The following is a 72,089-nucleotide window of genomic DNA, read 5'->3' as shown; positions in this document are numbered from 1 at the left end:
AGATTCCACATATAAGTGATATCATGTGATATTTGTTTTTCTCTGTCTGACGGAGTCTTTTTTTTTTCCCCTGTGCTATCTCCAGGCCTAGAGCAGTTCTTAGCATATAGCGAGTACTCAGTATACATTGATTGATTGATTGATTGAATGTGTATTACCTACAATAAAGCAACATACAATACATGCAAGCATATTCTTGATAATTCAAAGATAGGACATTCAGAAAGTACTTCGGAGAGTAAAGCATGTAAATGGCAAGGTGTTGCCCAGCACCTTTTATCACTGGCTGAAGACAGGCAAAGGGCAAATGTCATGACTTTATTTAGATCACACCAGGAATATTTAACATAAGGACTCTCACCATGTCACGTAAGCACTTGGTCTTCCAACCCTCTTCCTCCCAATATCCTGAGTAATTGCTTGTGAATTCTCCTGATTTGGGGTTTATGTTTCAGAGACATACACCCCAGGGGAAGGGACTGTCCTCATCCACCTCTATCCATGGTTCTTTTCCACAAAACACCTGTTCCTTCTAGTCCATTCTTGTTTCATTGCCCTCCTTGCTGCTCTAGCCAGCTCCTACTGCAAGGTCTCCTTCGTCTGACTTCCTCTGAGAAATCTCTCTGGATTCCTTAGCCCATTTTCTCCTGCCCATCTCTGAACACCTCCAGGACCTGATTTCATCTGGACTACTACTCTGGTTGTGTCATTTATAAGTTGACTGCCAAAGACAAAACGAAGTCCGAGACAAAACTAACCGTCTGTTGATTTATAACCATACAGCAAGGGAACCCATCTGGTCACTTTCCTGGACAGGCGTTCAAGGGCATTAGAAGGGAGAATACACTTTACAAAGTAAAAGGGGGAACTATTGAGACAGTTTCTGATTGGCAAAGGCTTATCAAGGTGGGGTTTTGGAAGCTGCGGAGATTTTCTAACAGGTCTTGAAGTATGATTGGCAATCCTTGGTTGGCTTCAGCTTGGGAGAGGAAGAATTGTTCAGGGCTGGGGTGGAGGATTTTCTGTGCTGGGCCATTTCCTGGAAGCAGTGGGGGCAGGGCTGCTGGCTGCCATGGCCGGCCGTCTCTCAAGTCTGAGTGCAGCTTATGGGCTGCCATGAGGCAGAAATCATGTCTCACACGTTCCTTATATGTGCTTCACTTCTTGGCATACAGCCAGCAGTCAGCCCTACTTCCAGATTTAACATGAAGACTTGTTGAATTGCCTTTGGGGGAGAAAAGGTACTGTATGACATACTCACCTAGTATATTCATGTGTCTCTGTGTGTAAATTCCCATATCGGAAAAATGTGAAGATTGATTTGAGGAAAGGGCATCAATGGCTATGTATTGTACCTCACTGCTTTCAATACCCCCATCAAAGAAATCCATTTTTGAATATGTGGGTCCTCAAAGTCTAGCTGGTTTTGAGGTGTCTGGCCAAGTATTGAGGCATTGGCAAAGCAGCAGTCAGGAGACAGGTGTGTCCTCTACAGAGGACCGTCCTGGCTCTACCCACCCCAAGGTACAAATGAGCTGAATTGGCTCTGTTTCTTTTGAGCCAGCCAATGTCCATCAGGGTGGAGGTGCTTTGATAGAAGAGGGGGTTGCCCTCCAGTTTTGGGTAACCAGATATAATGCAGAGAAGGAGCATATGCCATAGGGCTGGCTGTGTGAATGAAGATGGAAAGTTCACATTGACATTACGGAGCCTAGTGTGTTACTGCTCCATTGGAAACACAAGCGCAAAACACAATTTTGTGGCTAAAATCCAAAGAACATAAGATAACTTTTGGAAAAGTAAGTGCTCAATAAATATTTGTTAACTGAAGGATTGGACAAATGCATGTTCTTAAAAGTGAGTGCCAGATCACTGCCTCCCAGCAGCTCTGGACCCACCACACTGAGGCCATTATGCATTTTGACCACACATTGGGTATGGGACATGAGGATAGCAGAGGGGTGACCAGTGGGGAATGGCATTCGGTGGGGAGGGGTATTTCCTAGACTTAGGTCAAGTGGCACGGCTTGGTGACAATAAGGAGCTGGGGTGTTGGGAGACAAGGCAACATGTAACATAGCTAAACTCTTCCGTCCTTGAATGATCAGGTACTTGGAGAGAGGTGGGGGGCAGAGGAGAGCACCCTTAAGGAGGATGGCACTGAACTTGGCTGTCTCTGCAAAGAGAAACCGCATCTAGTACAAAATCGCTCCAATTGCTGGCTATGACTTTGCATCTCTTGTTGAATTTTCTTTTCTCCTCAAAATTAAATGACAGAGTCATTGTGCACTTGGAGCTTCCATGGTATAAATGCAGTGGTTGGTCTTTTGATAAATAGACTTTGAAATGCTCTACATATGCCTACAACGAGCTTTTATCCATTTGGCTAATTTTATTCTTTGTAAGGCACAAAAGACAGGGGGAAATGGCCCTGTGATTAGATCTGGCTTTGAGACTAGGAGAGGGAAGTGGAATTTGAGCTGCCCAACAAAGTATGAGCAAAGCATCCTTTGTACAAAAGGTAGAATCAGAGCATCAGGGGATCCTGGGGCTGGGAGGGACATTGGAGCCCCTCTGGTTCTGTGACTCTCAACATTAACCCTCCAGACTGGGGCTCGGAGTCGTCTGGGGGAGCTTGGCATCGTGCACATGCCTGTTGGGCCAGATTTATCAGAATCTCTGGACAAACAGCCTGGCCGTTTGTATGTTTAAAAGTGCTCCCTGGGCTGAAGGTGGGTGGAGGGCAATGTAATAAAGCAAGCTTGCTCTCACAATACCAGATTCAAACACAGGCTCCACCACTGCTTTGTGTCTCTGTTGCTTTTCTTACAAAAAGGTGGGAAAATAGTATCTATCTCACAGGGGTTTTGTCACCAGTATGTGTGACCAGCGCTGTGGAGTTTTCAGAGCAGAGTCTAGCAGTAAGTGTCCACGATGGTGAAGACCAGGACGAGGACCAAAGCTAAGTCGGCAAACCACTGACCCAACCCAGCTGCCCTCCCAGCCCAGAAGGGCCTTCCTCAGTGTCCCTAAGGGTGTCACCCTTTCCTTTCCTCCTCTGAACAGCCTGGCTGTTGGAGGGTGTGTCCTGATCTGATCTCACATAGCTCTGCCTCTGGACACTGTTGCCAGCAGACCCTGGTCCTCGTCCTTATGTTATCTGTGGTCCAGGTCCCAGTCAGTGCCGGATTGGGCTCACAAAACCCTGAGAGCAGGAGTTCAGGCCGAAGGTCCTCCGGGGCCACTGTGGAGGGCTGTTGTCACAGGGAAGTTCGGTCATACCTCAGTGCAGAACTTTTCCACAGTTCTCTGATGTTAACCTGTAAGGGTGTCTCCCTACCCCGGTGTCTTATTCAACTTTCCCCACCACCTCCTGGAACCCCCCTCAGCCAAGCCATGCCCGTTGGATGAAAGCGAATGAATACCTTCTCTGAGAGGGAGGCACACACCTTCCCGGCTGCAGCTCTTGACGAGCAGTGCACACATTTGCTGGGGAATCAGGTGATTTCATCAGATGAACCATTCCAGCATTTAACCAATGTTAAATTTCTCAGTCCAATTCAACCAGCAGTTAAAGTATCCTTCCTGAGTGCAAGACAAAGAGCTAGGTGCAAAGAGGGAGGCCATGGTGACATGGCCCAGAGATGGGGTAAAGCAGGTACGCCTGTGGTGACAGTGTTGGGGAAAGGGCTGAAGGTGAAGGACTGGGTATAAATTGATGAGATTTAATTCAGGCCAACTTCATAGCCGTGTCACCTGTGCAGTCTTACCTGGGCCCCGTGCCCACTAGCGCCCCACACTTGGTTCATTGCCCTGCTGTCACCATCTTAAGATTTTTAATAATCTTTGTACAAAGGGCTCTGCATTTTCATTTTGTACTGGGCTCTGCAAATTAGGTAGCTGGTCCTGGATTGAATTGTAAATGTACATGACCTACTGACACCAACACTGTCCTGACCCTCTTCCTCCTTCCTCAGTGGTCAAAACCACTGGCTTCCCTAGCTCTAGGGACAAGTGAACAAGGAAACCTGAGCACCTCCACCACCACGGGCCCTGCCCCTTGTTGTCAAAAGATATGACATTTTGCTGCATTTGCCCCAAAGTTGCACAAGAAGAGCCCCGCACTTTTATGTTGTGTGTGTGTGCACGTGTGTGCGCGCACACACACACACACACACACACACATCCAGAAGTTCCTAACTTGGCCAAGAGAAGAGACTGCCTTTTCTGTGTCCTCAGCTACCCTGAGAGGTTCAGGAAGATTTGTTCAGCTAAACAAGGAAGAGGATGAGTCAGCTGTTTGCCCCAAGCCCCGCCCCCCTGAAGTCTAGTGCAGCCTGGTTGCTGAGACACAGCATCAAGGAACATGTCATGATTTTGATGGCAGTTCATCTTGAATTTTCACACTGATCTTCTCTTTACCCTTAAGCTGCAGAGCAGGCCATTTTATGGAGGAGAACACTGAGGGTCTGAAAACAAGTGGTTGTTTGCTTTCCCCAATGCTCTGCTCAACAGAAGCTTGAGGGAAAGGAATGAAAATCTCACCTACAATCTGTCATGACTGTCACTTCCATGTCCTTCTCAGGTAGAGCCTGTGCTAGCAGCCACCTTTGGAAGGAATCTCCCCCTGACTTTAAGTAGAAGTCTGTACAGTGTGAGGTGGTAGGGAGGGCTGCTGGGAGAGACTGGAAGGGGTTAGCTCCCTGCCAAGAATCTCCACTGGACCATGAAGGAGAAAGGGATTCTGAAAATATCCTCAGGCCTGGATGGCTGCGCTCGGCACCCTTCCCTCCTGCGGCAGCTCCTTCCTGCCAGGCATACTCTCTGAGGTCCTTAGATTGTTAGCAGACAAAACCCGCCACCTCTGGGGACCAGAGGAGGTGCACAGAAAGTCACAGAATTCCATTGTTGTAGAGCTTTGAGGGGATGCTGGAGGAAACAGTCTGGGTCACCTCTCTCATTGCACAGGTGCGCAGGCTACAGCCTAGGGAGGAGGAGGGATGGGCTTCCACAGACCCCTTGGAAAGACCTCTTGGAAACTCTCCCACCCATGAACTCTCCATGCCCTGAGTGAGTGCTCTGCTGGGTGGTTGAGGCCTGGCTTTTAACCCAGGACCCAGTGGTTTGGGCCAGAGACACGTGCTTAACCCCAGTGGGCCTGCCTTCGTCTTTTTCCTGAGTTTGTATGTAACCTGGATCTGAGGTTCTGGTTGACTGGTGGTGTCTCCGGAGTGCTGAGAACATCTAGATAGTGGTCCAACCTTCCTCCACCACATGGATACGGTAGGGGACAAAGCCTGTTAGCAGAGGGAACAGATGGAAGCTGAAAGGCAACCCGTCAGCCCTAGAGAGGCAGAGAAGGCACTCGCCCTCCTGGTCCCTTCTGCTTCTAAGGGTCTCCTCCTGCAGAATGATATATGCCCACCTGGGATCATTCTCCAGGCTTCCTGCCTGTGTGCAGTGTGCATGGCACAGCCCCGGGTGCCCAAGGCTGATGACCACAGAGAGTCACTTCCTCTGGGCTTTTTCCACCTCGTCTGACAGCTCTTCTGTTTTGTATTGTTCTGACCCATGTGCCCAACGTATACCATTCCTGCAATTTCCACAACAAATTACTTAGACATTCTGTGTGCTGAATTTCCCGAAATTATTTTGGTGAGTTAATACGAATACATGGACAAACAGAGGACAGATTCTGTATTAACGCCTTTGTCCCTGAAAGAGATGTGGCCGCTTCACTGAATACAGCACCAGCACTAGCTTCATCTGCCAGCTGTCACTCTCCTCTCACTCCCAAGTGTCTGATCATTTAAGGGCACCGGCTGAGCTCTCTTCCATGCTGTCTCATCTCCCAACACCTCAACCCCTCAGAGTCTCACTTTCCCCACGGAGTTTCATGGAAGAACTTCAGATCCAATGTCAGTGGCCTTTTGGAGAGGAATCCATCAGGTGGGGGGGTACTCAGGCTATTTTTACCCCAGCATCCTGGATGTGACGCAGTCAGACCTGGAGTTCAGGCATCCTGTCCCTGAAGGCTACTTCGAGGTGACCCCTGTAAAAAGCCCAGCACCCCACCATGACAGATCCCGTGTCTGGCACCCAAGTAAGTACATATTTTTGTCACTCTCAAATGCATTTTTTTAAATGCTTGATTGAGATAGTCCATAAAATTTAACCACTTAAAATGTACAGTTTCATAAGTTTTTGTACAGTGTTAGTACAAAAACTAGTTTAGTTTAGTACATTGTGTTAGTAACGCAATGGCCATAGAATCAAGACTTTGAATATTTCCATCACCCCCAAATCCTCTTTGTAGTCAATATCACCTTCATCCAAGCCCTGCACAGCCATTGGTCTGCTTTCTATTGCTATAGAGTTTCAAATAAATAAAATCAGATAGAACGTGTCTTCTGTCTGACTTTCACGTAGCATAATGCTTTTGGGTTCATCCATGTGGTAGCAAATATCAGTACTTCTTTTTTTATTCATTGCTAAGTACTATTCCACTGTATGGATATACCATAATTTATTAATCCACTTGCAAGCTGGTGGTTATTTGGGTTATTTCTAGCTTTAGGCTATTATAAATAAAACTACTAAGAATGCTTGTGTACACGTCTTTGCCTGGGCCTAAGTTTTCATTTCTCTGGGGAAACAAATACCTAGGAGTGGAATCTCTGGGTCATAAGGTACATGCATGTTTAATTTTATGAGAAACTGCAGAGTTGTTTTCCAAGTGGCTGAACCACTACCACTTTGCTTTCTCACCTTCACTATGTGAGAGTTGTAGTTTTCCCAAGTATTTACAACACTTGATATTGTCAGTGTTTGTATGTTAGTTATTTTAATGGGTGTACATCTCTTTTTTAATTTACACTTCCTGAATGACCAATGATATTGAACATCTTCATACACTTATTTGACTTCCTTGAGTTCTCTTTGTTGAAGTGTTTGTTGAAATCTTTTGATCATCTGTGAGTCAGGTTTCATTTTTTTTGATTATTGAGTTATAAGAATTATTTATATATTCTTGCCTTTTAATTTTATTATTTTTTTCCAGTGATGAAGTTTTTAATTTTGATGAAATCCAGTTTGTCTTTTTTTTCTTTTATGGTTTATGCCTTTTGTGTCCTATCTAAGAAATCTTTGCCTAGCCCAAGGACACAATTTTTTTTCCAGAAGTTTTTGGTTTCGCGTCTTACATTAGGTGATCCATTTTTCTTCTTTTTCCTCTTTTTTTTAAATTTAATTTTTATTTTATATTGGAGAGTAGTTTATTTACAATGTTGTGTTAGTTTCAGGTGTACAGTAAAGTAATTCAGTTACACATATACATATATCTATTCTTTTTCAGACTCTTTCCCCGTATAGGTTAGTACACTGTAGTAACCTATAGTACAGAGTTCCCTGTACTATAATGTACTATACTATACTATCCTTGCTGGTCATCTATTTTACATATAGTAGTGTGTATATGTTAATACCAAACTCCTAATTTATCTCTCCTCCTCCCACATTTCCCCTTTGGTAACCATAAGTTTGTTTTTGAAGTCTATGAGTCTGTTTCTGTTTTGTAAATAAGTTCATTTGTATCATTTTTTTAAGATTCCACATATATGTGATATCATATGATATTTGTCTTTCTCTGTCTCACTTACTTCACTTAGCACGATAATCTCTAGGTCCATACATTTTGCTACAAATGGCATTATTTCATTCTTTTTTATAGCTGAGTAATATTCCACTGTGTATATGTACCATATCTTTATCCATTCCTCTGTCGATGACTGTTTAGCTTGCTTCCATGTCCTGGTTATTGTAAATAGTGCTGCAATGAACATTGGGGTGCATGTATCTTTTCGAGGTGATCCATTTTGAATTGCTTTTTGTGTATGGCGGAACGGGTCAAGGTTCATTTTTCCTTCCATAGCTACCCAGTTCTTCCAGCACTATTTACTGAAAAGATTATTGTTCCCTCCACTGAATTACCCTGACACCAGTGCCCTGGCAGGTGAACCTTGGTAGCTGTTGCAGTCATCACAAAGGACCCCCTTTCCCAGGTAAATGGGCACCTGGAGAGGAAAAATGAGACTTTCCTTCTGAGATGGAGGCAGAGTGTCTGTGATTTGGGCCTTGGGTTGCAGAAGGTCAGGGAATGCCTTTGCTAAGAACAATACTTTCATGGTTTGTACCATCTCATGATAGGGTATAAATGCCTGCCTCCCTCCCATCTTCCTTTCCTTCTCCTGTCTTCCTTTCCTTCTCCTATCTTCCTTCTGATTAGAAAGAACAATAATAACTTGCAGGAGACCAAGTAGGACCACTTAGAATCTTCAAATAGCAAAGCTAGAAGGAACCAAAAATATAATGAAGCACAAACCCCTCACTTGTAAAATCAGGGAAGAGAGGCCCAGAAAGGTTAAGCAGCTTGCCTGATGTCATGGCACTAGGAAATGGCAGCTGGGACCAGATTCCAGGTTTCCCAATTGCCTCTGGTGTCTGATGCTCATTTTTCACCCCACAGCCTCCCTTCGAAGGACTTCTCTGACCACCAGTGGCTCACCCTTTCTTGGAACTTTACAAAACCATCTAGAGGAGGAGTGTCCTCAAGCAAAGTTTGACACAGACCTAGGTGTGGAAGGCAAAGAGTCAGGAGGCTTGAGTTAATGGCATCAACCCCTCTCCACAGTGGTCATCTGAAACTGCTCAGTTGCCTGCTAATTGTTCTCACACTGTCATAGATTTCAGACCGTGGGGGATTCCCATCATCCAGACTTCTACCAGACTCTTGCTCCTTCATTTATGGCTGGTGCATGGTCACCATCAGTTGTAGACAGAGTGTGTAGCAGGTATGGATGTATTACAGTGGAAATCAACACTGTCCCCACCACATGGCTTCAGGGTCTTGGTTGGAAGAGCGAGTGCCAACCTCAGCTTCTGCAGCCACCCAGGCTGACAGCAGAACCCTAGGGGAGTGAGTAGTCCAAGGACATTAGCCCTGGCAGTGACATCACAGGTCATTGTGTCTAACTCCATCCTTTGCCGAAGGGGAAACTGAGTCCTGGAGGGGACGTGACGTGTTCCTAACATCACACAACAAAGTTGCACCATGAACAGTATAGAAATTCAACTCTATTCATCATTAATTCTTTCCTTTTGTTCGATGAGACTTAAAATAAAATTATATTTTTATTTCTACTTTTTATTGTATACTTTTCAACTGTGTTGGCACTGACACATAGAAATTACTGAATAATGTTATCTTCAGAAATCCACATATACTGTGCTTTATGGCTGATTTATAGTATATGTAGCCAAAATAACCCTTGAAATGAGATTTTCAACTTACCCAGTGCCTCAGAACCTAACGCTCTGTGAACGATGTGACTCTGTGTAGCTGTTTAATCTGGAAGGAGGGAGGGAGGTCCTGACTCCTAATTAAGCACTCTTTCCCCAGCACCAAGCTGCCTTTATCTTCTAGGGAAGTGTCCAATTTTTGTCTGTTTGCCCCTCCCCAAGGCAAAAAGGAAAAAGGGGGCGGGGGCGCAGGATGGGCGTTTTTCCAGGAAGTTTGTAGATGGAGGGAAATGTAAGCAGCAAACATCTGCGAAGTGAAGTTTTTAATGGATGCAACAGTAAGGGTTTAATCTGCAAAGCACCTCCCACCCCCAACTCCCAGCCCACCACAACTACAGCTCAGCTTCCAGGGCTGAGAGCAGCCCGTGCCATATCCTTTTAATGCTGGGTCTTCCTCTGGGTTCTCAGTCTCTCTGGGAAGTGACTGTGTACAGGGAGAGTGTAATTGGCAGGCTGTGACACTCCTGTCTGCAAGTGTCTCTCTAAGTGCAGCACATTTCAGCCTTTATCTGGTGATGGCTGCTACCTGAGAAAGGCCCTGGGCCATCTCAAAGGGCTTGTAGCAGCTAATTGTGCCTGTTAGGACCAGCAATTAGCTGGGGACTATGGACTTCGAAGCTCCAACACCCACCAGCTTTCAGCTCGTTTCTCTCCCTTTCACTTAACTAGCCGAGCCTAATAGAGGCAGTGAAGGACAGGTGGGGGAGATGCAGTCAGGACAAGGGGGCGGGGGCTAGCCGCATCTTCATCACCGATGCCCCCTCTGAGTCCCACACTCCGCCCCCGCCCAAGAGAACCAGCGAGGAGAAGCAGGCACCAGATGTTGATCTCATGCCATAAATACTCCCTGTTTATTGCAGGACCGAGGCTGGAGGCTTATTAATCGGTATTGGGAGTCATGCTGCCCCCGTTTGTACAGTGTAAGCATGAGTTGGAAGATGACAATAAAAAACTAATTAGGCGCAGGTCATAAAGGAGATCACACATGCATGTTGTCTGCTGGTTACTATGGGCACACAATGGTTTTGGTGGAAACGTGAGGCAGAACAACTGAAAATTAAGACAATAAATCAGTTTCACTGAATAAAAACCATGCATTTACCCATTAATTAAGGATAATGGTATCCTATAAGCTTTTGTGTACTGTAGGTAATTTGTTATACCTTACCATAATAATATACATTGAAGATTAAAAATTTGGTATACTTTACAGGTATTTGATTAACACACTCAGAAAGAACTAAAGAGATGAGCCCAATCGTGCATTCAGGCCGCCATGATCGTTTTGGTCCAGTGACTCAGGCCTAATTATTGGGTGTTCCTCCCTGCCGGCCAAGTGAATCTCCATCTCAGGAACAGGGATACAGTCTGGTGTAGTGAATTTGTGTGGCTTTTTTTTTTTTTTTTTAGCTGCCCACCATACTATCCCCTTCTTTACAAAACAGCATCCTGATTTTGGGGAAGGGGGATTGCCGTTCGCTGCCTTGTTGTTTGCTGTCTTGTTGGGGCTGTCAATCAAGGTGCCAAGGTGGGCATGCAATCAGGGATCAGCCAAGGACATTCACTGTCCCAGATTTTGGACTCAGTGAGCAGAGAAATGGAAGCACAAAGACAGGACTGTCAGTGGGATTCTGCCTTGGAGACCTCAGTCACCTTTGCTGGTGAGCAGAATAAAGGGCCTCCAAAGCCATTTACACCCTAATCTCCGGAATCTAAGAATATATTATTTTACATGGCAAAGGGACTTTGCAGTTGTGATTAAAGGTACAGATTTTGAGAAGGAAAATTAGCTTGGATTGTCCAGGGCCAGCTGGTGTCATCACATGAGTCCTTAAAAGAGCAGCATCTTTCCTAGCTGGGTCAGAAAAAGAGACGACAATAAAAGAGGTGTCAGGGCTTCCCTGGTGGCTCAGTGGTTGAGAGTCCGCCTGCCGATGCAGGGGACTCGGCTTCGTGCCCCGGTCTGGGAAGATCCCATGTACCGCGGAGCAGCTGGGCCCGTGAGCCATGGCCGCTGAGCCTGTGCGTCCGGAGCCTGTGCTCCGCAACGGGAGAGGCCACAACAGTGAGAGGCCCGCATACCGCCAAAAAAAAAAAATTTTTTTTTAATTTAAAAACAAATAAAAGAGGTGTCAGAGATGGGACATGAGAAGGACTCAGCCATCACTCCTGACTATCCCCGAAGCTGGAAGAAGGCACCCTGCACCAAGGAATGTGGGTGGCACTAGAAGCTGGAGAAAGCAATAAAGCATATTGTCTGTCCCCTAGAGCCTCCAAAAAGGAATGTAGTCCTCCAGACATTTTAGCCTGGTAAAATCTCTGTCAGATCTATAGAACTGTAAAATCATAAACTTGTTTTGTTTAAGCCACTGAATTTATTTGTTACAGCAGCAAGAGAAAACTAATACACCCCTTGAGCCAATGTTCGCAGTCTTTTTTTTTTTTTTTTTTAACATCTTTATTTGAGTATAGTCTTAATCAGCATGTTTCTGGTGCTTGTAACCAGCCCTACGGGAACTGGAAAGAGCAACTGTGCCTTCTAAGGCCTCAAGCAAATATAGAGGGGCCCAATGCATAAGCTACCGGCTAGGGACAGGCTTGCTACTTAACAAAGGAAATGGAGATGCAAATGAAAGACACTACTTACCCTAGCTTCCTGTGTTTCTAGCACAAAACCATCCACAGACACATTTACCATCTATGCTGGGAAGAGTTTCCTCCATTATCCCCCTTCCTCCTATTCTTAATCTTTAGTTCTCAAAACATGAATGCCTAGGTCTCCCAACCCAATTGACGCCTCAAAATTTCATTTGCTTCTTCTGGGAAAGGCACAGACATGTGATCTTTTTTTAAAGCTCACCTGAGGATTCTGATGCCTGTGGGGTTGTGATGCTGGAGAGAATCACTGGTCTAATTCAAATCCATCATTTCCTGATGAAGTAATTGAAACTTGAAGAATGCAAGCATCCTGCCCAATGGTCCCACAGCCTAGCAGTGATAGAGAACTCTGGGATTCCAGCTCCAGGTTCGGTGCTTGTCCTGTGACCAGGGCTGCTGTGCACCCCATGGCATTACAGAATTCAGTGTGTCCTCCGTGATCTATCATCATCCAGAAATTTTTAATTGGAGCATTTCATCCATTTACAATATAATGCAAGCATGTCAGATTGGATTTAAATCTACCATCTCACTAGGTGCTTTTGATTAGTCTGACTGACTCTATGCTCCTTTTCTTGTCTTTGGGTTGACTATTTTATTACTCCTTCCAGTGTTTCAACTATTACTTTGGGAGTTATATACTCATTTACCATTCTTTTTTAGTTACCCTAGTGGAGTGGTTTTCAACTATAGAGATTCCTCCCACCATAAGGGGAGTTTGGCAATGTCTGGAGACAAGTTTGGATGTCACAATTATGGCAGCAGTTTGGGGAGGGTGTCATGTATTAGCCAGGATTCTCTAGACAAACAGAACTAATAGGAGATATATAGATATAGATATATATAGAACACTATATCTATTTATCTATCTATAGAACCATAGATATAGATAGATATATCTCCAGGCATACCTTAGAGAGAGTGTAGGCTTGGTTTCAGACCACTGCAAAAAATGAGTCATACAAATTTTTTTGGTTTCTCAGTGCAAGCTATGTTTACACTATACTGTACTATATTAAGTGTGCAATTGCATTATGTCTAGAAAAGCAATTTACTTACCTAACTGAAAATTACTTTATTGCTAATAAGTGCTAATCAACATCTGACAACACAGGGTTGCCACAAACCTTCAATTTGTAAAACACGCAATATCTCTGAAGAGCAATAAAGTGAAACACAATAAAACGAGGTGTGCCATATATATGTATGGAAATTTATGATAAGACATTGGCTCATGCAATTATGGAGGCTAAGAAGTCCACCATCTGCCGTCTGCAAGCTAGAGACCTAGGAAAGCTGGTGTTATAGTTTGAAGGCCTGAGAACCAGGAGTGCCAAGGGCAGGGGGAGATGGATGCCCGGGCTCCATCAGAGAGTGAATCCTCCCTTCTCCCACATCTGTGTTCTATTCAGGTCCTCAACAGGTTGTTTGATGCCCATCCAGCCTGGGGACAGCAATTCACTTTGTTCCGTTTACCAATTCAAATGCAAATCTCTTCTGGAAACACCCCCACAGACACACCCAGAAATGATGTTCCACCAGATATCTGGGAATCCCAAAATCCAGCCAAGTTGACACATAAAATTAACTCTCACAGATTGCTAATGGTGGCTAGTTAGTAGGGTCCAGAATTGCTGCTAAACAATCTACAGTATGCAGAAAAGTCTCCCACAGCTAAGAACATATGGCCCCACATATCATAGGCCAAGGCTGAGAAACCCTGCCTTGGAGATGACAACCTTCATCCTCGCCTTATCAAAATCTAAGGTCAATTTGGTAATTTTACATGCTTTCTAGAAAATGCAATAGAATACTTTACTTCCTTTGCCCAGTTTCAACTCATGTGCTATTGGTGTTAGGCATTCTCTCTACATTTTAAATGCCACAAAATATCTTTGTAATTGTTTGATACAGCCAGTTCTTCATTTAGATTTGCCCAGAGCTCTTCATTCCTTCTGCATCTCTGACCTTCCATCTGGAATCCTTTTCCTTCTACCTAAACAACTCCCTTTTCTATTTCTTTCTTTTTTTTCTTTTTTTTTTTTTTTTCTGTGGTACGCGAGCCTCTCCCTGTTGTGGCCTCTCCCGTTGCGGGGCACAGGCTCCGGACGCGCAGGCCCAGCGGCCATAGTTCACGGGCCCAGCCGCTCCGCAGCACATGGAATCTTCCCGGACCGGGGTACGAACCCATGTTCCCCTGCATCGGCAGGCGGACTCCCAACCACTGCGCCACCAGGGAAGCCTTCTATTTCTTATAATGCAGATCTGCTAGTGAGTTCTCCAAGCTTTCGTTTGTCTGAAAATGTCTTTATTGCACTTTGTTTTCGTTTTTCTGATATTGGTATATTTATCAGTGTCTACATGGAGAAAACCCTGCCCCCCAAGAATAAAAGCAAGCATTCTTCTACCACAACCACAGTGCCATTATCACAAGTAAGAGGGTAGCAATGATTTAATGATATATAAAATCGAGTTAATATTCAAATTTCCATAGTTGTCCCCAAGATGGTTGGATCCTTTTATAAGGATTCACCTGGTTGTTATGTCTCTTTAGTGTTTTTCAGTCTAGAATTCTGTCCATTAAATTTTAAAATTATTGTTATTACTTTTGGTCTCTCATTACAGTGTCATTTTAGAAGAATCCGGCCAGATGTCTGATAGAACATGTCACATGCTGGATTTTTTTTGATTATTTCCTCATGATTTGATTTAGGTTCGATATTTTGGCAAGAATTTTACATGGGACACGCATGTACTTATTGTCACATATCAGGAGGCACATAGAGTCAGGCTGTCCTACTAGTGATGGTCACTTAATTAAGGTGGTGACTTGCAGGTCTCTTTAGTGTAAAGATTTTTCTTTGGTGCTAAGTAGGCTATAAAAAGCAAATATTTATTTCCCTTTGTAACCAGTAAGATATCTTCCTCATTGAGACTGTAACATAATCATCATCCTTAGCAACCTTCACCCAGGTATTTAGCATCCATTAATGACTCTCAGCGATTGCACTGGGGATTGCAAATGGATTTTATAATCCCTCTGTATTGGATCAACTACTTTTCAAAGGATCCCTGGTTTCCTGTAGTGGGAAAATGTACTTAGAAACCAAGATCTGAGCTGTAGGTGTGCTCCTCACTAACTGGTTGCTATTGCTTCTAACTCCTTTTAGGCGAAATAATTAGGAAATATATTTTTTCTCAGACCTCTGAGTTCATACTGATAAGCTCCAGTTCAATAGAAAATTGATTTCATATTTACATTTCCCTCCTCCCACAAACAGAACCCAAGTTTGCAGAAACATATTTGCACATTTTCCTTATTTTATAATGGACAAAATTCTTTGAGAGTGTACACTAATACCACCACCACCTACAGACCTCCTAAATAAAGGTTGATATTCCTTTGGAAAATGTTTTAAATATATATTTTTTAACTTCAGACTACATCTCTGTAGTAATGTGTGATTAGAGTACTGTGTCCAAAATTTGCTTCACATTTTTCTCTTTATGGTTATGTTATCAATATTATCAACTGAAAGTACAGTTTGAATAATTTGTTTCTGTATCAAATTTTCACATTTGATTTTATCCTTTTGATATTATTTTGCATACATAAAATATTTACAAAGTTCAAAACTATTGTTCAAAATTCAAAACTATGATTCAAAATTCAAATCTATGTAAAAAGATATTCTCAGGGAATTCTTACTCACATAAATATTATCCCATCCACTCCTACTCATCTTCAGATGAATAACTTTTCATTGGTTTGTGGTATATCATACTGTGTTTCTTTCTGCAAAAGTAAGTATATATGTATGCATATAAATGTATACATACACATACATTTTATATGTATTTATATATTATAACATATACATGTTATTTCACAATCTTTTTAAAATAAAAGGTAGCATATTCTCTATATATCTTGTTCTTTGCAATTGATAAAACATTCAGAAAAATATCACAACAGTAGCTTATAGAGACAGTCTTCATTCTTTCTTAGAGCTAAATATTATTCTACTGCGTGAATATACCAAGGTTTATTCAGATAGTCTTCTATGGATGGGCAGTCAAGTTGATATTACTTTCTATTACATTGGGTTAAATTCCTAATAGTGGGGCTGCATTGCTCTTTTTTTTTTTTTTTTAACATCTTTATTGGAGTATAATTGTTTTACAATAGTGTGTTAGTTTTTCCTTTACAACAAACTGAATCAGTTATACATATACATATGTTCCCATATCTCTTCCCTCTTGCATCACCCTCTCTCCCACCCTCCCTATCCCACCCCTCTAGGTGGTCACAAAGCACAGAGGTGATCTCCCTGTGCTATGCAGCTGCTTCCCACTAGCTATCTAATTTACATTTGATAGTGTATATATGTCCCTACCACTCTCTCACTTCGTCACAGCCCACCCTTCCCCCTCCCCATATCCTCAAGTCCATGCTCGAGTAAGTCTGTGTTTTATTCCCGTCCTACCACTAATCTCTTCATGACATTTTTTTCCCTTAGAGTCCATATATATGTGTTAGCATACGGTATTTGTTTTTCTCCTTCTGACTTACTTCACTCTGTATGACAGACTCCAGGTCCATCCACCTCATTATAAATAACTCAGTTTCATTTCTTTTAATGGCTGAGTAATATTCCATTGTATATATGTGCCACATCTTCTTTATCCATTCATCTGTTGATGGACACTTAGGTTGCTTCCATGTCCTGGCTATTGTAAATAGAGCTGCAATGAACATCTTGGTACATGAGTCTTTCTGAATTATGGTTTTCTCAGGGTATATTCCCAGTAGTGGGATTGCTGGGTCGTATGGTAGTTCTATTTGTAGTTTTTTAAGGAACCTCCATACTGTTCTCCATAGCGGCTGTATCAATTTACATTCCCACCAGCAGTGCAAGAGGGTTCCCTTTTCTCCACACCCTCTCCAGCATTTATTGTTTCTAGAGTTTTTGATGATGGCCAATCTGACCGGTGTGAGATGATATCTCATTGTAGTTTTGATTTGCATTTCTCTAATGATTAATGAGGTTGAGCATTCTTTCATGTGTTTGTTAGCAATCTGTATATCTTCTTTGGAGAAATGTCTATTTAGTTCTTCTGCCCATTTTTGGATTGGGTTGTTTGTTTTTTTGTTATTGAGCTGCATGAGTTGCTTATAAATTTTGGAAATTAATCCTTTGTCAGTTGCTTCATTTGCAAATATTTTCTCCCATTCTGAGGATTGTCTTTTGGTCTTGTTTATGGTATCCTTTGCTGTGCAAAAGCTTTTAAGTTTCATTAGGTCCCATTTGTTTATTTGTGTTTTTATTTCCATTTCTCTAGGAGATGGGTCAAAAAGGATCTTGCTGTGATTTATGTCGTATAGTGTTCTGCCTATGTTTTCCTCTAAGAGTTTGATAGTGTCTGGCCTTACATTTAGGTCTTTAACCCATTTTGAGTTTATTTTTGTGTGTGGTGTTAGGGATTGTTCTAATTTCATACTTTTACATGTAGCTGTCCAGTTTTCCCAGCACCACTTATTGAAGAGGCTGTCTTTTCTCCACTGTATATCCTTGCCTCCTTTATCAAAGATAAGGTGACCATATGTGTGTGGGTTTATCTCTGGGCTCTCTATCCTGTTCCATTGATCTATATTTCTGTTTTTGTGCCAGTACCATATTGTCTTGATTACTGTAGCCTTGTAGTAGAGTCTGAAGTCAGGGAGCCTAATTCCTCCACCTCCATTTCTCGTTCTCAAGATTGCTTTGGCTATTCGGGGTCTTTTGTGTTTCTATACAAATTGTGAAATTTTTTGTTCTAGTTCTGTAAAAAATGCCAGTGGTAATTTGATAGGGATTGCATTGAATCGGTAGATTGCTTTGGGTAGTATAGTCATTTTCACAATGTTGATTCTTCCAATCCAAGAACATGGTATATTTCTCCACCTATTTGTATCATCTTTAATTTCTTTCATCAGTGTCTTATAGTTTTCTGCATACAAGTCTTTTGTCTCCTTAAGTAGGTTTATTTCTAGATATTTTATTCTTTTTGTTGCAATGGTAAATGGGAGTGTTTTCTTAATTTCACTCTCAGATTTTTCATCATTAGTGTATAAGAATGCCGGAGATTTCTGTGCATTAATTTTGTATCCTGCAACTTTACCAAATTCATTGATTAGCTCTAGTAGTTTTCTGGTAGCATCCTTAGGATTCTCTATGTATAGTATCATGTCATCTGCAAACAGTGACAGCTTTACTTCTTCTTTTCCTATTTGGATTCCTTTTATTTCTTTTTCTTCTCTGATTGCTGTGGCTAGAACTTCCAAAACTATGTTGAATAAGAGTGGTGAGAGTGGGCAACCTTGTCTTGTTCCTGATCTTAGTGGAAATGGTTTCAGTTTTTCACCATTGAGAACGATGCTAGCTGTGGGTTTGTCATATATGGCCTTTATTATGTTGAGGAAAGTTCCCTGTATGCCTACTTTCTGCAGGGTTTCTATCATAAATGAGTGTTGAATTTTGTCAAAAGCTTTCTCTGCATCTATTGAGATGATCATATGGTTTTTCTCCTTCAGTTTGTTGATATGGTGTATCACGTTGATTGATTTGCGTATATTGAAGAATCCTTGCATTCCTGGGATAAACCCCACCTGATCATGGTGTGTGATCCTTTTAATGTGCTGTTGGATTCTGTTTGCTAATATTTTGTTGAGGATTTTTGCATCTATGTTCATCAGTGATATTGGCCTGTAGTTTTCTTTCTTTGTGACGTCTTTGTCTGGTTTTGGTATCAGGGTGATGTTGGCCTCATAGAATGAGTTTGGGAGTGTTCCTCCCTCTGCTATCTGTTGGAAGAGTTTGAGAAGGATAGGTGTTAGCTCTTCTCTAAATGTTTGATAGAATTCGCCTGTGAAGCCATCTGGTCCTGGGCTTTTGTTTGTAGGAAGATTTTTAATCACAGTTTCAATTTCAGTGCTTGTGATTGGTCTGTTCATATTTTCTATTTCTTCCTGGTTCAGACTCAGCAGGTTGTGCATTTCTAAGAATTTGTCCATTTCTTCCAGGTTGTCCATTTTATTGGCATACAGTTGCTTGTAGTAATCTCTAATAATCTTTTGTATTTCTGCAGTGTCAGTTGTTACATCTCCTTTTTCATTTCTAATTCTATTGATTTGAGTCTTCTCCCTTTTATTCTTGATGAGTCTGGCTAATGGTTTATCAATTTTATTTATCTTCTCAAAGAACCAGCTTTTACTTTTATTGATCTTTGCTATTGTTTCCTTCACTTCTTTTTCATTTATTTCTGATCTGATCTTTATGATTTCTTTCCTTCTGCTAAATTTGGGGTTTTTTTGTTCTTCTTTCTCTAATTGCTTTAAGTGCAAAGTTAGGTTGTTTATTCGAGATGTTTCCTGTTTCTTAAGGTATGATTGTATTGCTATAAACTTGCCTCTTAGAACTGCTTTTGCTGTATCCCATAGGTTTTGGGTCGTTGTGTCTCCATTGTCATTAGTTTCTAAGTATTTTTTGATTTCCTCCTTGATTTCTTCAGTGATCACTTCGTTATTAAGTAGTGTATTGTTTAGCCTCCATGTGTTTGTATTTTTTACAGATCTTTTCCTGTAATTGATATCTAGTCTCATAGCGTTGTGGTTGGAAAAGATACTTGATACGATTTCAATTTTCTTAAGTTTGCCAAGGCTAGATTTGTGACCCAATATATGATCAATCCTGGAGAATGTTCCATGAGCACTTGAGAAAAATGTGTATTCTGTTGTTTTTGGATGGAATGTCCTATAAATATCAATTAAGTCCATCTTGTGTAATGTATCATTTAAAGCTTGTGTTTCCTTATTTATTTTCATTTTGGATGATCTGTCCATTGGTGAAAGTGGGGTGTTAAAGTCCCCCATTATAATTGTGTTACTGTCGATTTCCCCTTTTAAGGCTGTTAGTATTTGCCTTATGTATTGAGGTGCTCCTATGTTGGGTGCATAAATATTTACAATTGTTATATCTTCTTCATGGATCGATCCCTTGATCATTATGTAGTGTCCTTCTTTGTCTCTTGTAATAGTCTTTATTTTAAAGTCTATTTTGTCTGATATGAGAATTGCTACTCCAGCTTTCTTCTGATTTCCATTTGCATGGAATATCTTTTTCCATCCCCTTACTTTCAGTCTGTATGTGTCCCTAGGTCTGAAGTGGGTCTCTTGTAGACAGCATATATATGGGTCTTGTTTTTGTATCCATTCAGCCAGTCTGTGTCTTTTGGTGGGAGCATTTAATCCATTTACATTTAAGGTAATTATCGATATGTATGTTCCTATTACCATTTACTTAATTGTTTTGGGTTGTTCTTGTAGGTCTTTTCCTTCTCTTGTGTTTCTTGCCTAGAGAAGTTCCTTTAGGATTTGTTGTAGAGCTGGTTTGGTGGTGCTGAACTCTCTCTGTGTTTGCTTGTCTGTAAAGGTTTTAATTTCTCCATCAAATCTGAATGAGATCCTTGCTGGGTAGAGTCATCTTGGTTGTAGGTTTTTTTCCTTCATCACTTTAAATATGTCCTGCCACTCCCTTCTGGCTTGTAGAGTTTCTGCTGAAAGATCAGATGTTAACCTTATGGGGATTCCCTTGTGTGTTATTTGTTGTTTTTCCCTTGCTGCTTTTAATATGTTTTCTTTGTATTTAATTTTTGACAGTTTGATTATTATGTGTCTTGGCGTGTTTCTCTTTGGGTTTATCCTGTATGGAACTCTCTGTACTTCCTGGACTTGATTGACTATTTCCTTTCCTATATTAGAGAAGTTTTCAACTATAATCTCTTCAAATATTTTCTCAGTCCATTTCTTTTTCTCTTCTTCTTCTGGGACCCCTATAATTCGAATGTTGGTGCGTTTAATGTTGTCCCAGAGGTCTCTGAGACTGTCCTCAGTTCTTTTCATTCTTTTTTCTTTCTTCTGCTCTGCAGTAGTTATTTCCACTATTTTATCTTCCAGGTCACTTATCCGTCCTTCTGCCTCAGTTATTCTGCTATTGATCCCATCTAGAGTATTCTTCATTTCATTTATTGTGTTGCTCATCGTTTCTTGCTTCCTCTTTATTTCTTCTAGGTCCCTGTTAACTGTTTCTTGCAAATTGTCTATTCTATTTCCAAGATTTTGCATCATCTTCACCATCATTATTCTAAATTCTCTTTCAGGTAGATTGGCTATTACCTCTTCATCTGTTAGGTCTGGTGTGTTTTTATCTTGCTCCTTCATCTGTTGTGTGTTTTTCTGTCTTCTCATTTCGCTTATCTTACTGTGTTTGGGGTCTCCTTTTTGCACGCTGCAGGTTCATAGTTCCTGTTGTTTTTGGTGGCTGTCCCCAGTGGCTAAGGTTGGTTCAGTGGGTTGAGTAGATTCCCTGGTTGGGGGGACTAGTGCCTCTGTTCTGGTGGATGAGGCTGGATCTTGTCTTTCTGGTGGGCAGGTCCTTGTCTGATGGTGTGTTTGGGGATGTTGGTAACCTTATTATGATTTTAGGCAGCCTCTCTGCTAATGGATGGGGCTGTAGACCTGTCTTGCTCTTTGTTGGGGATAGGGTGTCCAGCACTGTTATTTGCTGGTCCTTGAGTGAAGCTGGGTCTTGGTGTTGAGATGGAGATCTCTGGGAGATTTTAGCCGTCTGATATTACGTGGAGCTGGGAGGTCTCTTGTGGACTAGTGTCTTGAGGTTGGTTCTCCCACCTCAGGGACACCGCCCTGGTGCCTGGCTGGGGCGCCAAGAACCTTTAATCCACACGGCTCAAAATAAAAGGTAGAAAAAATAGAAAGGAAAGAAAAGGAAGGAAGGAGGGAGGGAGGGAAGGAAGGAAGAAAGGAAGGAAGAAATGAAGGAAGGAAGCAAGAAAGGAAGGAAGGAAGGTGCAGAGGAAGAAAGGGAGGAAGGAAGAGAGGAAGGGAGGAAAGAAGGGGGGAAGGAAGGAAGAAAGGAGGGAAGGAGGGAAGAAAGGAAGGAAGAAAGGAAGAAAGAAAGGGAGAAGACAGAGTAGTATAAAGTATAGTTATTAAAATAAAAAATAATTATTAAGAAGAAAAATTTCCTTTAAAAATAAAAAAAAAAAACAAAACAGAAAAATGGGTCCGTCTAACCCTAGGACAAATGGTGAAAGCAAAGCTATACAGACAAAATCTCACACAGCAGCACACACATACACACTCACAAAAAGAAAAAAAAAGGGGAAAATAATAGTATATCTTGCTCCCAAAGTCCACCTCCTCAACTTGGGATGATTCGTTGTCTATTCAGGTTTTCAACAGATGCAGGGCACTTAAAGTTGATTGTGGAGCTTTAATCCGCCGCTTCTGAGGCTGCTGGGAGGTACCTCCCCCTCTCCTCTCTGTTCGCACAGCTCCTGGGGTTCAGCTTTGGACTTGGTCCCGCCTCTGCGTGTAGGTTGTCCAAGGGCGACTGCCCTTCGCTCAGACAGGTCGATGTTAAAGGATCAGTTGATTCGGGGGCTCCAGCTCACTCAGGCTGGGGGGAGGGAGTGGCACGGGGGCGGGGCGAGTCCGCGGCGGCAGAGGCCGACGTGACGCTGCACAGGCCCAAGGCGTGCCGTGCGTTCTCCCGGGGAAGCTGTCCCTGGATCCCGGGACCCCAGCAGTGGCGGGCTGCACGGGCTCCCGGGAGGGCCGGTGTGGAGAGTGACCTGTGCTCACACACAGGCCTCTTGGTGGTGGCAGCAGCAACCCTAGCGTCCGACACCCGTCTCTACTGTCCGTGCCGACAGCCGCGGCTCGCGCCCGTTTCTGGAGTTCCTCTCCGCCGTGCTCTTAATCCCCTCACCTCACACCCGAGGAAGCAAAGAGGCAAGAAAAAGTCTCTTGTCTCTTCGGCAGCTCCGCGCCCGCTTCTGGGGCTCCTTTAAGTGGCGCACTTAATCCCCTCTCCTCGCGCCCAGGCAGCAAAGAGGGAGGAAAAGGTCTCTTGCCTCTTCGTTAGCTCCAGACTTCTCCCGAACTCCCTCCCGGCCAGCCGTGGCGCACTAACCCCTTCAGGCTGTTTTCACTCTGCCAACTCCAGACCTTTCCCTGGGATCCGACTGAAGCCCGAGCCTCAGCTCCCGGCCCCGCCCGCCCCGGCAGGTGAGCAGACAAGCCTCTCCGGCTGGTGAGTGCCCGTCAGCACCGATCCTCTGCGGGAATCTCTCCGCTTTGCCCTCCGCACCCCTGTGGCTGAGCTGTCCTCCGCGGCTCCGGAGCTTCCCCCTCCGGCGCCCGCAGTCTCCGCCCGCGAAGGGGCTTCTAGTGTGTGGGAGTCTTTCCTCCTTCACGGCTCCCTCCCACTGGCGTAGGTCCCGTCCCTATTCTTTTGTCCCTGTTTATTCTTTTTTCTTTTGCCCTACCCAGATATGTGGGGAGTTTCTTGCCTTTTTGGAGGTCTGAGGTCTTCTGCCAGCGTTCGGTGGGTGTTCTATAGGAGAAGTTCCACGTGTAGATGTATTTCTGATGTCTCTGTGAGGAGGAAGGAGATCTCCGCGTCTTACTCTTCCGCCATCTTTAAGCCCTTTTTCCCAGAGTGTTTCTAAGTTTTCTTCATGTAGGTTTTGCACATTTACTATTACATTTATTTATAAGAATTTATCTTTTGTTGTTATTTTAAGTGGGCTTTTATCTTTAATTACATCTTCTAACTGGTTATTTGTATATTTGTTGGCTTTTTTTTTTTTTTTTCCCCAGTACGCGGGTCTCTCACTGTTGTGGCCTCTCCCGTTGCGGAGCACAGGCTCTGGACGCGCAGGCTCAGCGGCCATGGCTCACGGGGCCAGCCGCCCCGCGGCATGTGGGATCTTCCCAGACCGGGGCATGAACCCGCGTCCCCTGAATCGGCAGGCGGACTCTCAACCACTGAGCCACCAGGGAAGCGTGGTTATTTGTATATTTAAAGGCTAATTTTATGCTAATTTTTGATCCTTCTACCTTACTGAATTCTGTGTATTTGTGTGGCTCTCTGTGTGTATATTGCTCTTGATATTGACCTACTGGGGTTTCCAGGTGCATTGTCATATCATATACACATAGAGGAGGTTTTACTTTTTTCCAGTCCTCATGCTTCTTATAGTTCTGAAAATATTAGCCAATCAAATTAGACAAAATTTTTTAAAGTACACAACAGTAGCAGTAGTGAAGATGATGGGATCACTGCTTTCTTCTGAATCTTAGTAGAAATATTTCTAATGTTTATCCATGAGATAAATGCTACCTTTTGGACTAAAGAATAAATATTTTACCATTAAGAAAGTTTTCATTAAGAGTGAATTTTGCCTTTTGTTGAAGACCTCTTCAGCATCTATAGAGATAATCATGTGTTCTACTAATGTTGTGAATTATGTTAATGGATTTTAAACCATCTTTGAATTTCTGAAATAAGCACCACTTGGTATAATGTATTATTTTTAACTTTTTTTGAATTGCCATTAATAATAATTTCAAACTTTCAGGATATATCAAACTTTTAAGAACAGTGCAATGGAGTTTCTTTACCCAGACTCAAAAATTGTTAACAGTTTGCCACATTTGCAAGGGTGTATTTCCTTGAAAAACGGTCATCACATAAGTGCCACAAAATTTTAAAAATCAGGATATTTAACATTGATATGATACCATTATTTAATTATAGCCTAAATTTTAATTCTACCTACTGCCCCCATAATGTTCTTCTTAAGTCCAGTATCTAATCCAGGACCAGCCACTAGAATTTAGTTGGTCTTTAGTCTCCTTTAATCTAGAACATTTGCTATTCCTTCATTGTCTTTCATGACATTGGCATTTTTTAACAGAAACAGGAAAATTGTTTTGTAAAATGTCCTTCAATCTGATGGATGTTTTCTAATGATTAGGTTTAGGTTATGTGTTTTGGGTTGGACTTCTATGGCAGTAATTTTGTTATTTTCGGTATATCTCTTCAGTAGGCACCTGGTGTCAATTTGTTATATTATTTTGTTGGATTTCTAGCTATACCTCTTTGATTGCTTTGTTATTTGCTCCAGGGATTAAGATATACATCCTTAATTTTTATATTAACTTTGTTTACCAGGTTTCTCCACTGTAGTGTTACTATGTCTTCTTTTGTAATTACTAAATACTTTTCTGTAGTGAATTTTGGTTGAATTACTTTAAACATTTGTTTTAGTCAATTTAAGCTACTATAACAAAAATACCATAAACTGGGTGGTTTATAAACAACAAACGTTTATTTCTCACAGCTGCAAAATCCCAGATCATGATATTGGAAGATTTGGTGAATGGCGAGGGCCTGTTTCCTCTTTGATAGCTGTGTTCTCACAATAACCTCACATGGTAGAAGGGGCAAGTTAGCTCTCTGGGATCTTTGAAGGAGGCTAATTCCAATTGTGAGGGTTCCACTCTCAGGGCCTAAGCACCTCCCAAAGTCCTCACATCCTAATACCATCACCTTGGGATTTAGTATCTCAAACATATGAATTTTGGGGAGACACAAACATTCAGTCTACAGCACTGTCTAAAACGTTCCTGCTCCCATAAAAACTTTCAACCATGGTTTTAATTTTCAATGATTTCATCAATTATCCTTACCTAATATAATGATTACACTGAGTTTTTTTAATCGTGCTTTTCTAATTTGATCATTTGTTCAGGGTTTTATAGCTAACATTCTTCTCTACAGAAGAATATTACTATGAATTATTTATTTTTAATTTCTGGTATTATAATCCATCTCCATCATTATTTTTGATGCTAAATTTGCCCTTCTTGTGGACCATGAGAACCCCTGTAAACTTATTTTTGTTTGGTTTTGACATATCCTTATCTGTTTTTGAGTACTTTCATTCTTTTTAATTGTTTGTATGCTGTACATTTTCCCATCTTTTTACTTTCAATTTATTTGTGTCCTTAACATATATCTGTTATAGACAACATACCATTTGATGTTGCTTTTTAAAAATTCTTCCTGATAATCTTTTTCTTTTAATTGGAGTGTTTAGTTCTTTACACCTAATGTAATTACTTAACAGATGAATTGTGAGATTTGTATCTTCTGTTTTCCTACTTGTTTTTGGTTTTTCCCTTCTGACTTTTTTTTTTTGGTTTTCCTTTCCTGTCTTCTTTTGGTCTACGTAAACATATTTTATGATTTATAAAATAATTTGTTAGATTATTAATTATACCAATATGATTGTTTTTTTACCATTTGATCTAGGAATTGAAATATTCATCTTTAATTTTCACAGTAAACTTATAGTTAGATTTGTTTGTCTTCCTCTGTTCCCCACTGTGTCCTGTATACTATACTTGCCATATATATATATATATATATATATATGTCTTCAAATAGTTTTATGGGGGTTTTTAATTAAAAGAAGAAAGTATTTTACATTTCCTACATGTTTACCATTTATGGGACTCTTCATTCCTCTTTGAAAATCTGAATTTCAACCTGGTATTATTTATTTGCAGAATTTCTTCTAGAGTTCCTTTTGTCTACTAGAAATGCATTTTATTAGTTTTAATTTATCTGAAAATGTCTTTATTTTACCTTCAGTTTGAAGGGTGTTTTCACTGGATAAAGAATTCTGTATTGATAGCTTTTTATTTCTTTCAGCATTTTAGAGATGACATTCCACTGTTCTGACTTCCAGTGCTTCTAATGGTGTCAGCAGTCATTAATATTGTTGCTCCCTTTAATGTAATGTACTATTTTCCTGTAGCTAATTTCAAGATTTCTTCTTTATTTTAGATTTTCAGTATGGTGTGCCTAGGTGGGATTTTCTCTGTATTGCTTTTACTTGAGGTTTGCTGAGCTTTCAAATCAGCAAATCTGCCTCTCACCAAATTCAGAAAAATTGGGGACATTATTTCCTCAAATATACTTTTGCCACATATTCTGACTCTTCTCATTCTGGGATTCCAAGTATATATGTGTTAGGCCTTTTTGCATTGTCCCACAGATCACTGAGCTTCTGTTCTTATTTTTAATTCTTTTTTTCCTTGTCCTTTAGATTAGATAATTTCTATTGATCTATCTTCAAGTTCAGTGACTCTTTCATCTGTCATCACTAACGTACTGTTTATCACACTCCATGATTTTTTTTTATATTCTCCATTTATTGATGAGGAAATTGGTGCAATGGGAGCTACTCCAACATTACCAGAAGCCAAATTCTCCTGAAGAAAAATGTGTTATTTCTTATACATTTCACTTTTATTCTTGAAGGATATTTTGAGGGGCACAGAATTCTTGTTTAATACACATTTTCTTTCAACATAAAAAATAAATATTATTTCATTTTTTTTCTGGCTTCTATTTTTTTCTGTTTAGGAGTCAGTTTTCAGTCTCATTACTGCTCTTCTGACAGCAATCTCTTGTTTTACCTGGCTTTTAAAGGATTTTGTTTCTTTGGTTTATTTTTCAATTTTATTATTATAACCAGAAGTATGTGTTTATTTCTCTCTTTTTTAAATTCTCTTTGACACTTCCTCAGTTTCTTGAATCTGTATTTGATATCTTTCATCAGTTTTAGAAAATTCTCAAACATTATTTCTTCAAATTCCTCTACCTAATTCTCTCTCTCCCTCTCCTTTCCTTCTGTAACTCCAATTAAATGTATGAAAAACCATGGGTTTTGAAGACATTTGTATTTCTTTGGTGAACTATTCTGTAGGATCTATAACTTTTAATGAAGTCTGAGTTAGAAATCTGGGGAGGAACATTTGTAGAAGATGGCTGACCTTCCAAATAGCAAATAAAGGCAAAGCTGAAAATGGTTTAAAAAATGTATATTAGACTTCTCAATGTATCATCCATGGCTCTTATTTCCCTTCCATTTTTTTCTTTCCTATCTTTTTAGGATGGGATACCACAGGTCATATTTTTGTATGTTTCTTTTGATACGTCCTCCATTTTACTTATTTTCTCCTAGCTGATTGAAATTTGCTGAAAAACTTATACACTGAGTTCTTAATTTCAGTTGTATTTGTTGTTTAGAATGTCTCTTTTTATTCTGCTATGTCACTTTTTCAGAATTCTACCCTCTGTAAAAATTTAAAATCTTATCTTTTTTTTCTTTGGACATAGAGAGTATAATTATTTAGCAAAATTATTTTAAAGGCTATGTCTTATGTCTTCTTTATTTGGAATCACTGGGATCTGTTTCTACTGTCCTATTTCTGCTAGTTTCCTTACATCTTGTTTTGCCAAGCAATAAAACACAATCTCCTCTCTTTCCCATGCTAGGCACCATACCGAACAATATTCATGACCACATTTGATATTTATATCAGTTGTACTGTCGTCTCTATTTTGCAACTGAGAAAACTGATGCTCAAAGACATTAAGTAACTTCCCAAAGCCACACAAATATAAGTAGACCTCCTGGAATTCAGACCCATGTCTGTCTGCTTTTAAAGCTGAATGCTGGGTTTTTATCCTGTAGCTACTTAGGAGAGATTGAGTTGGTGAGACCCTATTGTCCCAACTGAAAGAGCCAAAATCAAACCAAACAATTGACAAGGATGAATATAGTGGTCAACTCTAATGGAATCTTTCTTCTCAAATTCCCTTTGCACACTGAATCTGTAGCATTACACTGGCAGTGAGCAGTTTTTGATCTATGACCTGGAACTGGACAGCTGACTCCCTTAGTGATGAGTGTGAAATAGGAGAAGTAGCAGTTTTATGATAATTTTAGGGAGGCTTCTCTGAGATTTAGAGCTGAGCAGTGGTGAGGTGCCTATCACCTTCTGCCAAGGCAGAAGGCATCCAGGAACAGTTAGAATAACAGACCCCAGGGCTTTCGTTATTGCTACACATTCCAAATCCTCTCTATATAGGTGCTTAAACACACACACACACACACACACACACACACACACACACACACACAACAATAGATAATATTTATTGAACACTGTATGATCCACATGATTCTAGATCTTCACATTTATTAATGCATTTAGTCTCATAACAACACTATGAGGAAAATTGTATTATTGTTGACATTTTACAGATGAAAAAGACGTGGCACAGAGAGATTATGTATCTTTCCTAAAATGGCTCAGCTATTCAGAGTTAGGCACAAGACCCATTCAGACAGTCTCATCCCAGAGCCCACACTTTTAATAAGTATTTAACTGTACTGCTAGTTAGTTCCCTTTAGCGTTGCTGGCCTTTTGGTGAGTAGAAAAGTATATAATGAACTAGAAATAAAACAGAATGTGAATGTGAGGTTTGGCAGAGGCCAAGTCCTGGCTCAATTGAGACCCAAGTGCCAGGAGCTGAGGAAGGGTCAGTGGTCAGTGGAAGGCCCTGGGGGTTGACTGTGGAGGTGAATGTACAGCCATAACAGATTACACAAAGAGGAACATTGCAATGGCCAGCACTAAAGTCTATGGCTGAGACAGTGTGGAGTGGCAACTGGCTCCACCCAGGAAGGTTGAGCCCACATTTCTGCTTAGCTACTGCCAATAACATGTGTGTCTCTTCAAAGCTTCCTTTTACTACAGATTTTAAATACACAGTTGAATAAAAATTAATACTTTCACTCAGAATCTCTTATGCAACAATTCTTCCACATGCAGATAAATGTGTCAAAAGAGATTCAAATGTTTTATTTGTAAAGTATCTCAGGGCCTGGGCAGTTTTTACCCTTATAAAAGATGTTATTTTATTATTTTTTCATTATCGTCCCCTTAATTTCCCATTAGCTTTCTCTCTTTGTATATTTTTGTAGTGGGCTTGCCCAATATCTTGGGTTCCTTTCAGATGATAACTGTCACTCAGTTTTTAATTGCATTAGGTGGTGGTTCTGAGGTCCAGGGGCCAAGCTCAGCAGTTTAGTAATGACAAAAATGTCCTGTGGGTTAGCTGTGGAAGTTCCTGTCCTAAGCTGAGTACTCCTGCCTGAGAGCACAGACTGGGTCCAGCTGTGGACAACAGCCTAATGGGTATGGGGACCCGAAAGTGGTCCCTTTGTCCAGAGCCAGCTTATGGAATCAATGGCCAGACCTTTCAGAGAGTGTCACTTCACCTGAGGCTATCTGGCCTCCTTGGCTTTGTCATGGAGAAGATTTGCAGGGCGTTGGCCTAGTTGATGGCTGGATCTTAGGCTCTGGTGTCCCTGCCTCTGCTAGCTCTAGAAGATAGGAATTAACATAAAAGCTAGATCAATTCTTATCCAAACTCTCAGGCTTCTCACCCTGCCAGACACACGGACACCAGGTGGGGCTGTGCTGGGAAATCTAGGCTGAGTGCTCTACATATTTTGAAGCCTGGCTTGTTCAAGACTTCTTGCTTGGATCTGAGTTAAGCAGAACTTTTTGTGGGAGAAGTGGGGGTATGGACTGTGTCATGGGTGGAGAGGGAAGCCGTGTGGTCCTGGAGGTGGAGCACTAGCCTGGGGGTGAGGAGATTCAAGTTTTGGCTAACTTGAATCTAAACTAACTCCAGAACTCCTCAAATACTGAACTATTGGAGCCCAAGGGACATTCCTATCTTGCCACATGGAGAAGCAGCAAAGTGTAGCAAAGGGCACATCCATTAGAGTCTAACAGATTTGGAGCTCCCCAGACTGTGCCTATTACTTAGCTTATGTCTTTGGCCAAATCACTTTAGTGTGCTCCTACTTAAAACAAAACTGATAATGTCTGCCCTGCACCCAGGGATGCCCAACCAGGACGCCCTAAGACAGCACTTTTCTGAGCTTCCGTCATGATCCAGACATAGGTGTGGACTGACACGCATTGTCCTGATGTTGTGCCCTAAAGAATTAAAGCACAGCAAGGGAGCAAGGATGTCAACTGAGTGCCAGCTGCACATGCCATTCTCCTATTACAACTCTGAGGGGAGATGTGATCCTCAATTTCCAGATGAGAACCCTGAGAGTACATTGGGCTATGAGCTCAATCAGGACAGGGAGGGTTACTTCCAAATCCCGTCTCTAGCACAGTAGGGTCTCAATGGGTGTCTGTTGGGTGAACGAAGGAACATGTTGACCCCACTCAGCCTATATTTTACTGAGTCAACTGCTTCCCTTCTCCCTCCTTCCTTGGATGGTGAAGGCTGTGCTACCTCAAGGCCGTTGTTCTTCAGTCACTTGTCATGGGGGGGATGACCCCTATGTGACCTCCTGAGATTTCACAGTCACTGGTATGAAAACCAATCCTTTGCTGCCTCACTCTCTGGCATGTAGGGACTGATGCCTTTTACCATTTATGAAAAAAAAAAATGTAAATGGGTACAAAAGCTATTTTTATAATGTTTTTATCTATTCTGTGACTGACATCAATAACACATAACAGTTTCATTGACATTGTATTGCATCCAATGGACCCAGTGACCTGATTCAATGTCAGTAGAAAAGCCTCGTATATCATCTCTGTGGCTGAATTGCAACAGATCCATTACTGATGCTTCAACCCCAGAAGAGCCCCAGAACTGATGCCAAGTCCATTTCAAGGGTTTGTCTCCTTCCTGAGCTTTCTTTTTCACAACTGTCTTAGTTCTCTGACTATGGACATCCCTTTGTAGCTCACCCTCTTAAACTGGTCCACCCTGAACTTGCTTTTAGACTTGATGATTCTTGAGGGGTAGGGAAGGTCTGTGCATGAGGCATTTCACAGGGCACACAGCAGGAGCTCAACTTGTGAATGAATGAGAAAAGGAAAGGGGAAGAAGGAAAGTTGGAAAGGACACCTGCCTCTCAAATACAGAATACAGTAAGAGCTTACTGCACAGGTTCCCATGCTCCTCACAGCCCAGACTGAGCTGACACATCAGGGGCCACTTCGCTAGGGTCCCTGGAGGAGTAAAGTTTTTTTAGTAGGACAGAAAATAGCAAAAGCTTTAGAATGGTTTTGCAAAATGCAAACCTAGAGTAAGGGAATTTTCTGCCCCAGACTTCAGCCCCAGGACCTGGAAGCCAGCCAGCATGTGGGGAAGAGAGGCCCCCAGCCAGCAAGCCCACCCTCGGTTCGCCTCATTTTCTCAGCCATGCAAAACGGGGAAGAACACTGACTCCACAGACTTACGCGGGTTTAAGCCAGCCCTCACTAATACCACCATATATTTGTCATGTATTCACTGGTAAGCCTGTTTAGTAGTCCAAACTGTAGAAAATTGAATATACACTCATTGTATAAAAATGATATGCTTGGTTAGTTATAGCTTAGAAGAAATAAGTACATCTATCATAGAAGAGCAGGCTGTCAGGTCTTTATATGTAAGAAAAATATTGAACACAAATGTGATCAATGTTGGACACCACTTACAAAAGTTTTCCAACAACGTTGGTTTGTAATAAGTTTTTCCAAGCAAAGGGGAACATGAAAGGAAAAGAAAGAGAGAGTGGGAAGAAGAAAGCAAGAGGAACTGAAAACGAGTGGAGAGATAGAAAGAGGGCATGAAGAGCTCGGAGATGGTCAAAGACACAGGGACAGGACATGGATCTGGCTGTGGCCCAGAGGGGAGAGGTAGGAGGATTGAGGTCAGCAATGTGAACTGATGACAAACTATAGGACATGGGGGTAGATCCATAAATAAGACACTTCCAGGTGGGGAGGCACTACAAGAACAATGCTGAGTGCTCCAGCTGGGGACTTGGGGCAGTAAGGGGGCCCGAGTGTGTGAAGAGGGGCACAGGCAGGGTCCTCGGGAGTGAGCAGGCTGGGTCAGTGCTGCTCTCTGGGCTAAGCCCTGGGACCAACGCAGAGTCCCTGTCTGGTGAGGGAGGCTGGGCTCGGACATGGGAAGAGTGACGAGGCGGACGAGGCTGTGGGTATCAGGTTCAAGGAGCCAAGGGGACAGTGAGTGAGCTGGCAGATGATGGAGGAAGCAGAAGGTGCATTCCTGGAGGAAATGGAGAGTGACCAGGGCTTGAGGTCAGAGTGGGCAGGGAGTGCTTCCACTGGGGAAGAGCCCACAGTGGAGGTGGAGGGCTCTGTGTCCATTTGGCTGGGGCAGAGAGAAGAGAGAGGATGCAATGGAGGGCAGGGACCACAGAGATAAGGCAGGAGGGAGGCTGTTAGGAGCATAACTTGGCCTGTGGGTGGGACTTGAAATCAGGTTCAAACTGGCTGCCCTGGGAGCCAGGAAACATTGGGAGCCACTGAGGGGGTTTTGCAGCTGGGCAGAGTGAGGGAGGAAGCCAGTGAAGGGCAGGGAGGGGAGGTGTCCTTCCTCCCAAGAGAGTAGCCAGACTCCAGCATACCCTCCTCTGCCCTGTGGCCCTGGCCCTCCCATGGTGCCTCTGCCCTGTCTGGGATCTGTACCGTGGAGAAATTCAGAAGGGCTCAGAGGAGAATGGTGATAGCATGGTGGGTGCAGGTCAGGACAAGGGAGCGAGGGTGAGGATCTCCTCCTCTGCCCAGACTCCTCTCATGCTCAGGAGAAATGGCGATGGATAAAGGAGTGCTGTGACTTGTGTTACCTCTTCCTTAATCGCCTGGTAATTTATTTTCTCCTTTTCTTTAGCCAACATTTAGATAGTGCTCACTACCTCCCAGAAATTGTTTGAAACACTTTATAGACATTATTTCACTGTCATAATAACCCTAAATGTGGCAGGTACTATACTTAGCCCTATTTTACAGACAAGGAAACTGAGGCAGAATGGAGAATAAGCAACATGTCCAAGTCACCCTGCTACTAAGTGGCAGAGTTGACATTGGAATGGCACAAGTCAAATCTTTGCTGCACTGGGTAACCCTCCTCCCCTAAGCCACCCGTGAAGGAAATGTCACTCTTTCCCTGGAGAGGACCCAGGTATTCAGAGAGAGCATTTTGACTGTCCTGTCTGTTCCTTTCAGGAACTCGCCTTCTTTGAAGATAGGAAAATGGTCTGAGAAAGGGAGGGATGGGGCTGAGTAAAGAAGGGTTCCCCTATGGCAGGCAGGGAGGTCAGGTCTTCACCCAGCTTCCACAGCCCTAAACTTTATCACTCTGGATTTACATTCACTGCTCTCAGTTCCATGTTCCTCCTCATTTTCAGAGAAGCTTTTTTCATGGGGCAGCAAAGATGGGCCACCTTGGCTAATCTCCACTGTCATCATAACTCCTGCCCGGAGTTTTCATTTCATGAAAGTCCAGCTTTTACTAAGCAAGTTTGTCCTCAGGACTTCTTTTGAGCCCCTGGAACCAGCTGTGCCTGAAACCTGATGATACCCTTGGACTTCCTGGTTCTGTGATCCAACAGGTTTTTTTTTTTTTCTCCTTAAAATACAAGCAAGTCATATCATATGATGCATTGTGTAGGAAATCCTCTTTGACTAGTCTCTTTAGGGGGAGGTCACTGTGGCGTTAATAACCAGTGGATCTTACAGGAAAATAGCTGATCACTTCCCTGGCAGATGAGATGGAGATGTAATCCACTTTCAGAGTTTGACCATTTACACCCCAATTCTGTGGGGTATCAAAACTGATTCTTCCGAAGGTGGCATTTGAGGTTTAATACTCAGTGAACTAAGGAACATGTGAGTTGAGACCATGTCACCACAGACATGCAGCTCAAGGTCAAGAGACTCCATGCTTGGAGCTGCAGGAGGCAAGATGAAATGAGAGCATATCTCTTCAGAATTTTCAATGCTTTAACTTACTGGGGGAACTAATGGTGGAATGTCAGGCACATTATCAAGTAAGATGAGTAAATTTGGAGCCAGGGAAAGTTTTCAGGTTTGGGCCCAGCACAGAGGAAGGATGGACAGCTTTCTTGACAGCTGTGGATACAAACCCATTCTGAGTACACAGTGGTGTAGCCAGGGCAGCAGCACAGAGTTGTAAGCACATCCCAGGGCTGGAGAGCTTGCAGGATTCTCAGGGGAGGACTGAGGTGAGGACAAGCCTTGAGGGACATAGGAACCAATGGTTTACCCCCTAGCCCTACCCCACCCAGACCTCAGCAGCCTGTTTCTGTGGGCGGAAATCCTGGCAGATGAGGTTCAGATGCCAGATGAGAAATTCTACCTAGGCCCAGCTCAGACCCAGCCAAGGCTGGCTGAGGAAGAGACCCAGTGAACATTTGCTAACTGGGTAAATCAAATCCACTGGGAAAATTGGAGAGGCCATTTCCTGAGGATGCAGCCATGAGGGTCTTTAAGATGCAGGTCTGTTTTGTTTGACACAATGGCCATGATGCCTCAAAGCCATCACAATTCAAATTTGGGAGCATTGATCTAGATACAAGAGACCCTCCAAGATAAATCACTCAGTTCAAAAATGGAGTTTCCATCGTTATGCTTGTAAGGGTAGATTTTTCTGGGGTGTGTTTTTAAAAGAAGAATTGATACTCTTATCTATAAGTCATGATGAGTCCCAGGACGGTGAGTGGAGCCCTGGGCTGGCCCTGGAGAAGAAAGGAAGGGAATTGGAGAAGGAGAGGAAAGGGAGGGAAAGGGAAGAGAAAGGCAAGGAGAAGGCAGCTGTCTGCAAGCCAGGAAGAGAGCCCTCACCAGACTCTGACCATGCTGACACCCTGATTTCAGACTTCCAGGCTCCCGAACAGTGAGAAAATGAATGTCTGTTGTGTAAGCCCCCCACCAGTCTGTAGTATTTTATGTAGCCCAAGCTAATACAGATGGGGATTACATATATATATATATATATATATATATATATGCACAAGTCTTCATATGTGCACAAGTCTGTTTCTGGATTCACTTTTTGTTCTATTGCTCTATTTGTCCATTCTAGTGCTAATACCACTCACTTTTCATCAAAGTGAGATTAAAACATTTTCAGACAAACCCTCCTCCTCCTCTTTTATTTTTAAACATTTACTATTTATTGGCTCTTCTTGCACATGGACTCTCCTATATAAATATTAGGATCAGCTTGTCAATTTCCATGAAGTCTCTTGTTGGTCTTGATAAATTCTAGGCTGAATTCATGAAGTTATTTTGGTAAAATTGTAGATTTTCAATGCCGAATCCCGTCTTTCCAGCATACCGTTCACATTTCTTGGATTCGAGTCTTCAGCTCACTTCCTTAGGGCTTTCCTGGAGCAGGTCCACCTTCAAGAGATTTCTCTATTTCTGAATCTCTGACTCACTGCACTGTTTTATATACATATCTGTACTCTCTTATCTCCAGCTATTGTTATTCACAACTGAGGAGGATATATGCACCCAGGGAAATGTAATGGTATATTTATAAGTACAAAACAAATGACAAAGTCAAGACCAGAACTCAGGTCCCCTGACATTTCACCCACCTCATAGCCAGGCCATAGTAACTGAGCTATCACATGCCTGAGGCTACTTCTCCACCCAATGGTTGGTCTCCATCATTCACATGAATCTCCTGCCTACCCAGTCCAACAGATATAACATGGCTACTTTATATTCAGATGAGTTCAATACATCCCTTCATAGGTTTACTGAGTACTTCCTGAATGCCAAGTCCAATGTTATATGTTGGATACACCAAAATGAATGAAACACGATCCCTGGCCTGAGAACACTTCATAGGGAAGTCAGACACGTGCACCCAATTTACAGATGTCATGGGGGTGACAGGGTGTGTCTGTGCATTGATTTGCAATGCAGGTTTTCATTGGGAATGGGGCTGTGGGTAAGGGAGCTGGGAAGGAAACAGTCCCTTCCCGTGAACTCACATCTTCCAGGTCCTCCCTCTTTCAGAGAAACTCCCTGGACACAACACAGCAAACAATCACAGGAAAACTGTGAAAGGTGGAAAGCAGAAGGCAGACTGCCTAGGAACCTCAGGCCTTGAGGTCCAGAGTCATGAACAAACATATTCAAAAAGCTGAGTGAACCCTAAACAGAATAAATCCAAACAAATCCATGCCAAGATCATAATCAAATTCCTGAAAACTAAAGACAAACAATTTTGAACGGGACTAGGAAGTAGGCACTTCACTCAACAATAGGAGAATACACATTCTTTTTCATGTTCCCATAAACATATACCAAGATATTTGAGGCCATAAAATAAACCTCAACAAATTTAAAAGAATTAAAATCATACAGAGTATATTCCTTGGCCAAAAGAGACTCAAAATAGAAATCAACATGGGAAATGAAACATAAAAATCTCCAAGCACTTGAACCTTAAACAATACACTTTTAAATAATCAATGGGTTAAAGGGGCATATCTAGAGAAATTTTAAAAGTACACTGAAATGAATGAAAATAAAAATACAATATATCAAATTTCGTGAATTCATCTAAAGCAGTGCTAAGAGGGAAATTTAGAGCACAAAGTACTAATACTAGAGAAGGGTAAATGTCTTAAATCAATAATAAAAGTTTCTACCTCTATAAACTAGGAAAAGAAGAGTAAAATAAACCTAAAGCAAGAAGAAGGAAAACAAACAAACAAAAAAAGATAATACCAGAAATCAATTAAATTGAAAAATGGAAAATCAATTAAACAAAAAGACGGTTTTTCCCAGAAAATCAATAAAACCCCCTAGTAAGACTGACAAAGTTAAAGAGAAAGAAGACACATATCACTGATAGAAATGAAACAGAGCCTGTCACTACAGCCTGTAAGAGGATAAGAAGGATAAATTATGAACAACTTTACACCCTTAAATTTGAGAATTGTAAAACAAAACAAAACAAACACACACACACACACACACACACACACAATCTAACAAAGCTCAACCAATAGACATTCTGAATAGCCCCATAACCATTACTGCAGTTAAATTTGTAATTATAAAGCTACCAAAAAAGGAATCTCCATGTCCAGATGCTTTCACTGGAGATTTCTATGAAACTTTAAAGAAAAATTAGTGCCAATTATACACAATTATTCACAGAAAATAAAAGTAGAGGGAATATTTTACAACTTATTTTATGAGGCCAGTATTACTCTGATACCAAAATCAAATGAAAGTATAAAAGAAGGAGAAGAAGAAAAGGAAGGAGAAAAGGAAAAAGAAGAAAACTACAGATCAGTAATTCTTATAAACTTATAAACAGAAGTTCTCAACAAAATATTAGCAAATCAAATACAGCAATGTGTAAAAATAATTATACATCTGGATTGTATTCTTTTTCTAGGGCTGCCATAACAAAATATCACAGACTGGTGGCTTAGATGTCAAAAATTTATTTTATCACAATTCTGGAGGCTGTAAGTCTAAGATCATGATGTCAGCATAGTTGGTTTCTTCTGAGTCCTCTCTCTTTGTCTTGCTGTGTCCTCAAATGACATCCCTTTGTGTTGCCTGTGTCCTAGTCTCTACTTCTTATAAGGACACTAATCATATTGGATTAGGGCCCATTCTAATGACCCCATTTTATTTAATTACTTTTTAAAAGACGATATCTCCAAATACAGTCACATTCTGAAGTATTGGGTGTTAGGGCTCCAACATATTGAATTTTCAGGAGACACGGTTCAGTGCATAGCAGGACCAAGTAGGATTTATTTGGGGTATGCACATTTGGTTTGATGTATGAAAGTCAGTTAAGTCCAGGAAGTTGGAGAGCAATGACCTTGATGTTCAGCAGGATGGTAGTTGTCGATGCTCATGAGCTGTGACAGAGGAGTGATATGGATGTAAGCCCAGCTGGAGCAGCTGAGGAAAAAATGAAGAGAGCACAGATTGTGGAGAACATTTTAAGGTTCTCTAGAAATTGGCCTCCTGAAAGCCTGAGTGGGGACAACTTAGCTGAGTGAGTAATATTTGAGATTTGGGGACCTGAGTATATCCTTGGGTAGGAACTCCCTAAAGAACAATTTGGGCATCCTAGATTTTTCTGATCTGTTACCTAGCATTGGAGCTGAAGTGAGGCGATGTGAACCCAAGGCTGAATTCTAGTTCTGCCCCTAGCTTGTTGTGTGATCTTGAGCAGGTGCCCTCTCTTGTGTGGGCCTGAGGAGGAAAATGTGTCATTGTTTTTTTCTTTCTTGTTATCCCCCATTCCCTCACAACTAATAGTTCAGTTCTTCCCCTACACATGAACAAAAGAGTCCCAACCTTGTACCTCATTGGTACTTCTACAGCCTTTCCCCTCCCCACAAGATAAGGACATGTGGCTGAAGCCCATGCTTCCTTCTCCTGACCACACCAGCTATGTGGGTCCCCTGCCCGAATTGTTCTGAATCTGAGACCAAACCTGAGTTTACCTCTTCCTTGGGTCCCACCTCTCAAGTGCGGACCGTAAACCCTGGGTTGGGGTTATGGCCAAGGGTCTGCTGTTTGTGAGAAGAATAGGCAGAGCATGACATGCAGGCTGGGTATTCACCTGTGTGAATTGGAAGCCCTTCAGGATGCAGGAGAGAACAGAGGTGGGAAGGAAGCTGTCTGTAGGCTGAGAAGGGGCTTGTGTGGTGGTGGGGGGTTAGAACTGGTTGCATTCTCTTTGAGTAGACAGAATTCCAAGGTGTTTGGGAATTCTAAACTCAAACATGACCTCACAGGCTGTTATAAAGCTATATTTATTCAGGTAGAAGGATATAACATGTTGTATTTAACAGTTTGCAACTTATTTGTAACATTTAAAAATATTTGTACTCATATGGGGATCCATGAAAGTGTTAGGTAGGATTGGGCCTATTACAGGACCCTTGGGAGAAATGTCCTCTCTCTGATTATATGTTGTTTTAGGAAGGACGGAGAATCCAGATCCATTCCTCTCCTTACATAGAAGTAGCAGAAGACCCTTCAGTCCCTTCCACTGGAATCTTCCTTTCCTTGTCCTTTAAGCACCAAAGGTCAAGCATATGACCTAAGCTCAACCAATCATATTCTTTCTTCCTAGACTTGGACCTAGGACTAAGTAAATAGACGTAGGTGATGTTCATTCTAGCAGGAGTGAATCCTGGGGTTAAGTGTCCCCTGTTATGGCTCCAGCCTTGCTGCTCAGCCTCAGACTCCAGGCTGCTTACCCCATACATTCTGGAAGCTGCTTGATATCTTCTCTATTGTGTTTAATTTGGTCAGTTGATTTCTGTTGCTTATCTTCAGAGAACCCTTGGGTATTTCAGACCTCAACTTTCTGCTTTGTCAATGATCTCAAAGGGTCCTTCCAGCTCTGATGCTCAGTAGCCCATGTTCCAGAAGCTGCAGAACCTACACAGCTTCCTCCAAATGATTAAGTACATATTTGTAGATGGGACGTCTCTCAGCTAATGCTGTCCACACAGCACGAGTTGTGTAGATCTGGCGGACAAGATAATGAGTAGGATTGGCACTGGTCCTGGAGGTGGGGGGATAAAGATGTGTCTGGGAATGTGAAGTGGACCACTGTTGTGGAATTTCTAGATTTGACCTTTGTATTAAAGGAAACTCTGTGTCCAACATTGCTTTAATGGATTCTGGATGACCTTTAGCCACTCTGCCCACAGGCCAGGAGTATCTAACTCCAGCTGCATCCTTTCATTTGGTGACTCAGTTCAGCCCAATCTAGCAAGTTCAGATTGGTACTATTTGAATGCTCTGAAGGTCACTGGATCCTTCAAGGTGAGTGTGTATTAGCATCTGCCCTCAAGGAGCTTATAGGCCATCTACTGCTTTGCCAGGCTTCTCCAAAGCACCTTTCCCTTTTTCTTGCTCTTAGTCCTCCTAGCAAGAGAGCATTTGCACCAAACCCCAGAGTCTGAGGTTTACAACACACACACATTTTAAGAATTCCAAAAATGATATCTGATTCTGCAGAATTTATATAACCCAAACCTGTACTTTTATATACGTCTTCAGCCCCCTTCCTAACTCACCCCAACCACAGATATGGAGAGAGGGTGATTCAGTAGAACTCCATTTGGCCAAGGTTGGAGTTATGTCTCAAATACTTCCCTGAATTGATGGCAGACAAAACCTCCTCACTATCCAGATCTGAGACTGTTACTGGATTGCAAAGTGGTGGTGTTTGTGTTGTTCCCTCAGTTTTTAACATTGGGAGGTTCTGGCACTCGGTGGGCTGGGGTGACTGGAAGCATTTGGGGGAGGGGTGTTTGGGGACTTGATGTGTTTGTTCTTTCATACACAGCTCACTCTGTTCCTAGGCCCCTTTACAGATGACAAGAGGTGCTAGACAGTGGAAAGTAAGATGTGTGGTGCTGCAGGCAGAAACTTGATATGGTGTAATTACTGTACATTAAAATAGATGGAATTTGGATATAAAAGCAGAGCAGACCATATCTTACGTGATGCTGAGAAGGGAGGCATCACCCCACTCTGCATGTGCATGTGACTGAAAGAGCGTTCTAGTCTCTGAAAATGGCACATGGGCCAAAAAGTCCAAATAAACACCTCATTGCTGGGAGTGGGAGGGGAGGGGACTCTCACCAAGGCAGATGAGAGTAGATGTGAATCAGAAACCACACTCATATGAGCCATCTTTTGGTTTGAACTTTTACTCAAATATGAGGAACTGAATTTCTCTTTTCAGAACCAAACTAAAGCCATGCCAATTCCGTTTTTTTGGCCAGAGAAAAGCAATTCAGTTTCCCAAGATATTCCTGAATAATTGTGCCAGACTAGGTGAAGGGAAAATAGGTTACCACATGCCCCAAGTAGCTTACTAGTTTATTTGACAGTCTAAAGACCAATGAGAATAACTTTTGAAAATACAATTTGTAATTGAGTATTATTATGCTTAGTTCAACTAAAGATGTCAAAAAACAGAGGGATCAATTATTGGTCCAAAAAATTCATTGGGAAGGTACAACTTGAACTAACCTTGAAGAGTAGATTCAACTAGACAAAGGGGTGGAACATGTACCATGTAGTTAGGGGTGGCAAACAGCATGAGAAATAGCTCAGAGGTAAGTATTGAGATGGTATATGTGTGAATAGACGGGGGAAGAAAAGAGAAAGGATACTTTGGGTGATATAAAACCAAGGGAGTTCAAATGTTAGATATGGACTTGACTAGTGATTCCCTTACTGACCCATATCAACCCTAAGAATCTCTGATCATAAGGCACCCAGATAAAATAAAGGGCTAAGCTTCAGAGAGTGGGAGGGTGCTATGGAAGTGGTGTATGATGGGATTTATTGGAGAGGGTGCTGTAAGAGTAATAGTGATCCTTAGCTTTTGACTGGGTTTTACATTTCTTTTTTGTTACTCTTTTGATCACTGCACCTCAGCCAAGGGAAAGACAGAATAAAGCAGCCTTAATTTCTCTGTGACACATTATTGAATTTTTAGAAAAGAAGATGTCACACTGGGTGTCCTGCCCACCAGACGGCTGGCTTCCTGTGGGTCTGACACTGAATTTCGTGATCTCTTTCCCAAGTGACAGAGTACACACAGCTGTCACCACTGAGATGCACCTCTTTGGGTGGTTTTCTAAAATTGCTCTTAACATACATTTAAATATATGAAAGTCATTCCTGGAGGTGAGGCCATTTTGAATGCAAGGTGATCGTCACATCTCTTGCAATCATAGAAGAAACTGGAAATAAAGTCCAGCCTGCTGACATCATAACCAGCACTCAGGAGCTGAGATAACAATATCATGTGTTTATACGTGGGCTTCATCTCCCAGGTGAGCCCTCACTTTTCCTCACTCCACTTTATTGAGGTCTCTACCATGTTTGACTGATGTCAAAATGAAGGATGGGGAGTAAGCACGCCTAAGGAAGACCACTTCCTGTTCAAAAGGGCATCTGGCTAGGACACCTTGATTTAGTTGTACCTCCATGCTCACACACACACACACACACACACACACACACACACACACACAATTCTGCCCAAGTACTGATGAAGACAGATGGAGAAAATGGAAACTCACCCCATCACCCCAAACAGAAGCTAACAGACATTAATGCCAGCAGGTGGAAGGAATTCTACCCAAGTGACAATATCTTCAGAAATACAAAGAAAATTGGGAAAAACACAATTATAATGACATCCTTTAATTTGATTTTGTCTTTGAGAGATCAAATAGGAAAAAAGTGTGTAAATCTGAATATAATATAATATAATATAATACAATATAATATAATTATAATATATATATTATTATATATAAACTATATAATTATATAATATATTATATAATATATAATATATAATATATATTATATATTATATATATTAATAATATATATTAATTATATATATATTATAATTATATATATTATATAATATAATACTTTACCTTATGGAGAATATGCCTTATTTCCGAGCACCCATATAATTTTTATTAAAACATAAACTTCTGATTTTTTAAAGATATACTTTTAAAAATCAGAAGTTTATGTTTCACACCTAACCAAGTATAACTAAAGTAATAATTAATGACAAATATTTTGTAAAAATAACAATCATTAGGAAATTAAGTAATACTACTTGTCAAATAAAAATTCAAAATTTAATTATATATTTATATTATACTTATATAAAAATTTAATTATATATTTATTTACATTATATATATCTATATAATCTTAAAAATGGTCAGTTTGTCTGAGAGAAAAATTTAAAACAGTACATATTTTCATTTTTAACAAAAATTTTAATGAGCTGAATATTAACTCAAAGACTTAGAAATATAACAATAAAAAATCCAACAGAAAACGTAGAACCATTTAAGACCAGAATTTAAATGAATTAGAAAAAGAAAAGGAGTAGAATATATTGTGTATATGCACATATTGTGTGAGTGTGTGTATATATATAATATTTTAAGATCATTTTTCTGAAAGTTCTAGACATTGCAAAAAAATACATGACCTATATAAATACTGGGGAAAATAAAACAAAATTATTATGATTTACTGTTAATTAGATTATTTCCCCCTAAATGCTAAGACAAATGAGCAGTGATTAAAACTAATATGAAATGTGATTGGAATAAATTAGATGATTTGTTTTTGAAATTTGACAACCTGACTTTAAGGTCTATGGAAGAAACAATAAGTTAAAAAGTCCAGAAAATATTTACATGCAGTAATTCAGGAAGTTTTGCCCTTTACACGTTATACATCTGCAATAATAAAATCAGTGTGGTTTGGTTTTCTATGACATACCAATGGACCTGAAGAAAAATTTCAGAAGCATGCCTAGGTTTATGTAATATGGAATTTAAACTCTGTGGATAAAGGATAAATGGCTCATTTGATGTGTTGGAACAATGGCCAACTTTTTTCAAAAAGAAATATAATCAGTATTTCATACCAGTAATCAAAGCAAGTTTCATGTAGATAAAATATTTAAATGTAAGTAATGAAATCATAGAAGTACTAGAAGCAAACGTGGGTATATATATCATTGGCAGATGGGTGGGATGTTTATTCTAAACTATATAATTTTAGAATAAATATGTTTCTATTTTAATTACAGTAAAATTTGATACTTATATAAATGAAATAATATTTGTTACATCAAATCCATATATTAACTCTTTATGCTGTCTACTTTTGGTGTCTTGCTTGGAAAACCGTGTGTGTGCTTGCTTGTATGTGCACGTGTTTGTGTGTGTGTGTACATTCTAAAAACAAGGACCCCATGAAAATCAGACTAGCATAACATTTAAGAGTACAGATTCTGCCATCTGGCACACTTAAAATCCAACTTCTTGTGACCTTAGGCAATTTAACCTTTTTATGCCCCAATTTTCTTAACTGTAAAATGGAAATAATATTACCTAATACATTGGAGTGTCTGGAGGATTAAGTTAGTTAGCACATGTAAAGTACTTAGAATAGTAGTTGGCAAATTTAAACATTATTTAATGCTACTATTAAAATAATACTAATGTACATTAGAAGATTATTTAGAACTGAAAAAAATATACATGGCCCAAAATTATACTAAAATAACTAAAATTATTTTACATTTATTTGGTCAAAGAAATGCAGTTAAAATATTAATTCGTTTCTATTTTTCACCTATAAAAGTGGGAGAGACAAAAATGATCAGTCCTCAAATTTAGGAAGTTGGCAGAAAAATAAACACTTTATAAATTGGTATCAAACTTCATAGGGTAATTTGGCAATAACTACCAAAATATTATCAATGTATGTACTTTTAATACAGTCATTCCTCTCCAGAAATGTATCTTATGGAAATTATTATATGTAGACAAATATTCAGCTACAAAGATAATGTTTCTAGTGTTGTTTAGAGAGGTGATATAATTTCTGTCTTAAATGCTTGATAGAATTTACCTCTGAACTAGTGCTCTTTTTCGAGAGGTCATTAATTATTGATTCAATTTCTTTAATGGATAAAGACCTATTCATATTGGTTATTTCTCTGTGTCTGAGTTTTAACAGATTTTGTCTTTCAAGGAATTGGTCCGTTTCATATAGGGCATCAAATTTATGGGTGTAGGGTTTTTCATAATATTCCTTTATTATCATTGTAATAACCATGGGATCAGTAGTGAAGACCCCTTTTTATTTTTGATGGTATTAATCCATGTGTTCTATCTTTCTTTCTTGATTGGCCTGGCTAAAGGTTTACAATTTTATTGATTTTTTTCAAAGACAAGCTGTTGATTTTCCTCTATTGATTTCTCATTTTAAGTTTCATTTACTTCTGCTCTAATTTTTATTATTTCATTTATTATAGTTACTTTGGATTTAATTTTCTCTTCTTTTCCTAGTTTCCTAAGGTGGAAGCTCAGATTATTGACCTTAAATCATTTTTCTTTATTAATATATACATTCAATGCTATAAATTTCCCTCTAAATACTGCTTTTACTGCATCTCACAAATGTTGATAAGTTGTATTTTCATTTTCACTTAGCTCAAACTATTTTTTATTTATCTTAATATTTCTTTGACCCATGTGTCATCACATGAAATCACATGAAATATCACTCCAGATATTTGGGGATTATCCATCTATCTTTATGTCATTGATTTCTAGTTTAATTTCATTGTGGTTTGTGAGCAGACATTGTATAATTTCTATTCTTTTAAATTTGTTAAAGGTATTATATGTTCCAGAATGTGCTGTATCTTGGCAAATGTCCCATAGGAACTTAAGAAGACTATGTATTCTGCTGTTGTTGGTTGAAGTTAGTTCCAGTTGACTTATGGTTCTGTTCAGTTTGACGATATCCTTCCTGATTTTCTGCCTGCTGAATCCATCAGTTACTGATACAGGGCTGTTGAAGTCTATAACTGTAACAATGGATGTATTTATCAGTTTTTGCCTCATGTATTTTGACTCTCACATTAAGTATTCCTGAAGAATTTAGCCTTTGATCTTCATGTAATGCCCCTCTTTATGTTTGATAATTTTCCTTGCTCTGAAGTCTGTTTGGTCTGGAATTAATATGGTGTTTTAATTTTGATTAGTGCTAGCATGCTATATCCCTCTACTCCATCCCTTTACTTTTGTCTAATTGTCTTTTTTTTTTTTTTTTTTGCGGTATGCGGGCCTCTCACTGTTGTGGCCTCTCCCGTTGCGGAGCACAGGCTCCGGATGCACAGGCCCAGCGGCCATGGCTCACGGGCTCAGTTGCTCCGCGGCATGTGGGATCTTCCCGGACCAGGGCACGAACCCGTGTCTCCTGCATCGGCAGGCGGACTCTCAACCACTGCGCCACCAGGGAAGCCCTGTCTAATTGTCTTTTTATTGAAAGTGGGTTTTTGGTAGACAGCATATGGTTGAGTTTTGTTTTTTATCCATTCTAACATTTTCTATCTTTTAATTGGTATATTTAAACCATTCATATTTAAAGTGATTATTGATACAGTTGGAGTAATAACTACTATATTTGTAATTTTAAAAATTCTTACCCTTGTTATTTGTTTCTTTTTTTTCTCCTTCCACTTTTTCTGCTTTCTCTGGTTTTAATTGAGCATTTTATATGATTTCACTTTCTCTCCTCTCTTAGCATATTAATTATACTTAAATTTTTTTTAACAGTTGCACTAGAGTTTGCAATATACATTTACAACTAATCTAAGTACTTTCAAATAAATCTATATATCTTCATGGGACGTATAGTTACCATATAACAGAGTATCCCCAGTGCCTCCCTTCTGTCCCTTACAACATCTCTGTCATTCATTTTCCTTATCTATAAGTCATAATCACCCAATATATCACTGCTACTATTATTTTGACAAACTAGTTATTTATTAGATCAATTAAAATTAAGAAAAATACATTTAAAATTTTTACCTTCTTTTATTCCTCTCTAACGTTCTTCCTTTCTTCATGTAGATCCAGGTTCCTGACCTATTTTATTTTCCTTTTCTCTAGCTTTGTCTTGTTCATAATAGTAAACATATGGAGACAACAGATGTTCAACAATTGGATAAAACTGTGGTAAATCCATGTAATGGAAAACTATGAAGCCATTGAAAATGATTGTGAACTTCCATCCTTCCCCTGCTCTCCACCTCCTGGTGGTCCAATAATTAATCATAGCTGAAGAAAATTCATTGGGGATAATTTTCAGGCAGCAGAGATAACTATTTCTGCTTCCTTGTACTTCTGAGAATCTTTCCCACTGTTGGTGGAGGAGGGGGGCTGCCAGGAAGGAGAAGAGTGCCAACCAGATACAGCAGACACATAATGCAGATTCCTGGGCGTGGGTGAGAGGTTCCCCCATAAGGCTTGGGAAGTTAAGCTCTCACAATATGGTATCAGGTAGCTAGAGAGAGGGGCTTTTCCTTGACCTAGTGATTCTGTGGTTGTTACTAGAGGGATTGGAATATGGCTGATTCTCCCCACCAAGCATCACCTTTGCCTGCCCCTCATTCAGAGAACTAGGTGTTTTGTTCTCCTGGCTTCAGAAAAGGAAAAGACCCTAAAAACAGAGGAGGAAAAGGCATCTCTTTCTTCAGAATTTCAGTAGAATTTCAACAACCCTTGGAAAAACTGCAGGACTCTAGGTACAGACAACATTTTAAAAGAAAACATCATGACTAAGAGTCTCTTCCCAAGTCTAGGAAGGAATTTCAGTCTGGAATGAGGGAGAGAAACAGAGAAATTCATGTTTCCTGCAGGGGTCACTGTGACTTGTACCTTGGGCGGAGCCCCAGAGAATGGGAAAACAAGACAAGTTTGTAGGAACTCTAAAGCAATTGTGACCTGCACTGTTTCCTGGGAAGAGACCAGGAAGGCAAGAAGCTCAGTGGAGACAGACAAGGCTTTGGGCAATCTGGTGGGATTTCCAGATAGCAGGTAAGTGTAGAAGAAGGAAGCATCCCAATCCCTTTGTGCTGGAGGGCAGCATGGAAGTTGTTGGGTGAATTGACTTTGGACTGGGGATGTGGGACATCTCATAATGAGTGGAATGGCCCAATGACTCAGACTCGATATGAGGATGGGCATCCTGGTGAATTTCAGTGCAGACAAATGACATTGATGCATTAAGAAACTGAACCTTAAAACCTAGAAGCAACTAGTGGGGAAGGATTTTACCTTTACTTAAGTTAGATTTCTCCTACAACACTGGTAAAATGATTGCTCAGAATAAATGATAATTGAATTATAAAAGATAAAATTATACTTATTAAACACTTGTGTTTGCGGACCTAGATTCTTATTTGATCATTTTTATGGTAATTTTAACCCCAGACTTCCCTAGGGTGATGGCATGAGGAGAGGCAAGAGTAAAGACAACTATTAGCAGTTGTTGGGTCTGAAAATACCCTCCCACTAAGGGTTAAGGCAGGCCATTCCTTACCCACACTGAGGAAACAGCATCCCTGATTGTAAACAAGGAATTAATGTGTGCATCAAAGACAATGTCGAGATTGCATAAAAAATGAGCAGTTCACACCTTTTTTTTTCAAAGTTAACTTTTTTTCAGCTTAAAAACCTGATAAATTATTTCAATTAAGTTACAGAAAAAGAAAATTATATTGCAAATTCATGCAAAATCTTCCTAAAAAATCACTTGCCTAATTACACAAATGAATTCTTCAGACTGAGAATTTAACCTCAAAATAGAAAGTATGGATGTTTCAGCAGCAGTTGCACAAGTAAGGTGGGAACCTCAGGGTGGTCTGCTCTGGCCCCATTTTTATCAGGATAAAAAGAGTTAAAGATCACAGAAAACTAGTTTTTCAGGACCCATTGTTGCTCCATAGAAAACTCAGCACAGTGCCTAAAGAGATGCTCCATATCTAGTTCTTTCTCCTCTTTAGGCAAAATGAATAATGAACTCCTTTACCCAAGAGAGAGTTGTAGAATATGTTAGTTCTGGAGCAACTGAGAATTACCAAGCAGTATCAAATTCATATGTGGATGCTCTCAATTACACCATAATTCAAATAAATCATTATTATCATTGTTGTTGTCATCATCGTAATCATCATCATCATCTAAGAACTTTACAGCTGTTTGGATGGACCCTGATGTAGTAGGAAAGGAATTTGGGTTGGAGGGCCAGGATGCAGTATTGACTCAGACTTTAGCTGCTTGTTTAATTTTGGCAGGTTGCTTCCATGCTCTGGGACTCACTTTATGCTTGTATATCTGAGTGGGTAGTCTAGGTGGACCAAGGATTCTTTTTTTCAGGCATTCTTTATTGTTTCACACCTGCCGCTACCTTCATAGTTTATGAGATTTTGAGGGCAAAGATCTTGTTTTGTTGACTATGGTATTCCTCAGGAGGTCTCTCTTGTCTGTCTTAGGGTATGTGCCTAACATTATTGGCTAAGGTGAGTTAGAGTTTTGTTTTGTTTTGTTTTGTTTTGCTTTGGGAGGAGTCTGGAAGGAAAAGATAGAAGAGATAGTGGTATATGCTGTCCACTTAGAGGCATTGGTTTCCCTCACCTTGCTCCCATCCTCAGGGGGCTAGAGTCCTAGAACTTTGTCCTCAATTTCTGGCAAACACATGGGAGTCATGCAGCATATCTGCTTGCATTCAGTAGCTCTACAGTCCCATATATCCCCAAAGAACTGGGATTTGTGTTTATGTTTTATTCCTGGTACTTGGCTGTGCCGTGGAGGTGGAGTGACCTCCATTTGTTTGATTCTTAATGATAGTGCCACCCCACCAAGCCTGTATCGTTAATGCCATTAATGATTAAATGATGAACCTAGGACAGGGACTCTACTCCTCCTTGATAGAGATAACATTCTTGGCTCTAATTAAACAAACACAGATACAATAAAACACACTCACTCTAATACACAACAAAAAAGCATCCAGAAGTACAGGACATGGGAAAAGGAGCAGAATTTCCTAGAATACTCCTGATTGAAGAAAATTAAGGCATTTGAGTACAAACCTTGGTGCTGAGCTTCTGGGGATGCCAGGAAAATGGAGGGAACAGAGACATGTGGGGTCTCAGAGCAATGTCATAGTGGTGCATGAAGTGAAATGTATTTCCAGTCTTGGGTTTTGAGATGTACTGAGTAAAATAATGAGCAAGAGTTTTCTGGATCAGCTCTTACTGCATAATGAATCATTTATTTTAAGCGTATTAATGGCTGAAAATAACAACCTAAAGCTTTTTATTTCTTTTGAATCTGTAGGTCAGCTGCACAGTTCTGCTGATCTAGACCAAGACCAGCTAATCTCAGGCAGGGAAACTCATGCTTCTGTGGTCAGCTGGTGGATCAGCTATGTTAGCTGCTCTTAGCCCCAGCTGGCAGAACTTTTCTCTGCTCCATGTTGTCTCTCATCTTCCAGCATGCTAGCTGGGGCTTGTCCAATGGCTACAGAGTTCTAAAAGAGACTGGAGAAGTGCAAGAGGTTTGCAGGGTCTAAACTGGGTGAGCCAAAAGTGAGTCATAAGGACAGCACAGAGGGGAAGGGAAATAGTCTATTTCTTCATGGGAAGAACTGTGAAGTCACATCACACAGGTCATGGACACAGGAAGGTAAAGAATTTGAGCCACTTTTGCACTCCACCTACCACAGTCAAACCTCGGTCCACAATTATTCACATTCTTCATACAAAGTTCATTACACCCCTCCTGCGACCCTTACCTCCCAACTCTTATCCAATCATGGCATCATACTCCAAGTCTAAGATCTGTGATCTGCATCAGCTCCAGACCCAAATACTGTTGATCCTGAAACCCATGAATTAAAAGCCAAGTTATCAGTCCTCGTACATGCTACATTCAATGTTGAAATGAACAATAAAACCCCAATGAGAACACTCATTCAAAAGTGGAAATAATGGGAGGCATGTGGCAGTCACTGGTCTACAGGAATTCTGAAGTCACACTGGGTAAATGGTGGGGTATGTTACTTGATGAGGCAATGATTCTATTCCCTGGGAGTAGCTGCCCCATCCATTGGTTTCCATAGGTCTCAGCTTCACTGTTGAGACCTCTTTCCTTTTCTATCATCCTCTGGTTACTTCTAAATAAGTGGCCTGCTTTAGCAGCAAGTTGCTTTCTTAGTCTGCTTCTTGACTTTCAGAAGTTGGAGGCACAGGAATCTCTTCAAAATTTAAAAACTCTCAGTCCTTTTATTACACACTAGTAGCATTTGCTAATTCCATTTGCTTTAAAACGTGGGGGGTTTCCTATGTAGCTAATTGTTATTTACCCCATGTGTTGAAAGCCACAGATAAAATATCCTCTGAGACAGACTCCTCTCTTTAAAGTTACTTCTAGTTTGGGATGTGGCTTCTCTATTCTTAAACTTCCCTTTAGTCCAGCTGAGAAGATCTATACAAACTTAACATTTTTGATTTTATCTTTGAACTTATGACTCACTATTTTTAAAAATCAGTATACAATAAAATTGATATTTATTGTATGTACAGTTCTATGAGTCATAATACATGGATAGATTTGCATAATCATAATTACCATCAGTATAGGGAACCATTCCATCACCCTAAAAACTCCTCTGTGCTATCCCTTTATAGTCACACTTTCCTTCACCCCTAACTTCTGACAACCACTGATCTGTTTTCCATCACTATATTTTGCCTTTTTAAGAATGTCACATAAATGGAACCATATAGTATGTAGGTTTTTGACTCGACTTACTCAAGCATAATGACTTTGAGTTTTTGCTTGTATCAACAATGCATTCACTATTAGTGCTCAGTAAAATTCCAGTGTATGAATGTACCCAGTTTATTTAACCATCACCCACTGAAAGATATTTGGTTTGTTTTCAGTTGGGCACAGTTTTGAATAGAAATTCTCTAAACAACTATGCATAGGTCTTCACGTAGATGTAAGGTGTTTTTGTTGTTTGTTTGTTTTTTAAATTTTTCTGGGGTAAATACATGTGAATGGGATTACTGGGTCATAGGGAAAGATGTGTTTCCTTTTATAAGAAACTGCACGCTGTTTTACCTCATGATTATACCATTTTGCATTCCTACCATTAATGTAAGAAAGTTCCAGTTGCTTTTCATCCTCCCTAATGCCTAGTATTCTTAGTATTATTTATTTTAGCCAATCTAATATGCATGTAGTGGTGTTCTTCTTAGCTGTAGCTTGCATTTCCCTAATGGCTAGTGAGAACATATTTTCATTGGCTTACATGCCATCTGTATATCTTCTTCAGTGAAACATCTGTGTCATTAACCATTTTCTAATTAGATTGTTTGCTTTTCAATGTTGAATTTTGAGAGTTCTTTATATATACTACATATGCATCCTTTGCTAAATATGTGGTTTGCAAATATTGTTTCCCCAAGATGTGTTTTTTTCCCATTTCAGTTATTAATTTAACTAAGTGTAATTGCACAAATGACGAAAAAAAATTTAGACAGTCAGCTTTTAAGATAAACAAGGAAAAAAAAAGACCTCATAGACTTGATGGTCTGAAGTTAACAATAACTACAAATATGTAGGCATAAGGAATTGTTAATATCCTCAAGAGTCTTTGCTATTTTCCATTGTAAACAATCATGTCATCTACAAATAAGCACAGTTTTATTTCTTCCTTTCCAATCTGTATGGCTATTATCTTATTTCTTGCCTTATTGCTCTGTCTAGATCTTCCAAGGCTATGTTGCATGGCAATGGTGAGAGTGGAATCCTTGCCTTATTCCCAGTCTTAGTGAGGAAACATTAAGTCTTTCACTATAAAGTATGGTGTTAGCTATTGGTTTTTAAATTAGATGCTCTATATTAATTTCAGGAAGTTTCCCATTATTCCTAGTTGACTGAAACTTTTTATCATGAATAGGTTTTGACTTTTATGAAATTATTTTTGCAACAATTGATATGATCATATTATTTTTATTCTTTAGCATGCTAACATGGTGGATTACATTGACTACTTTTCAACAATTTTGAACATTCATTGTCTCATATAGATACAAAATTAAAGAAATAGAAAAAAACAGTTTGTGTGAGAACTCTTAAGATTTACTCTCTTAACAACTTTCATATATAACATACAGCATATTTATCATGTAGTACATTATATTCTTAGTACTTATTTATCTTATAATTAGAAGTCTGTACCTTTAGACTGCCTTCATCCAATTCTTCTTCCCTCTTTCACTCACCTCTGATAACCACCATCTGATTTCTTTATCAATGAGTTTATTTATATTTTTTTTGTTTCTTTATTTGTTTTTGAAGTACAATTTTCCTACAACACCATGCTAGTTCCTATTATACAAGATAGTGATTCAATATTTCTACACATTTCAAAATGATCACCACAATTAACCTGGTTAGAATATGTCATCATACAAAGATATTATGTATTTGTTGATTATATTCTCCATGCTCTGGATTTCATACTTGTGTCTGATTTATTTTGCAATGGTATGTTTGTACCTCTTAATGTCTCTCAACTATTGCTTTCCATGACCACCTCTCTCCCTCTGGCAACCACCTGTTTGTTCTCTGTACCTATAACTTTCTGTTTCATTATATTTGTTCAGTTGTTTTGTTTTTTAGATTCCATGTATGAGTGAAATCATACAGTATTCCCCTTTCTAGGGCTGACTTATTTCACTGAGCATAAAATTTGTATGATGATTTATGTTGTCACAAATGGTAAGATTTTATTCTTTTTATGGCTGCGTAATATTTCATTATATATTTATGTATATATATATTCATTTTATTATTTTTGATGTGATCGAAAATGGTGTAGTTTCCTTAATTTCTCTTTGTGATATTTCATTGTTAGTATATAGAAATGCAACAGATTTCTATATATTAACTTTGTATCCTGAAACTTTACCAAATTCATTGATGAGTTCTAGTAGTTTTTTGGCGGCATCATTAGGATTTTTTATGTATAATATCATGCCATCTGCAAACTGTCAGTTTTGTTTCTTCCTTTCCAATTTGAATTTCTTTTTCTTGTTTGATTACTGTGGCTAGGAGCTCCAATACTATGTTGAATAAAAGTGGCAAGAATGGACATCCATATCTTGCTCCTGATCTTAGAGGAAATGCATTCAGCTTTTCACCATTAAGTATGATGCTAGCTGTGGGCTTGCTATATATGACCTTTATTATGTTCAGGCATGTTACCTCTATAGCAACTTCTTTGAGGGTTTTTTTTTATTACTATTATACATAGATGTTGAATTTTGTCAAAAGGTTTTTCTGTATCTTTTCAGATGATCATGTGATTTTTATTCTTCAATGTGTTAATGTGGTATATCATACTAATTGATTTGTGGATATTGGACCATCCTTGCATCCCTGGGATAAATCTTACTTGATCATGGTGTATAATCCTTATAATGTATTGTTGAATTTGGTTTGCTAGTATTTTGTTGAGGATTTTTGCATCTATGTTCCTCAGTGATATTGGCCTGTAATTTTTTGTGTGTGATATCTTTGGTTTTGGTATCAGGAAGATGCTGACCTCATAGAATGACTCTGGAAGCATTCCTTCCTCTGCAATATTTTGGAATAGTTTGAGAAGACTAGGTGTTAACTCTTCTCTAAATGTTCGGTAGAATTCAACTGTGACGCCCTCTGGTCCTGGACTTTTGTTTTGGGGAGGTTTTGTTGTTGTTGTTGTTGTTGTTATTACTGATTCAATTTCATACTGGTAAATGGTCTGTTCATATTTTCTATTTCTTCCTGGTTCAGTTTTGAGAGATTGTACTTTTCTATTAATTTATCAATTTTTTCTAGATTGTTCATTTTATTGACATATAATTGTTTGTAGTAATCTCTTATGATCCTTTATATTTCTGTCATGTCAGTTTTGATTCTTTTTACTTTCTGATTTTATTGATTTCTGCTCTCTCTTAAGGTCAAATGCATTGTAACAACTCAATTTTTACTCAACCCACACCCAAGTTTACTATTTTTAACATCATATTTTACATAGTTTTGATTGTGTATTCTTTAAGTACTTATTGTAGATATAGAGACTTTTACTACTTCTGCCTTTTAACCTTCCTAATAGCTTTATACCTGGTTGGTTTACTGTCTTTACTGTACATTTATAGTTACCACTGGGATTTTTTTCCTTTGTAATTTTTATATTTCTAGTTGTAGACGTTTTCACTTAGAGAAGTCCCCTTAACATTTCTAAAGCTTGTTTGGTGGTTCTGAACTCTTAGCTTTTGCTTGTCTATAAAACTTTTGATCTCCCCATCAAATATGAATGAAAACCTTGTTGGGTAGAATATTCTTGGTTGTAGGTTTTTCCTTTTCATCACCTTAACTGTATCACACCACTCTCTTCTGGCATACAACGTGTCTGCTGGAAAGTCAATTAATAGACTCATGGGAGTTCCCTTGTATATAACTTATTGAAAGCTTGTTTCCCTTGCAGCTTTTAATATTTTCTTTTTATCTTTAATTTTTGCCATTTTAATTACAATTTGTCTTGGTGTGGCCCTCTTTGGGTTGATTCTGTTTGGGACTCTCTGTCTTTCCTGGTTATGGATATCTGTTTCTTTCCCATGTTAGGGAAGCTTTCAGCTATTATGTCTTCAAATATGTTCTCTGCCCCCTTCTCTCTCTCTTCCCCCTCTCTCTCACATAGTAACATATGAATGTTAGTATGCTTGATATTGTTACAGAGATCTCTTAAACTGTCATTTTTAAAAATTATTTTTATTATTTTCCTTTTTTTCTGTTCGGCTTCAGTGGTTTCCACTACACTATCTTCCAGTTCACTGATGTGTTCCTCTGTATCATCTAATGTACTGTTGACTTCTTCTAGTCTATTATTTATTTCAGTTATTGTAATTTTCATCTGTTTGGTTCTTCTTTTCTTTTAAGAAAAGACTCTTAGTTTAAAACTTCTAACTTCTCATCCTGTTAGTCCAATCTTCTCCCAAGTTTTTGAACATCTTTAAGATCATTACCTTGAATTCTTTATTGGGTAGATTGCTTATCTCATCTTTACTTAGTTTTTTGGGGGGATGGATTTTATCATATTCCTTCATTTGGAACATATCTCTTTGTCACCTCAATTTGCCTAATTGACTTATTTTATTTCTATGTATTTGGTAGGTTGGTTAAGTTTCTCAACCTTGGAGAAGTGGCTTTTTGTAGATGTACTATGTGTCCCAGAAGCACCCCCACCCCATATTCTCTAGGGGGTCCTCCCATGTGGGCTGCATGGATCCTTCTGTTGTGGTGGGTTGACTACTGTGAGTGGTCTAGTAGGTGTGGCTGGCCCCCGGTCTGTCTGGTTTCCAGGCCCTACCTTGTGTGGAGGTTGCTGGCTGCTGGTGAGCAGGGCAGGGTAATGGAGTAGCTTGCTGTAGAACTCTGGGAACCCCAGGGCTGGAGCTGGCCCACTGATGGGTGGAGCCAGGCTTTAGTGTAGGTAGTTGCAAGGCTGGGCATCCCAGATCTAGTGTTGAACTGCTGGTGGGCAGAGCTACTTCCTTACACACCTGTCTGTGGGATCGGAGGTAGCCCAAAGCTGGTGTTGGACTACTGGTCAGTTGGGCTGGATGCCAGGTCAGTTCACTGAGGAATCCAGAGTCTTAGAGCTGGTGTTTGCCTGCTGGTGGGTGGGGCTGGGGCCCAGGGGCATCCCAGGACTGATGTTGACCTGCTGGTAGATGGAGGCAGGTCCTGAGGTCTCTGGCTACAGGGCTCTGGGGGTCCTGGTGGAGCTGGTGTCAGCCCACTAGTGTATAGGGTCGAATCCTGGGGCAGCTGGCTGAGGGGCACAAGGTGTGCCAGAGCTATTGTTGGTCTCTTGGTGGGCCAGGCTGGGTGATCCTTGGCGTCGGTGCTAACCTGCTTGTGGGTGGGCTGCATCCTTACATGGAAGGCTGAGGGGCTGCCGTGGTACTGGAGCTGATGCTCACCTACTGGTGGGCAAAGCTGAGTCCTGGATTCTCTAGCTGCAGGCCCTGGGGTTCCTGAAGCTGGTGTTGGTCCACCAGTGTGTGGAGCAGGGCACAGAGGATTCTGGGGCTGGTGCCTGCCTCCTGCTGGGTGAATCTGTATCCCAGGGTTTCTGGTTGCAGGGCCCAAGGGCTCCTGGGGCTAGTGCCAGTGTACTGATGTTCTGGGCCCTCTGGTGGACAGGGCCAGGTCCCAAGGTGGCTGTGGGCTCAGAGGGTCTTAAAGAAGCCAGCCCCCGTTGTGGGTTGACAGGAGGAGAACTGTTTCACCAACCAGCTACTTGCTTGGTCTGAGGCGTCCCAGGACTGGTACTGACAGGTTGGTGGGCAGGACTGGTTCTCAAGCTAATAAGCTAGAAGGAGGATTCCAGAATGGTGTTTGCCAGCACCCGTGTCCACATGGTAGAAGGAGCTCCCAAGATTAGCTGCTGCCAGTGTCTATGTCTCCAGCATGAGCTCCAGTTTAGCAGGAGCAGATTAGCAGGTGGGGCTGACCCAGGCTCCTTTCCAATTACTGCTTTTGCCCTGGGTTCTGGATCACGTGAGATTTTTTTGTGTGCCCTTTAAGACTGAAACCTCTATTTCCCCCAGCCTTCTGGGACTCTGGAAAGTAGGCCTCACTGGCCTTCAAAACCAAATGCTCTGCGGGCTTATCTTCCCACTTCAGGACCCCTGGGCTGAGGACCACTATGTGGGGTTTGGATCCCTTGCTTCTTGGGGAGAACCTTTGTAATTATCATAATTATTGCAATTTCTTCCTCTTGTGGGTCACCCACCTAGGGGTGTGGTTCTTGACTATGCCATATCTCCGCCCTTCCTACCATCTCACTGTGGTTCCTTCTTTATATCTTTAGTTGTAGATTTTTTTTCTTTTTTTGCTAGTCTTTCAGTTTTTCTTATCAATAATTTCTTGTAAGTAGTTGTAGTTTTGGTGTGCCCATGGGAAGAGGTGAGCTCAGGGTCCTCCTACTCTGCCATCTCGGCCACTCCTTTGTTGAGTGTATCTTTGGTCAGCCTTTTTAGTAGTTGTGCTTTGTTACATACATATCCAAGTCTACTGGTGTCTACATTTTACCATTTCAAATGAAGTGTGGAAATTTTACATCCCTTTACCTTCTCCATTTATAATATAATTATCTTAAATGTTCTCTCCATATATATTGAAGATCACATTAGACTGTATTTTTTTTCCTTCAATGATAAAACATTATTTAGAAAACACAAGAGAAGTAAATTTTTTTTGTTGACCTATACTTTTGCCCTTATCATCTTCTTTCTTCCTTCCCAATATTTCAGGAGTCCTTCTTTTATTATTTCCTTTCTTTTTAAAGAACTTCCTTAGCCATTCTTTCAGTGTAAGTTTGCTGGCAACAAATTCTCTTAGTTTTCCTTCATTTGAGAACGCTTTATTCCCTCTTCCTAAAAGATATTTTCACTAGATATAGAATTCTGGGTTAACAATTATTTTATTTCAGTTCTTGAAAAATATTGTGACACTTCCTTCTGGCCTTCATGGTTTCTGATAATAAATATGCTATAATTTGAGGTTTTTTCCTCTATAGGCATTGCACTATTTTTCTCTAACTGGTTTCAGCATTTTTTCTCTGTCTTTAATTTTCAGATGGTGAATTATAATATGCTTTGCTTGGCATGGATTTCTTTGGGTTTATCCTATTTGGAATTTACTTAGCATTTTGAATCTGTAGGTTTATATTTGTTGCCAAATTTGGGAGTTTTTCAGTCATTAATTTCTCCTAATACTTTTTCAGCTCTTCCCTCTTTCTCTTCTTCTTCTGGAACTCCAGTGACACAAAAGGTGGACCTTTTGTTATGGTCCCATTCACCACCAATTTGATGGTACTTCGAACACTAGTCTTATTTCCCAATATGCATAATACTGTTTACTTTCAGAGTCATGAAAAAGCTGCTTTGTGCATTTTGTATAGATTTTACATTTGCAGTCAGTGGAAGAAGGAGGATAGGGTGTGCTTACTCCATCTTATCCAAAACTAGAACCTCCTCATTTTATTTTGAGAATCTTTATCCAATTGGAGAGTCTGAAGAGAAAAAAACAATTTTATTTTCTAATCCTGAAAGTTCTTGCCCTTCTATATTCTGTCTAAGTTCTGATTGCAAATTAGCTAGTGTTCACTTTAAATTTTGTCTCTCTTTTACGATTTTACCATATACAAATAGGTGTAATCAGCTAACACTTTCAAAAATCTTGCTGCAAATCATTTTTCCAATGTCAAAAACAAGTCAATTTTTATCTCCCATGTTACTACAAGAATCAGTTTTTAACAGTTGTTTGGCCATTTAATAACATAAGTTGCCACTTTCCTGCTTTTGTTACTGGTTTCATTGTTACTTTTCCAGATTTACTCTCTACCCAGTTCCAAAACTGATGCTACATATTTCAGGGTTTTGTCAGAGCAGGGCCCAATTCTTAGATACTGATTTCCATATTCATTTGCTTTTGAGGTGTGACCACCACAAAATTAAGCGGTTAAAAAAACAACTATTTGTAATTTCTCATGAGTTTACGGCTCAGCTGCATGATTTTGCTTAGTGGATCTTAGCTGGGTCTGCTTATGTGTCTGTGGTCAGCTAAAGGGCCAACCAGAGGTGATGTAAATAGAACATCATTGATTTCTGAGGGCAACAGAGGGACACAGAGGAAGAACATGGATACTGTTCAGCAGGTTTGCATCCATGGGAATCACGTGGTCATGGAGAATGCACCATCTCCTGGTCCCTTAGAGTCCCAAAATCTTAAAGATCTTCTTACTTATTAAGGGAATCCATTCCAGACTCTTCTGGCCTCTCTTGGTGATAAAATATTCACTGAGACATTCTACATTTCTGGGAGGCTGTTAAAACCCATTTATTTAGTCTTTTGTGACTCTTGTTAGCTCACTAGGGACTATGTATTTGGAGTCTCCATGAAGCTGAACATGGCAGTTAGAAAGCTTTTGTCCTAATGAGGTCCTAAGTTTTTGTGCCTCTGGCTTGAGTTATGCAGCTTCATATAATGGCCCTAGACACCCTGGGGTTGGCAGGTCCTTCTGTAGAGATCCAGAGATAATAGAAACACACAGGAATGGTAGTAGACATATTCAAGATGAGGTTGGGTGTCAGAAAGTGTTCAGGGCCTTGGAGCAGGGAAGCCGTCCCCAGGCACTGGGCTTCCAGAGCCACTGTCCTATAAGTAAAACACATTGTCCTTTTTACTTAATTTGCCTGCTTTTTTTTTTTTTTAAGTGAGATTAGGTCATTGCCTCTGCACTGCTTTCTCGAGAACTGACACATCCAGTGCGAATGAAGCTGATGATGAGAGACAATATTTTAATGTTAATTAGATATTCCGTGTGTCTTAGTTCATAAGAGAACTATTGCTCTTTTATGTACCAGATGAAAGCACAGCTCTTGCTTGGAGGAAAACAGGATACACAGAAAAGAAAGTATTTTCAGTTTTGTAATTATTCAAATTATTGTTGCTCTTTAGAAAAATTCAGAAGACTTTGAGAGAGCAGAAGGATACTTAGCAATAACACAACTGCATGGCAGGCAGCCACTGCAGAGCCTCAAAGACCCTCTTCGTTCTCTTTCAGAAAACATTATTAAAAGCTGTAATCTCCAATTAGGAAACAAGCTCTCCAAGAATTACTCAGAGCGGCCTTGTCAGACAAACAAGAGGTGGTAGGACCAAGCCTTCTTCTGAATGGATCTACCCAGGAGAAAAGAGCCAAAAGCATGCCAAAAGCCCCCTGGGGTCCTTTGGACTCTTAAGGTGTCAACATCCAAGTTGGAAGAAAGACACTGGCATACACATGGTGAGTAAATACTTCTTTAAGGTCACTTAAAAATAATGATTGGAAAAAGAATGAAGACAATTCTGTTCCCTCTGTGAGTTGTATTTTCCCATCACTAAATGAACATTTTGGACTAACTCAGGAATTCTAAATAAAGGCTGTAGACTTTTCTTCTCTAACCTCTAAGATGTATAATACAGTCACAGGGTCAGGGCGGGGGTGCTTTTAAATTGCATGTGTCCAAATGAGCCCCTGTTACTGATGGGAATATGTTGCACCCTTCTGGCAGGTTGGAGGAGCAAAAATGTTTAAAATCAGTGTACTGGGTTATCTAATTGTCCTACCAACCCTTTCCTTCCTTAATCTGAGAATTAGCTGACCTCACTTGATAGGTGAATGAATGAATGAATAAATGGTTGGCATTTATGAATAAAACACTTATCATTTTCATTTTTTTACTTTTGAATTTTTTTTCAAAAATTTGGAATAATTTTAATTTACAGAAAATTTGCAGAGTCCTTAATACCTTTTACCCAGTTTCCCTTAATGCTTGTATATTTTACATAAGTATGGTAGATTTGTGAAAACATTGGTGAAGTACTATTAACTAATCCAAACTTTATTTGGATTTCACCAGTTTTCAAACTAACGTCCTTTTTCCTATTCCAGTATCCAATCCAGGATACTACATTGCATTCAGAAAATATTTATTTTTGTGTGTAAATTTCTATGCCAGGTATTGTTTGGTTGGGTTTATGAATCAAAGGATGACTCATGGCCCCCACTCTCTAGAAGTTCATTAGTCTGGGAGGCAAAATCATGAGTGCAGAAAAATTCATGAGTCCTTGTCCCTAGATCTTTAAAACATAATGCATGAGGTTTGGGGGCAAGTCATTCGGCCTGGCCAGCTAAGCCTTATATGCTGGCAGCCTCGGGATGTGGTGGGTATGCAGGATGCTCTCACCTTCCCTTAGGATGCTCTGACCAGAACCAGCAACTACATGGGGTAAGTCAGTCAAATGAGTTGCTGAAAAAATAGTCAAGCAAGTTATTTTTCATCATGTATCCAATACTTTATTTTGCTTTTGCTTCTTTGCATTAGGCAAACTCAACTTGAGAGGTGTGGATAATTATCCATCATCAGAAAGAATAACACAAATAAAATTGGCAAAACTTTTAAAACGGTTAACATCTGCTGTAATGAGAGTATGGGAAATGGGCACTCCATTGAACTGCTGTTGGGAGAATGAGCTGATATATTCTTCAAGGTTATCAGGGAATTTGTATTTCATGTCATCAAAATATGCCTACTCATTGACCCAGTTAGCCAAAAGATACTTGGTACAGTGTTGTTTACAATAGCAACAAATTAGAAGCAACATAAACCTTTAAACAAGATTGTTTAGACAAATTATAGAACGTACATATAAAATTAATACGCAGCTTAAAAAAATAAATTGTAAAAGAATACTTCATGACACAGATGGTTATGCAATACTACTCCAAAGAAAGAACTTTACAAATAGTTATGTACAGTATGACATATTTTTGTTTATATATATTTGTATGTTGAAAGTTATTTTTACTAAATATATCAGTAGTGGTTTTTTCTGGGAAGTGGGAATTGTCAAAAACAGCTTTATTGAGATAGACTTCACATATCATACAATTCCCCCATTTAAGTTGTGCAATTCAGTTTTTAGTACATTTACCCAGTTGTACACTACCATCATAATCTAATTTTAGATCACTTTCTTCACCCCAAAAAGAAATCCTGCTATGTAATCATTCCCTATTAACACTTTTCTACAGCTCCTGGGAATATGAACTACTAACTTACTTTCTGTTCCTATAGTTTTGCCTGTTCTGGACATTTCATATCAATGAAATCATACAAGATGTGGCCTTTTGTGATTGACTTCTTTCACTTAGTATAATGTTTCTAACTAAGGTTCAGCCATGTTACAGCATGTATCAAGAAATTCATTCCTTTTTTTATTGCTGAATTATAATATTACATATTATGTATATACCACATTTTATTTCTTCATTCATCATTTGATTGTTTCAATTTTGTGGCTATTATGAATAATGATGTTATGAATATTTGTTTGTGTACAAGTTTGTGTTGGAACTCTACATTTTAAATTCTTTGGTATATACCTAGGAGTAACTTGTGGGGTCACATGACAATTCCATGTTTAACTTCTTGAGGACTTCCAAACTATTTTGTAAAATGGCTGCACCATTTTCCATTCATACCAGAAATGCATGAGTGTTTCCATTTCTTCACATTCTCATCAACACTTGCTATTGTCTCTTTTTAAATATAGCCATTGTGGTATATGTATAGTGGTATCTTAGAGTTTCAGTTTATATAATACTTCCTTAAAGTCTAATGATGTTGAACATCTTTACATGTGCTTATTGGACATTTGTATATCTTCTTTAGGGAATTGTTTATTCAGACCATGTGTCCAATTTTTATTTGGTTTATTCATCTTTTTATTATTAAGATGTATGAATTCTTTATATATTCTTGATATATAAGACCTTTATGAGATATATGATTTTCAAATATTTTTTTCTCATTCTGTAGGTTGTCTTTTTACTTTCTTGATTTGCAACACAGAAATTTTTAATTTTGACAAAATCCAGTTTATTTTTTTCTTTTGTCCTTTTTGCTTTTGGTGTTGCATCTAAGAGAGCATTTCCTAAGACAAATTACAAAAATTATTCCATATTTTCTTCTAAGAATTTTATAGTTTTAGCTCTTACATTTAAATTTATTACCAATGTTGAGTTAATTTTTGTGTATAATGTGAGGTAGGGGTCCAACTTCATTCTTCTGCATCTTGGTATAGAGTTGTCCCAGCACCATTTGTTGAAAAGATAATCCTTTCTCCATTGAATGATCTTGGCACTCTTTTCAAAACTCAATTGATACAAGGATTTGTTTACTGGACTCTCAGTTTTATTCTTTATTCCACTAACACACTGTCTTGACTAGCACACTTTGTAGTAAGTTATGAAATATGTAATTCTGTAGTAAGTTATGAGATGTGTGAGTTCTTTTCTAAGATTATGTTGGCTATTCTGGGACCTTGCATTTCCATATGAATTTTGTGATTATTCTGGATCATAAATTTCTGTGATTTCTCCAAAATGTGGCTGGATTTTGATAAGGATTATATTGAATCTGAAGATCAATTTGAACAGTATTGCCATCTTAATTAACAACATTAAGTTTTCCTATCCATGACCATAGGATATCTTTCCATTATTTAGATATTCTCTGATTTTTTCAACAATGTTTTGTACTTTTCACTATACAAGTTTTGTACTTTTTTGTTCAGTTTATTTCTAAGTATTTTATTCTTTCTGATTTTATTGCAAATGGAACTGTTTTCTTAATTTCATTTTCAGATTGTTCATTGCTAGTATAGAAATTAAATTGGTTTTTATATATTGATCCTATATGCTACAACCTTGCTGAACTCATTTATCAGTCCTAATAGGTTTGTGTGTGTATATATGTGTGCATGTGTTATTCCTTAAGGCTTTCTATATGCAAATAGAAGCAGTTATGCCTCCTCCTTTCTAATCTTGGTGCTTATCTTTTCTTTTTTTAAGCTAATTTTCCTGGCTAAGACCTGGATAGAGTATGTTGTGGAGAACTGGCAAAAGAGTCTTGTCTTATTTTTTTTCTTCATTTTTCTTATCTTGATCTAAGGGCATAAAGCATTCCTCTTTTCACCATCATTTCATTATTGCTGGTTTTTGAAAACTTTTTCTTCCTTTGCTTATATGTATTTGTTAAATTTTTAATAATGTACTAATCCTTTTTGCAATTTAAAAGTTAGTAAGAAAAAGGAATGAATGTCAAAGATCCTAGCAACTAATATTATCGGGATTTGTGGTGGGCCAGATATGAAAGGGGAACCCAAACAACCTGCTTTTGTTGTGGGGATCATGTGCTCAATGATTTCACACTTCTGTTTTCCCGCTGATCCAAGGCAGCCAAACAACAAGTAGAAGCGGAGAGAGGAGCAGAAGCTATTCATAAATTTGAGAACCGTGCCACACTTTCCAAGGAACCAAAGGAGAGGTAGTCCCAGGATAAGGAAATATATTGCTAAAAAATGAATGGTCATAAGCAAAGGAATTGGGTGATGCCAAAAGCATGTTGGGTTTCCCCAAAAGCCGACCTTGAAACAAGGATTTAAGTGCAAGTCACTTATATGGGAGTTGATCCTGGGAAGCACCAGTAGGGGAAAGAGGAAGTGAAACTGGGAAGGGAAGGAAGACAATGCAGTGTGTCAATGTGTAAGATAAGTCAGTGGGCAACTGGGGACTCCGGAAAACTGTGAAACACACCTCAGTGTTGTCCCGTCTGAGGGTCAAGTAATCTGGGCTGTTTATCCTCAACTACCACTTGTGCTTTGAAAGACAGGTGGCACATACCTTACCCAGTACATCTGGCCTGTCTGAGGGGCCACCATGCTCCTGCGGCCAGCAAGAGCCTGCAGGCAGAGTCACGGGGATGACAGTGAAAGCCCTATTCATGTTTGGGAACTGGAAATACTGAAGGGATATGCCATCTGCTAAGAGGATGATCTACATTTGTTCAGTGGTCCTCTCTGGGCCCCCTTAACCAGCTGGCTTTTTAATGAATTTAAAGTATACTGTGGTTTCAGTAGTTTAGATGATCATACTTCATAGCAAACTTTAAGCCTCCAGGGAAGGGAACCATTTCTTATTTAGCTCCCCTCCCCACTCCTCTGCATTTTGCCTGGGGTCAGAAATAGAATGGGAACTCCATAGAGTTTTGTAGAATTGATCAAGGAAATACAAACGTGTCCAGGTCACACCTCTGTAGTTGGCAAATGTGAGTCTGGGGCCACGTTTAGGAACAATGGTTTTAACTAAAACAAGCCAAGCACTGTGTCCCAGCAGCTGGGATGGGGATGGAGACAAGTGGGAGCACAGGCCTTCCAGCCTTTAATAAAGGAGACCCCTGTGTGTTATATACCCCTGGGGAGCTAGCCTTATATTCATCAGGGCTCTTTCATAAACAGGCCATAACTCAAACTCACCTCGAAGAAAAGGGAACCTATTTGTTCATTCCACTGGGAAGTTCCAGGGATGCCCTCAAGCAGAGTCATCAGCAAATTCACTAGGACCCAATGCCTCTTCCTCCTCAGTTCTGCTTTCTTCCCTGCGGGCTTCACTCTCAGGCAGATTTCCTCCTGTGGTGTCCTCTGTCAAGTGCAGAATGATATGCTCTAAGTGTATCAAACCCAACTGGAAGAATGTCTTTCACATTAACTTCAACAAAAGGCAAGTTTTAAGTCACCTTGGCCTGGTTTGGGTCTTGTGCCCTTCCTGCAACAACACCACCAGCCAGGGGGATTGTGTTGTCGCACAGGGCTAGGTTCTGCATCCATTCCTAGAGGGAAGAGATGAGAGAGATGAGGGCAGCTGAATGAAAACCATATGCACTGAGAATAAGAGAAGACATCCCCCCCGCAACAAAAAAGGTCTGCTGTGAGATGCACAGTTGACACTGAGCTCCCAAATGACTGCGCTCCGGGTTGCAATCAATGCCAGTGTTCTCTCTGCCTATGGATACCCTCTTCTACATTTCAGACCCATTAATCCATTTATTCTTCATTCTCTATTCTCTCTCTCTCTCTCCATATATATATATATATATATATATATATATATATATATATATATATATATATGGAGAGAGAGAGAGAGAGAGAGAAACTTAAACTTATATATATATATATATATATATATATAGACTTAAAACCATTATGTAACAGGCATTGAGCTAGCCAGAGAACTATCAATCATATTATCACATGGCTAAGTGTATATTTAAATGCAAACGATGCATAGAGATCAGAAAGCTGATCTAATGACTGATCACAGAAGTTATTCCTGGTTGCCTATTTAGGCATCCAGCTGGTATTGGGCTGACCCAGCTCCATCAAGAGGGGTTGCTCTCAAACTCAACCTCCCATGGGTAAAAGGTCCCCCAGATCTTCCATGGCTGGACAGCTGACATATCCTAGAAACTGCTCTAAACAATACAAAATAAATATGCAAAAGATTATTTATAAGAGGTTGATAAATACACAATCATAGTAAGCTATTTAATGCAATTCCCAATAATTGCAAAGAAAGCAACAAAAAATATTAAGTATATAGGGCATTTAAACAAAGCTGATATGTTCATGGTCATATATACAGAGAACCCTAAAACCAACAAAAATAAAACCCATATTATTTTCAAGCATACATGAAATACTAACCAAAATTACAATATTCCAGTTCATGAAGTTTGTCCCAGAAGATGCCAAAGTGTTAATATCATAGATGCAACATTCTCTGACTATAAGGCTATCAGTTTAATAATCAGTAAAAAAAAAATAAGTTTAAAAACAGTTTTAGGGGGAAAATACATGCTTCTAAATAATTCATGAGTCAAAAAAAATAAAAATTTAACAATATTTAAAGTTGAACAAAAGTGAAAATGCAAAAAAAATTTTTTTTAAAAAAAGAAAATGCTACATACTAAGCCAGAGCAAAATATATACTCTTAAAGATTTGTGTTAGAGAAGGAAGCCTGGAACATTATGAGGTAAGCACCATACTGAAAGAGTTAAAAAAAAAAAAAATGAACAGTAGAGTAAATCAAAGATTACAGGAAAAGGAGCAATAAAGGCAAGAGAAAAGATTAATGAAACAGAAAACAAAGAAATGATAAAGGGAATCAAATCTTATGTGTTTTTTTGAAAAGACTATAAAAATAGACAAACCTCTGGCAAGACTGAGCAAAGCAAAAAAAGATCAAGTACAAATAATTTTAGCCTGAAAGAGGAGCCACAACTACAGATATTGTAGAGATGTAAAAAATAGAAAATACTTGGAAATTTTATGGCTCTAAATTTGAAAAACCATTTTCTAGAAAAAAAAAAAAGACTTCTGAAAACTGACTCAAGATGGGAGAAAATCTTCACTATATATCTATATCTATATCTATAAATAGATGATAGATTAGATAGATAGATAGACAGGTGATAGGACTGTGTGAGGAATGCACAATTAAACCTTACAACTATTATTATATAAGAAGGCAGCCTAATTTTTAAAAAGGCAAAAGGTTTGAACAGACATGTCAAATAGGAAGACATAAATGTCAATAATTACGTGAAAAAGTGCTCAATGTTAGTATCTCTGATGAAATGCAAATCAACACAACAATGAAATACCATTTCATACACAGCAGAATGGCTAAAATTAAAGTTCCCCAAACACCAGATGCTGGTGAGGATGTGGACCAACCAGCACTCTCATACGCTGGTGGAATGTAGAATGACGATAAACCACTTTCGAAAACTCTTTGGCAGTTTCTTATAAAGTTATTCATGTGCATATCATAGGACTAAGCAATTCCACTCTGAGATATTCATCCAAAGAGTTGTACACCAATGTTTATAGCAGAAGTACCTATAATAGCCCCATACTGAAAGAACATAACTATCTATTGAGAGAAATGGATAAACAAATTGTGTATATTCATACAATACAACTTTACCTAGCAAGAAAAAGAATGAACTACTGATAAACCAGTAACACAGATAAATCTCAACAAAAATTATTTTGAGTAGAAGAAGCCAGACGTAAAATAATGCATACTATATGATTTTTTTAATGATGTTTTACAAGAGGCAAAACTAGCTTATGATGAAAGAAATCATAGAAGTTACTGTCTGGGGAGAGAGTGGAGAGCATTGGCTGAAAGGGTACATGAAGGATTTGTCTAGAGTGATGGAAATATTCTATATCTTCATGGGGATGTGGGTTATGTGGGTATGTGCATTTGTCAAAATTCATCAAATTATATACTTAAGAACCTGCATGTCACAATATATAAGTTATACCTCACTAAAATATCTTAAAAACCAACTGAACAAAAGAGAAAGAAAATGAATCAGTGATTAAATATGTGCATACACATATCTGTACACATACATACATATGGCTAGCAAAAAAATGGGCCTAAATGGTTTTACAAAGATCTACCAACCTTCAAAGGACAGATTTCCTCAGTGGTAATGATCCCACAAGCTTGGGGGACTTCCCTCCCTGCCAATAGCAGGGGTCACAGCACCTCAGTGTGTGGGGTGGCTGAGGTAAGGAAAGCTCCTGGACCACAGAAAGGCGGGGGACTGTGGACCAGAATGAGGCTGGAGGACTCCCGGGGCCACACCTGATGGGTCCTAGAAGCACACGTGGCAGACAGACATTGGCAGTAGACTACCAAAGTGTCACATTCCCCTAATGTCCCTTCTTTCTTGCTAATGAAACAATTTCATTGAGGTAGGAGTCAACATTGAGATTCAGGGAAAGTTGGGCCCTACCTCACCGCCAGGAGATGAGTCTCCATTAGTATAACCAATGGAAACACCATTCTTCTTACCTTGATTGGTTTTAGGGATGGCAGGTGACACAATTCTGGCCAGTGGGATGTGAATGGAGTCTGCTAGTGGAGAGGCAGGAGTGGGTGGGGAGGCTTTCAGAAACCTTTCCTGGACTTTATAAAGGACCAAGAGAAGGGACATTCTATCATCTGGCTTTGGGCACTGCTGTGTGTGAATGTGATACCTGGAATTCCTGCAGACATTTTCATCCCTGGGGGACCAGCCCCAAGAGAAAAGCCAATGAGGAGGATGCCAGGAAAGCTGGAAGGATGCTACATCCTTGATCTTATTACTGAACCACCAAATTAACCAAATCTGAACATTTCTTACCTTTGGACTTTTATGGAAGATCATAAATGCTCTTGTTGTTTGAATCATTTTGAGTTGATTCTGTTACTCTATCTCTTGCCACCCAAAGCATCCTGAATAATTCTTCATAATAAGGATTTGAGTATTTATTTGATTTGAGTAATGAGAAGATACGGGTAAATTTTAAGCCAGGGATGGGACCGACGTGCTTAGGTTATGGTCTAAAATGATCGCTCTGCCTGCAGAGTGGACTGGGGGAGAAGGAAAGAGGGCAAATAAGGAACCAATGGGAATAGCCCACCAAAGAGGTGAGGACAATGGCATTTTGAACTTTGATGGTGGAGTTGATGATGGCGATAAGTGAATGGATTCACATCTATTTAGGAAGAAAAATTTCCTATGTTGTCTCCTTCAGAAAACCTTCTCTGACTTTCTCAACTAGACCCTGGCTTTAAACTCTCCATCCTCTAAGCCCTCCAGTGATGGTTGTATGGCCTTCTCTTTGGGTGCTGGTTCGGTCTTATATCATTCAAACATGCCCCTCCAGTGACCTGTGAGCTCTCTGAAGATGGAAACCCAGTCTCGTCCATTTCTTGCTCCCGTGAGGGTCCAGTGCAGTGCCTGACACTCACGGCCACTCAGCAATTGCCCAACTTGCCTGAAAGAAGTCAGACATTTTGCTGCTCTGTGTGGTTGGCAGGCATGCTTCACCGTTAGTTCTGGCCCACCCTCCCGTCCATCTGTGCTCCCCCCCAGGGAAACTGACACTGTGAGGCATGGGACAAACTCAGTGTCGGGAGGAGAGGTGAGAGGGGCCCCAGAGCGCCGTGCACGGTTGCACATGGGGAGAGCAGCCCTGCCTCTGCCGCCTTGGGAAAATCATCTTTCCTGTCAAACAGGTGGGGCTGAGGGGAGGGGCTGATTGCTAAGGACTGACCCTGTGGTTGAGGGGGTGGCCTGTCTCCTTCACAGGCTCCCAGTGACTCACTTTATTCCTGAGAATTGAGTTCCATTGCAAGAAACCGGGAGCAGCAGAGAGAGGAACCCTGCTCCGACAGAGAACAAAATGAAGCTTTGCATAGTAAAATTTCTTTCTCTACACATTCACATTTTGTGCTTTCAGTGAGAAATGGAAAGCAGGGCTCTTGGATTTTGAGGACTGTTTATTTCAAGGAAGCAGGTAGATGCTGGCAATGGTGATGGACCCATTCTCAGACAATAGCCATTGTTTGTGGCCAGGCTGAGCACGTGGCTGCATCCTGGGTCCCTGGCCTCCCCTGGGCCCCTCTACACCTAGGGAGCTGGAATGGACAGACCCTTCACAGGTTGCCCAGCTCCAAGACATACCAGAAGGACATAAATAATCAGCCACCAATTCTTCAGCTCGACTATAAAAAGCATGCATATGCTCTGTGCAGGTTTTCTTAAGGTAAGGGACAGAGCCTGGGCAATGCTGAGCTTCTGGAACTGCCCATATGGGGAGGCGGTCTTTCACCGATGATTCTGCAGACAGAAATTGCCCATCTGCACTGTTTGCAGGTGTTTTGAATGATTATATTATTAGCTCTGTCTGTTCAACTTTGCTTTTTTATGGTGGCTTTAGTATTGCAGCAAAAAAAAAAAAAAAAAAAAAAGAAGAAGAAGAAGAAAGAAAAAAAGAAATATAAAGGCAGCCATCTGGTTCCCAGTTTGTGATAGCACTCTGTCAGGAAAGAGGGAAGAAGCATCCCCTGCTATCTTGGGGGATGGGACAGACATTGGGTGACCCCTCATTCGGCCCTTTCCCAGAGAGTGGGATTTTAGGAAAGCAAGATCTTTAATTTCCCTGAAGGAAGCTGATTTATTTCCTCATTTCTCCTCTCCCCACCAACTTGACGCTTTGCCCCCTGCCTTGAAGCTCACCTGGGTACTGGAATTGGTGATCGATATGTCCCCCAAAGCCCCAGCCTGGTCAGAAGGACCACCTTGTGCATCAGTGTGGCCCCAGACGGCTGCACAGAGCCGTCCATTCCACCCATGATTCTGGGCCTTAATCTGCTCTGTGCTGTGACCTGGGACACTTGGCAGGGCTTCTCGACTGCAGGTAGTGAGACAAAGATTTATTTGATTATCTGTGCATGGGTAATTCTTCAGGGAAATGCCCTCTGTGTCAGATAGTACAGAGCGGGGTTGCCAGGAGCCATGAGCCCAGCAAGATCACTGTGCCTCCATACCAAAGGAGATGCCAGGCAGGTCTCAAGTCACACTTGAGCCAGAGGGTGACACCTGCTTTTTCACTGTTTTGGGCAAAGAAAATGGAATTCTGTAGGGTTCTT

This window comes from Kogia breviceps, chromosome 18 (assembly GCF_026419965.1).
Source record: "Kogia breviceps isolate mKogBre1 chromosome 18, mKogBre1 haplotype 1, whole genome shotgun sequence".
NCBI classification, from domain to species: Eukaryota; Metazoa; Chordata; class Mammalia; order Artiodactyla; family Physeteridae; genus Kogia; species Kogia breviceps.
The sequence above is the reverse complement of the archived record's forward strand: the minus strand, read 5'-3'. Positions refer to the sequence as shown.